Genomic DNA, 72089 nt, shown 5'->3' on the forward strand with positions numbered 1-72089 from the left:
CATAATAAATCTGTGCACCTGTTTTACTATCTAAGAACCTCCTGGCGTCCATTATTCTATTTTTACACTTATATGCCTGTGAGTTGTAGTTCTACTACATTTTAAAGGGGAAGCTTCCATTTGGCTAAGGCTCCGCCCTGGGTGTAGATTCGCGATGTAACCCATGCTCACTACTTAACTGGACACCCTTAACTCCTAATTGGCAGGATAGCCCAAGAAAGCGTTACATTACTATTAGTGGCATTTTCCACCTTGCTATCTAAAGTTCGCTGACTTCTGGGCTATGCTTTTAACATTTGGGCGAGTACTGCTGTGGGTTTTTTGATCTAAAATCTCCATATTTTACACATATATAATGTATTTCTTATTTGTTTTCCTTAATTATTAAAATAGGTTGTTTTAAAAAAACTTTTTAAAGAAGTAGACCAAAAAAATTCAGATTTAGGTCGTCCTAAATAAAAACAATTATATATTGGCCCTTCATTGAAATTGCTTAATGTTAAAACAGTTTAATAGTTTGTCATTGTGGAAAATTGGCTAGAAGTTAGTGAGGCTTAAAAAAAGAAATAAACACGGATTCATAAAACAGTAACAATATTATGGACACAAATATAATAAAAAGACATTAAGAGTATAGTACTTTATTTATGCTTCAAAATGAGATATATATATATATATATATATATATATATATATATATATATATATATATATATATATATAAATCATATTTACCTGGATTTTACGTTCATTGCATAGAATTCAATAAAAGTGTTAGTTGTTTAAATACCAAAAATAGCAACACAAGACATTGTGCTTGTTTCCCTATGTTAGTAAAAATATTATTTCAGAACAAAGATATAAAATTACACCGGGAATTGACAATGGTTCTATAATCACCTTACTGTAACTCTTAAAAAATCATGTCATTTAGGTCTATAAAGCGTTGGACCAATTGAATATATCAGCAGAGACCTTCGAAATGTAAGTAATATTTCAAGATAATGTACCTACTGTTCTAGAGGAATGTTAAATAAATGCTGGGAATCTGACTACTAGGCATCTGCTAACTGCAAATGGATTACCAAAGGTACCATAAAATATACCGTTTATCATTATTAGTTTCAAAAGGATTTTCATTAATGATGACGTTTCACTTCCATCCAGGGGAATACATAAAAAAGCATTAAAAGTCCCATGGATGTGGAATGCATAATACACAGCATTAGCCATCATGCAATTTATTATCTGGCAAACGAATTGGACCACCTAATTTGGGCTTGGCAGGGGAGCCTAAATATGTTAAGGGCCTCCTTCCTCCAATCAGAATAGATTGTTGGTAGGAAACTGACCCATAGCTCTTTGGCTTTGGTCAAAGTACAATTTCCTACCTTCAATAAAAACATTGATAATGAAATTTGATATTGAATTTTTCGGTACCAGGACATCTTAATATTATATTTATCTTGTATCTTGTATTTCAGATATTGTTATTGCTTTAAATAAACCTTCTTAAAAAATACTTCATATGGAAAGCACTATATATATATATATATATATACAGTAGAACCCCCATTTTTACATCCCCTGATTTTAAGTTTTCCCTCATTTTACATTGTTGTAATGCATAATACATTTCTTTAATTTTACATTTTCCTGGATTTTACACCATTTTTTCTGGTACCCTGAAAAACATAAAATGGGGGTTCTACTGCATATATAAAGCATACTTTGTAAATACTGTAGGTATGTAGTAAAAAGGAAGAATTCACAAACGGATATGATTTAACATCAAGGTACATTGATCGAATGCATGGACTATATACATATCTGTACTCACATCTATTGACACTATATTGATCACTAGCGTCTTTAGGAAAATCACTGTAAAGAATAATAACACTGCTTTATAAGAAAAACAAAACAAAATATAAACAGTCCAGGACCCAAGGACTTGCCTCAATCTCACAAAGATCCATATATTTTAACACACAAGCTTCAAGGTACTACAAGGCTCACAAATTGCATGGTCAAAGGACCCCTGAGCAATTTATTTGGTCACGTGGCCAGAGAGCTAGCCGCTAGCATGTAGGTTATTTGAAGTCTCTAGCTAACAGGATAGGATAAGTATTGTTTTGATGGATTCAATATACAGTATGCATAAGCAGAGCCATATTTATAAATAGATGGTGGGACACGTATTTTTAAAGAGACTGTAATCTTAAGGCTGAGGTTCCCTTTGGTTTTCCTTACCCCCTTCCTTTCTCTACTTTGTGTCTTTATATGTTCTGTATCATATGTGCTTAAGTTTATCCGCCTCACTTACCAAGTCAGTGCCAAGAACCCTGCTATGCATACTATTAAGCAGCTACAACTATTAAATCCAAACACATTCTGCATGGAGAAACCAAACTGCCTTTTATCGTGGGTATGGGTTATTTGATATAGTCCCTTGTGATGTAGATCATGTAGACCGTTACGGGTGTATGAGTAACTTGGCAGGGAATGGCTCAGAGGTTCCTTCTTTGTAAACGTCGTTTTTGGATTAGGTATCACTGCAAATATGATTGTCGCTGCTTCTGTTAGACATGTTGCATTGCCTGTCACAAATAAATGTGGCTTTTGGAATCCCTTTTCCTGTGTGTTCACTTAATGTTCCCATTGAGGTAACAATGTGCAGAGGCAGTAAAAGTCCTGTGCAAGGAGGCTGGGCCAGTTGATTTAATTATCCTTTAAAAGTTGAAAATATACCTGACCCACACTTTCTAGGGAATTTGACAGTCGCCTTGATAATAAAGTACCTGCTCAACTTATAAATATTTGTGTTTTGTACCTTTATATCTACATTTTATCCCATACAAAATCATCCCAAAGTTTTTATTAAAAAAATAGCCAGATGCCTGAAGAAAAATAAACTGCCCTCTTAAATCATGCCATGGCACTGTTGGCTTAACACATTTTAGAATCAAATTAATAAAGAAATAATTTTTGGCCTCTCAGGGAATTCCGTCTCATCTGTATTCAACTATGCTGGGTTGTATTCAGGTTTACTAGACTTCTAAGTATCCTTTTGCTCAGATTGTTACTTGTGGCTTAATGCTCCTTTTCAACTCAAGTTTGCACAAAGGAGAATTTTGTATTTCTACCCCACATTCCAAGCCACTTTGCCCATAATCTGCATATACACAACACATAACTAGGAATATATTGTGATGCAGGGGATTTTTTACTGACATAGGGGCTGTTAGATGCTTCATTTTAAACTTACAGTAGAGGCAACAGCACTGGTAAAATGTAGCACTTGAAGGCATTTTTTATTATTGTGTAGATGCAAATAATCTTGAAAGTTCTGCAGTTTGTATTTTTAGTGTCATTGTTTATTGATTGTTTTTTGTCAATGTTCATTGCCTTGATCTTTTCTATCCTGGAATAAAATGCTATTTGGATTCTATATTAACCAGAAAGCATAAAGTAGTTTTTAATAATTTTATGCCATTGTATCGATTATAACTTGTCTTTCATCTGCATAAAATTTGCTGTCATACTGTTATTATTTGTTTATCATGAAAATCAAATAAAATATTTTCAGAAAGCATAAATTGTTAGACGGTTTGGTTGATAGCACAGGGGACGCATTTTCTGCCAGCGTATTACAACTGGTGGAATGTGCTACTACAGCCTCCCATTCAGACGAATAGGAAAGGTGAAAGCACTACTACTGTGGATTTGATTTAAAAATAATGCAGTGACACAGAATGCACCCCATGTCCCATAACCCTATAGTTATTTATTTTAACTTCCAAATTTTTATGCCAATGAGTGTCAGGTTGCTAAGGCCCAGTAAATATTCCCCAATGTTCCTTATGGGGAAAGTCACAAGGTCTATAAGGTCTAATGTCTCGTTCATGTAAAATTCTCTACCCCTCAGCCATTTCCTTATTTTATTATAAGGTAGGGCCCCATATTACCAGCAAGAAATTGCACACTATTAGTTTTTTTTTGCTTATATGAAATACACATAAAATCATGCATATATGTTGACTTTTATTAGTATACATGTAATTGTTTTTATTATTCCATTGAAGAAATATTCGACTTAAACATTCCTGCTTTTGTATCCTTGCCCAGAAAGGCAAAATATTGCATAGGGTGTGCCAAAACCCCCAAAAGGAGATCCCTGCATTTCTACATATACTGTACAATATGTTTGTCCATTTAAAGTGAGCAGAGTCAGTTATATCCATCCCTTAAACGCCTTTCTTTTTCCCCAAAGAAAGAAACCTATATAATCAGAAATGGCTGCCAGCCAGGCTAAAGTTTAGTAAAAAGAGACACAGTTGCCAGTGGATAACATTTCACCGACACTATATATAGAAACACTGCAGGAAACGTTTAGCACAGGCATGAAACTTAGCCATGGAAAATGTCATGAGGTCAAGAAGATTTTCCTTATGAAGGTATTGTCTTTGTCAATTAGTTTAAAATGCTGTTAACATGTAACATTATTTAACTGCCGATCTGATGGAAATCTTGTTTCTCTGCATGCAGGGTGTTTGTCAGAGTCTGCTATTTTGTTATCTTTTGTTTGTGCTGGAGTCGGTTATTTGAGCCCCCTTAAAGACGTATTAGACCTACCTGTCAATCAAAATCTGACCCAGACCTCAGCATGAAGAGTGACAGGTTGTGGAGAGTGAGATATTCAAGAGTAACTTGAGTATTTCTTTAACGGTACAGAATTTTTATTTGATTGTATTTTAATTTTCGCAATAGATCCCCTTTGGTTAACCTTTGGCAGACCTTTAAATTACAAGTACACTAGAATAAAACTTCTAAAGGGCTCATTTACTATCTGCAGGACAGAGTGCAAGGTGCAAAAAATGGGCACAATCCATCATGGTTTTTACACTCTGTGAGGTGCAAAGAACAGCTAGAACCCTGACAGAGGTGCTCTCACCAATTTCTAACCTGTACGCCCCTAGGCCAACTGCAACCCATGATGTGCAACAGTCATAACTTATCCATCCTTCACTCCCTGGTACACAAGCACACATGCACACCCTTCTACTCCATGTTTTTTCCTGCAACTGGGGACTGCTGGCATGGGAGAGTTAAACAATTATCAAAATCTCCTGCCCACCCAGTGCCCCAGATATGGCTGGACAGCATGCACACCCTAATTTTGTGCCACCCTAGGCCTGGACCTTTGTAGCCTGCCCTGCTAAACATGTTCTTTTGCACCCCTTAGTACTCTTGTACTTCTGTCCTGGCTCTATTAAGTAACCCCTTGCGTTTGTAAACACTGAATCAACAATGTACTTACTACTGATTGCACATGAATATAACTGAAACATAAAATATATTTTATATGTTATACCTTTTCCCTGACAATATAATAAAAAAAACATTGGTATGTGTAATGCAATGTGCTCTTAATAACTTGATGAAAAGATAAAGCTTCTATTGGGGTAATACCGTAGATATTTTTGGCATTGATGGTCTGACATACTAACATAGGAATCATTCTGCCTGTACAAACTATGGAGTATCAAAATAAATGAATCAGTATTTACAAAACTAACATCTTTTTGTTTTTGGCTGTTAAATGTATAAACACAACTACATAACATATAGTGGGGGTAAGAATGCATACTGTGGTGCTCTTACTTATCACATCTAACTCCAGAAGTCGTCCCTGGGTGTGAGTGCAAGCTGTTTTCCATGTGAGCATTTGTACAAAAATGTACTGTGCTTCTGTGCTTTTGCATTGCTTTGCAGGCACAATCACTATATATTTGGTATAAACGAAAGTACAGTACAGCTATAGGATCCGTTATCCAGAAACCCGTTATGCAGAAAGCTCTGAATTACGGAAAGGCTGCCTCCCATAGACTTTATTTTTTCCAAATAATCTACATTTTTAAAAAAAAAATTTTCTTTTTTCTGTAATAATAAAACAATACCTTGTATTTGATACAAAGTAAGATTTATTTAATCCTTACTGGAAGCAGAATAAGTCTAATGGGTTTATTTAATGTTTACATGATTTTCTAGTAGACTTAGGGGCCCATTTACTTAGTTTGAGTGAAGGAATAGAGGAAAAAAAGTTCAAATTTAGAATGGTCGAATATGGCTACTTCGCCATCGAATGGGCTACTTCGACCTTCGACTACGACCTTCGACTTCGAATCGAACAATTCGAACTAAAAATCGTTCGACTATTCGACCATTCGATAGTCGAAGTACTGTCTCTTTAAAAATTTCTTCAACCCCTAGTTGGCCACCTAAAACCCCATAGGCTTCCTATCAATTTTTTGATCGAAGGATAATCCTTCGATCGATGAATTAAAATCCTTCGAATCGTTCAATTCGAAGGATTTAATCGTTCGATCGAACGATTATTCCTTTGATCGTTCGAACGGAGGAAAGATCCGTTATCCGGAAAACCCCAAGTCCTGAGCATTCTGGATAACAGGTCCCATATCTGTACTTAACATTCATCATTCCCTGTTTTTAAAACTGAGGATTAATCAGCTTAGTATCCCTGAAATACTGATATGTGAACATATAAAAATAAACCTTATTATTATTATGTGGGACTGTGGTCTGTGAACCCACCAAAGGCAATGACCAAAGCCTGTATTTCTTGTATATGGAAGTTTCTGCATGTTTTTCTTTTATTTCCACGTTTAGTTTTATTGTTGGATTTGAGGGTTCATATGATGGAATGGACACCATGATCAGCAAGTTTTGCATAGCTTTCTTTTATAAACTGGACATGAAATGACACCATTCTTTCTGTGGATAGAGTTACAAGATCCATTAACACCTTCTATATCTATATATTTGCACATTGTGGGTAATGAAGTCATGGCCGTAGGAGAGCTGACTGTTACTACATTGTTTCAGTAATGCATGTAGTCAGGATCTGCAGTGCAGAGAACAGACAAGCACTGATTTCAATAGAAACAACTTTTACAAAATGTACAATGCATTTAGTTGTATTCATGTATATTGGAAATGTGCTTAAATGTACTTCATTATGAACAAACTGTTCTATTTTTGTTGCTAAGAAACAACAAAACCCTGTTTTACTAGAAATCACTGAATAATTTATGATTTAACAGCAGCATTCAGTTTAAGGCAGCGGTTATTTGGGGGAACGATGAAGTCTGAACCTGCTCCAACCATGATAGTTCTACCTGATATGGCTTTATCACTAATATGCTGTAGATGTTGAACAGTTCTTCCCTTGATATCCAGCGCTATTCATTTAGGTAAATAGACACAATCCCAATGTAACTAGTGTCAGGCAGCAGAACAAGGGCCCAGTCACAAATGGAAAACAAATAGCAATGTAGATCAGGTAGAGGTTAAATGTAGAGACCTGAGCATGTGGTATGGAGTTAGTAAAATCACTTTTGGAACACTAAGCATTGCTAACAATACAAAATCTGTATGACACTAAAGCAAAAATCCATAGTTTTCCTGAATACCTATAGAAAGTTCCTTTCCCTCCAGCATGAGTGAGAACTCTGCCTGCCTTGGCTGAACCCAAAATGGCAGACTCCCAGGGGCAGGGAACCAGCTTAGTGTAATCTTACAGCTTTGGCTTTGTAGCACCTGGTATAATATTCACATCTGTCTTTAAAATAATGAAAAAAAGAAAGGCAAAAGGAAGAAGTTACAAGGGAAATCTGAACATTCCTCCTGTCTTGTAAATTGTTCCCATTATGCTACTGAGGCATCTTCTTTTTTAGCATTTTCCGCTGTGCCTGGCCACAATGTGCTGACAGGTTTCTCTAGCATTTTCTCTTCAGCTTCTCCATTCACAGCTTCTGTTTTCTTCTGCAAAGTCCTTTGATGGATCCATGGGATCAGGCATAGTATAATCCCCCCAATGATAGGAGGAATACCTGCCAGGTAGAATGCAACATCATAGGAACCAAGGCGGTCATGCAGAATACCTGAAGAATCAGACAACAGAATTAATATGTTTATAGTGATGTATAGAAGTATGCACCACCTTAATTAGTGCAGTTTCAACCTGCTACAACATTGTTAACTATTTTGAGTTCATGGCTGTTTTCAGGTACAGGTATGGGGCCTGTTATCCAAAATACTTGGGACCTGGGGAATTCCAGTTCTTTCTGAGATTTGGATCTTCACACCGTCTACTAAAGTTTATTAGAAATAATTTAAACTTGAATTAAAAAAAAAAAATTAATTATATCTCAGTTTGGATCAAGTAAAAGGTACTGTTTTATCATTACAGAGAAAAGGGAAATGATTTTTAAAAATTTGGCTTTTTTGGATAAAATGAAGTCTATGGGAGATGGCCTTTCTGTAATTAAGAGGTTTCTGGATAACAGAGTTCTAGATAACATTTTGGCAGCCTCCCCTTAGTTCATAACATGGTTTTAGATATATGAAAGCATGAGACCTATTATACAACGAGATAGCCTTCTCTAAGGGGGTTATTTATTAAAATCCAATTTTTGTTTTTTCACTAGAAAACTCAAATTTTTAGAGAAAAAAAACTCTAATTTTTTGATTTATTATACCCCGATGCTGCAAAAATCCCGAATCTGAAAATTGGCTATCTCAGACCTGTCGAGGTCCTGTAGAAGCCAATGGGAGAGGCACCTTTCTCAATTTGAAGTTTTGGTCTGCGCTAGGCTTAGCTCAAAAATCTGACTTTTTTGGGGGTTTCGGGCAAAAATTAAAAAAATTCAAGCAATTTGGGAAGAAAGCCAGAAAGAGTCAAGCAAATTTGAGCAATTTGAGTTTTTGCACAATTTAAAAAAATTCAATTTAAAAAACCAGGCATGGGAGTTTGGTCGTGGTAAAAATTCAGATAAATTCAGATTTTAGTAAATAACACCTAAATGTGTGTCTATTCAAAAGAATGGAAACTAACAGAAGCAGTCGCAGGCAGTTTTTTAGCTGGATGAAATAGTAGAGCTAAAAACTGCCCATGTGACATTGATCTTGTAGTTCCAGTAATATCCAGGACAGCCTGTAAGATTTCGATAATACAATACTAACTCATGTTATATATTATACTGTATTGTAACATATTGCTGTTACCGCATGCATACAGATTATGAATATTGTTGACCTCCGCTATATATTATAAGGACGTCAAGAAGTTGTCAAGAAGTCAAAATGTCTAATTTACTACGATTTACAAATCAGCTGTTTATGGGACATATGGCTAGGGTTAAAAGTGCTTCCCTTCTGTTCCCTTATTAAAATACAGGTGATGATTAGCCTAAGTAACAGATTTGACATGGCACCTAACATACAAACAGACCTTCTGAGTTTTCCTGTCTAAATGAATGGAAAAAAACAGCATATTTCTAAGGGCCCTTACTCAGGGGTGTTTGAAGCTGCTCTCCCCTGCGTTCCGGTTTTATGCGTTCAGCCGCAGGGGAGCGCAGGAGTAGACGTGCTGAATTCTTTTCAATGCACAAACGCATGTAAGCAATTGGGAAGCAGCATGTTGCATTTTACCTGCGTTCGACGCCTATATGCGTCTGTGTGAGTTCAGCCGCATTGAAAAGAATCCAGCGCGTCTACTCCTGCGCTCCCCTTCTGCTAAACGCATAAAACCGGAACACAGGGGACCGCAGCTTCAAATGCCGTGAGAGAGGGCCCTTAGGATAGCTACAGTACTAAGAGGACACAATGTTTTACAGTGACTCATTTGACCACCTATTGTGATCACTCATTCCAAATGTCTGTCTGAATGATCTTTGAAATAAAAAACACACAATCTCTACCAAATTACTCTTCACTCATTTGATATAGCTGAAGGCAAAGCATAACTAGGTATGAAGCATTCATCTCATCTATATATAAATGTATTATTGTATTTACCTGCAATGGGTGGGCCAACAGTCATTGGGATGGACATAAAGCCAAGCAAAAATCCGATTGCTTGAGAAACATTCTCTGGTCCAACGAGTTCAAAGGCAATTGGAGCCATTATGCATATGAAGCAGCCATCAAACAAGCCCATGAAAAGGCAGACAGCAATCAACCCTCCAAAGTTGTGGCACAAAGGAATCATCATTGACATCAAGCCAATGAAAAAAAAGGAGACAACCTGCAGAAAATATGTTTTTTATTTACAAAACATTTACACATCCATTGCTCGTCTGTAAACTCAGATGTTGCAATAAAACACCATCAGGAATTTCAAAAGTAGCAGCAGCAGCAGCAATATTCTAGCAAATTACCTAATAAACACCATATACTCTTTGTTTTATTTAGAGACCTTAACGGATGATTTACCTGACCTATATTTCTTTAGGATTCATGTCACTCTCATATACCTTATTCGCTACTTTTTGAATCTTGTTTTAAAGGAGAACTAAACCCTAAAATATTTTATACACTGAACTTATTGCACCATCCTAAAGTTTTATCTTCTCAATAGCAGCAATGATTCAGGACTTCAAACTTGTCACAGGGTGTCACCATCTTGGAAAGTGTCTGCAACACTCACATGCTCAGTGGGCTCTGAGAAGCTGTTGAGAAGCTAAACTTAGGGGTTATCACAAGCAGAAAATGGTTGGCCTGTAATATAAGCTGATGCTACAAGGCTGATTATTAAATTCTGATGCTAATTGCACTGGTTTCTGTGCTGCCATGTAGTAATTATCTGTATTAATTACTAATCAGCCTTATATTGTGACATTTATATTCTGTATACTGTATATTGTGAGTGGTTTCCTAAGCTCAGTAAGTGAGAGCAGCACAGAGCATGTGCAGTGAATCAGCAATACCGCTAAATAACTGTAGTTGCCTTGGGTTGGTATATAAGCCCAAAACATAATGTACAACATTTCTAGTCTACTTCTTTAGTTAAGCTTTAGTTCTCCTTTAAATCAATAAAAATTAAAATGAAAAAAACAAAAAGTAGCACTGGCACTGATCTAATGTTGAGGAAGTCTTACAGCTGTTACAATGAAAGGATTGGGAACCCAAAACGAACATCTTCCAAGCAACTTGCAAATGTATATTCAGTACCGTAACTAGAAGGGGACGGGCCCTGATGCGTGACGCGCAGCCGGGCCCCCGCCCCCTCCGTACAGCCCGCATTTCAGTGGCGCGTGGGCTGCCAGGGGGCCCTGAGGGCGTGCGGGCACTGGCCCGCTCGGACCCCCTGCTCCCCCGGTAGTTCCGCCACTGTGTATATTCTTTATAAATGTTCAATGATTAATGAATATAACTGCAATTGAAATGAGAATTTTTCTGTCCCTTCTGTACAGGAATCAGCCTTATCTGCTTCTTCACAATTCTGTTAATCGATTTAGGCAAATCTAGCTGATCCAAATATTTTGCCCACAGCCCAGACCCATTAGCAAAGCAGCACATAATGCTGTCCTTGTCTAGCAAAACTTTCCAAACTGTCTGGCTAATTTACAATTTTCATTAAGACAAAAAAAAATATTGTCAAATTATAAACAAATAAGGAAGCGCTGTACCTGTAAGTAGACTTTCTTCACACCAGGAATGTAATCTGCAACTCTTCCAAAGACTAATCTTCCAACCCCAGATGTGACACCAATGCATAATAAGAGAACCTCTTCTTTTACATCTTCTCCAAGCTTCTCTCTTACATGATTCATCTGTTGAGAAGTTGTGAAAACCATTACTATTTGACCATTAACCACTAATGTACTCTTTGAATACCATAATCATAAAGCCACTGGGACAAGCTCATGGGAAATCTGCTTATAACAAGGAACTATAATGTGTCTAGGTTTGGAGTTTTCTACGAAGATTGTAAATCTCATGTATGTTAAGTACAACCAATCCTTAAAGAAAGAGTACACCTTGAATAAGATATTGAGCATACTGGAATATAATACATTCCAATGAAAATCAATAGGATCATGTAATTATTATTTAAAAAAGAACAGGCAAAATATGTTTAGTAGAAAAGAGTCTTTAGCTGCCCAGACCAGCTGTATTGTATTACAAAAAGATCAGAATTATGTGAAAACCATCTCTCATAGACTCCATTTTAATCAAATAATTTACAATTCTTTTACAAATGATTTAGTTTTTCTCTGTAATAATAAAACAGTAGCTTGTACTTGATCCCAATTAACATATAATGAATCCTTATTGGAGGCAAAACAATCCTATTGGAGTGATATAATGTTTAAAAGATTATTTTGTAGACAAAGTATGGTGTTCCAAATTACAGAAAGACCCGTTATCTGGAAAACCCCAGGTCCCAAGCATTCCGGATAACAAGTCCCTCGCCTGTACTGAATGAACTCAAGTTTTACAATGTCTGAACATAAATTACACATCTAAGTGAAGTGTGACTATAACGAAAAACATGAAATCTCCTATAACCACTAATAATAGCTAGTAACAATTAATCACTGCAAGTAGCTGGAAAAAAAGTGTACTCACCAAATGAACGTAAGGCACAAAGTAGCCAAAAAGTGCTGCTGGGATTCCAAAGGCCCATATACAGTAACTTTTAGACTTAAAAATAGAGAAATTGAAGATTTTGTTGACAGATGGACACCTGAACTTTCCATTTTTTCTAAATTCCAAATTGCTTCGCTGCGGGACCAATGGTTTATATGTGAATCCAGCCAAGAAGAGGATGAACATCAGGATGCATAGGACACGCAGTGTGTTAAAGAGGCCGATCTGGTCAAGCATGAACCTCAGAACGAAGGGAAGTGAGACAGTAAAGAGACTGCTGCCTGCAGTGACTATTCCATTAACCAGGCCCAGGCGCTTCTTGAAGTAGTGTCCCAAGATAACGAGTGATGGCTGGTATGCAAATGAACATCCACAGGCAAATAATATCCCATATGTGAAATACAGGGGCTCCAAAGAGCTGAAGAAAGAGACCAACAAATACTTAACAAGGTGTTGGCTATCTATTATTTTATTTCATAAAAAAAACACAAGGTTAGAATTTTCAGCGTTTTCTCTTTATATTATGTTGGCTTTATCACATACAGCCTATTTTCATTTATCAAATTAAGCAATGTGATAAATGTCTTAAAGACAGAATGCCTAATTATTTTGTACCTACTCATTTAAAAAAAAGTCAGAGCCAAACATCTATACAGTGTAAATGGGTTTTGTACATAATTAAGTCTTTGCAAAGGCAGCACTCCATATTTATTAGAAAGAGACGTGTACAATGCAAATAATTTATTTTATTCCAAATTGCACCAGAATAACTCCAGTTTTATGTATGTATTTCTCAAAAAGGGTTCTCCTCCCCACTATGTAAGTGACCACAAAATCATACAAAAAAAGTTGTATTCTGCACTGGCCCATTATCAAGGACATTTATGGGCTCATTTATCAAACCTTTAATTTGTGAGGTTTTATAGGTTTTTTCTACTTCGAATTTTTGATGATTTATTAAAAAAATTGAATATAAAAAAAACTAGATTGAATACAATTGTGGAAAACCCGAAATACCTAGAATTTGTGAGTTTTCAACCTAAAACAGCACTCTAAAATCTCAAATTTAAAAAATGGCCTACATAGATGCCAAAGTTTTACATTCAAGTTTTTTGTGCTTAATAAATACCAAACATTTTAAAAAATATTCAAATGTTTTTGAGTCTTTGTGCAAAACAAATTCAGGTCATGGCAAAGTACCATGGAGATGATCATCTTCCTTCTTTGTGCTCTGTGCTGCAGAGTGAAAATTATAATCAAAACTGAAAGAGTGTCACAAATAACTAATGTTGATCACCAAGTTGAAATGGGGGTCCAGGTGCACCAGCCCAGACTCTCAGGTGGGGAGTGGAATAAACCAGCAGCAATACCATTGGAGGGGGGCTTAAGGCACACTAGAAAATCCACAGGGCCAAAAGTATAAAGTAAATGATTACATAGCCCATGACTAAGTGCCCTAGGGGCATGAAATGCATAGGGCCATTAGGAGATGTTCATTTTTTAATGTAAACTGAAATAAAAACTCTTTCCCTTTATACTTGCGGCCCCTTGGATTTTCTAGTGTGCCTGAAGTCCCCTTCAATAGTATTGCTGCCAGTAAGCCAAACGCAAGTAGTTAACATGGACAGATATCAAGATATAACTAAATGTATTTACCTTACAAACGAGCTTGAGAGAAGTCCAATGATACCCACTGCAGCCCCGACCACTGCCGTCTTTCGACACCCAAATATGTCTGTAAATACGCTGACCACAGGAGAGCAGAAGAAGATCATACCCATGGACAGAGAATTTACCCATGCTGAAAAAAAAGACCTATATTATTAAGCAGCTCTGTTAAAAAAAATATAGCACAAGCAAAACACACACATATATATACTAAATATCTGCATTGTGAATTCCAGTTGCAGATGGCTGACTTTTGAGGCATGCTTGAAGGTGGCATCATTTTTTTACATAGTTTTATTCCATACATTGCGTGCTTCTGCAAACCATAAGGGTAAGGCCACACGAGGAGATTCGGGGAGATTAGTCGCCTGGCGACTAATCGCCTCGTCTTTTGCGCGACTATCTCCCCGAACTGCCTCTGCATTTTTCCCCATAGGCTACAACGCAAAGTCGCCTGCGCTAATGGACACGCGGCGATGCGTTTTCTATAGTCGCCCGAAGTTGCCTCGCTGAGGCAACTTTGGGCAACTTTTAAAAACGCATCAATCTTTCTACCAATTGGTGGACGTGGTCCCTAAACAGTTTTTGGGTTCACATAAGATATATTAAATTTGTGCAAAGGAAAATTTGTTCATATAAATGCATACATTTTCACATTTTTAGTATTTTTCCTTTAACGACTTTTATTACGTTCTCTCCCCCGTCCGAAAAGCTTACTCTTTGCTTTACCCCAAAATGACCAGCAGATGTCACTACTAACTGCAGCAATCATATGTTTGTGCAGTACAACTAGACACTGTTTTCTTTTAAAATGTAGAGATGCACACATGACTTCTACACAAAGGAAACTATAAAAAAAAAAATGTTATAATATATCTTTTCTATTCTATACGTATATATTTTACCAGCTTTGCCTCAGAGCAAAATATTTTTTGTTAGAGCTGACTGTCATGTGGTTGGCAATCTCAAAGACTTTTATACAGAGGTCAGTCAATAAGAGGACAGTTAAACAATGAAGTTAAACATGCCAGGATGCTTCTCATCTTTTTACACTGCTGAATGCATGATGGCTCCAGGGCTTGATTGTACAATACACAATACAGGCAACAACTCTCCTCTTTCATAGAAAATGTAATTTCTGCCCTGGAATTATGGCGACAGCCGAGAAAATCTCCTTAAGAAATATGCAGCTTAAACAATAAAGAGAAAAAATTGCCTTTGAAGGATTCAGTCAGTAAAACGCAATGCCATGAATATCACACAGACATCCATGTATGTAATATGGCGTCACAAGAATAAAGATGTGTGTATATATATATATATATATATATATATATATATATATATATATATATATATATATATATATATATATATATATATATATATATATATATATAGAGGTATGCATAAAATATTTGTTAAACTTTTAGTATTATGTAGAGAATGATATTTTGAGACAATTTGCAATTTGGTTTTCATTTTTTATTATTTGTGGTTTTTGAGTTATTTAGCTTTTTATTCAGCAGCTCTCAGTGCAGTGGTTGCTAGGGTTCAAATTACCATGCATTGATTTGAATAAGGGACTTGACTATGAATAAGAAAAGACCTAAAGAGAAAGACGAACAACCAAAAATATCAATACCAATAAATTTGTAGCTTTACAGAGCCCCTTTAAACTGTTGTTCTTGGCAGCACTTATACACATTTGAGTACAATTTAAGAACAATAATGTGAAGTTGGAGTTTTTTGGCTACCACATATAGAATTACATGAATAAATACAAAATTAGGAAAGTCAGTCCTTCAGGCTTATTTTCCTGATCCTTTCAGTCTCTCAGCTGTATATGAAGTCCCACAGTATACAAGTGGATCAGCTCCTATGGCAACAGAGAAATCAGAAACGAATATAGTGTAGTATGTTTAATTTCTTCAGATAGCTGCCGTTGTCATGGAAACATTTTGGCGCATGTGTCCCCTTTAACCTGCTGTCACTTCCCTAAGTACTGGTTTGTAAGGCACTTTAGCCAATGGCGGAGGTTTTGGAACAAGCATTTGTGCACTCTTTCAGGATGTGAAAGCTGGTTAAAGGGGACACATACGCCAAAACGTTTCCATGACACCGGCAGCTAACCGAAGAAATTAAACATACTACACCATATTCAGTACTGATTTCTCTGTTGCCATAGGAGCTGATCCACTTTTATACAGTGAGAAATGCATTACATGTAAGCTATAAACACATGTGGCTATAAGCACGTAAGCAAATCAAATTGGCAGTGTGGTTTCTAATACGAATATAGATTTTTTCTTAGAAACCTTTCTAAATGCTCTGTTTGTTTGTATATCAAATTCAAAATTCTAGTACATTTCATTTCATGAAGCAATATTTTTATAACGCCTGAGACTATTTTCTCCGTTGCTGCCAGCTAGGAAACTCTGGCTGTACAAAGTAAAAATGTGAAAATATTTTTTAACATAAAAAATGTATTTCAGCCAGTTGTGCCAACTAGTAACAAAGGCCAGAAAAACATCAACCCTGCTGAAATGAGTGCTGATTTGGAAGGAAATGTGTTTTTTTGTGCAGTATTAGGGTGTGCTGGGAGACTGGGGATAAATGGAACGAGTTAGATCTATGGCCTACGTAAAAGGCTGTGTAATTTAAAGAGGAGAGTAGGAGGGAGGTGTAGAGGAATTTGACAAGAGAGGAAATTTATGTGAGCAGATGTTTCTGAGGGTACATAACAGAATGAATAGTGATTATGATTAAAGAAATATGCAGAGGAATGGTAGTTAAATTCAGACAAGCAGAGTGATATGTACAGAGAGGTGGGAGAAGCAGAATGAAGTTGAATGCTGGGAAACGTATTATTCAAGTCAAGGGACACAACCGTGCCTATCCAGCTGCTGCTCACATTTAGCTGCATCCCTAGCTCCCAACATTACAGAGGAAAATCTTAAAGAGAACTACTGCCTGACAAATAATTAAGCAGGAAATGTCTCCTGTTTTTATTGGACTGTACCAGCCCAGTGATCACAATATACTTTGCAAAAAGCAAACTTACAGCATACCTCCCAACTGTCCCTTTTTCAGATGGACAGTCCCTCTTTTGACAGCTCAATCCGCAGTCCCTCATTTGTACTGGAAAGTCCCTCTTTTCTATGCACTGAACAACCAGAAAAAGAAACAAAGTTTCTCACTTAATTGGCTTTTAGCAGAGAGCCCAGAACCGCTAACAGGTGCAAATAAGATACTTTGTAACAATTTTGAGACACAAAAAAACAGTTTAGATAAGGAGAAATAGTTTCAAACTTTCATAACCTGCCAAATTTTGTAAAAGGGGGTGTGGCCACAGAAAGGGGTGTGATCAAAATAATTCGCTGTTCTACGTGTTTTTTGTCCCTCCAAAATGTTGGGAGGTATGACTTACAGCTCTCACATAACTAAAGGTTTATTATTTGATCTATTATCAAATTAATAGATGTAAAAGAAAGAATGTGCTGCACCTGATTTATTAAGGTGAAAGACTTGGCCGTTATTTGATTTAATAAAACTCTTTTCTTTTTTTAATTTGCAAAGTGCTGAAGTATGTTCGTTTTTCTATGACTTCTTAGCCCTGACAAGCTGCTCTTGTTTTGTTCTAAATGTGACCACTTTCAACACAGAAACCCAAAAAATATTGGTACGGGGAATGGGACCTGATTTCCAGAATGCATGGGACCTAGGGTTTTCCAGATAATGGATCTTTCCATAATTTGGATCTTCATAAATTACATCTACTAGAAAATCATGTAAACATTAAATAATCCCAATAGGCTGATTTTGCTTCTAATAAGGATTAATTATATCTTAGTTTGGATCAAGTACGAGGTACTGTTTTATTATTACAGAGAAAAAGGAAATAAAAGATTATTTTAATAAAATTTAGTCTATGGGAGATGGCCATTCTGTAATTAAAAGCTTTCTGGATAATGAGTTTCCAGATAATAGATCCCATACCTGTAATGCCAATGGTTAATAGAGACAAGCATCCTTGGGAAATGGTGAGGTGCCCATGTCCATATCCAGACCCGGATTAGGCGAAAGACTACAAAGGCCCGGGCCTAGTGTGGCAGGATTTTAGGGGCAGCTAGCCACCCCCGCATTGTTTCCAAAGCACCAAGGATGCTCAGGAGATTTGATAGTGTTTAACATTTCCTGCAAGCTAATCCCCAGTGCTCTGGAAGCAACAAAGGAAACTTGCACATGTAAGCAATGGTGGGCCTAGAGCTGCTCGCTATGTAAATCCGGCCCTGACAATTGCTGGGGAAATAGAGCACATGGCACAGAAAAGGTATGGATAATCAGTTAAAGGCTGCTGTGAGGAACAGGGGCACTTTGAGGACGGTAATGTAAAGAACAAGTAGGGTTGCTTGCTGTATTTCCACCTCAGTTAGTGAGAAACAATCCATAATACCCCTGTTTTATATATGCTAAGGGTACCACAGTGCTGAGGCACTCTCATCATAGTAATTGTCTGTAACATTTACACAGTAAAATGGTATTTCAGGACTTAACCGGGGTTAATTTAAAACATATGCTACCGCAGATAACAGCAGACCACAATTATCGATAAACATACAAGCTGACTGATACCTTTTATCTCTGTTGTCTTACAATTTCAGCACTATCAGCTCACTTCAAACGTGACTGGTCAGTGGTGCTATCTCAGAACAGAACATAGGAGCACACAAGTTATAAGCTCTAACGCTAGCATCACATTATATTTTCTCCGACATCCCTCCACCCCATCTTTAGAATGTATTGACACAGCATCCACCTGTCACTGAACACACAGGGTGCAAAAATCTGTGCCTCAAAATCTGCCCTGTGAATGCAGGTGGATTCCATGTCTGTCAGTGTATTCAGTGGAGTTGGGGTGAGAGGCAGGGGATTGTATTTTCACAGCTGTTATTTTTATGCTGATGAGCAAACACAACATGTGACACTAGCCATACGCAACTGAGACATAGATTTGCATGCATCTCAGCTCATGTGCCCTGGCAGGCCCCAAAGAGAGTGCAAGCCTGTGGTCAGCCCAATGATTATTGTGGGAATAGTGGGTGGAGCAAAGGTGGAACACATCTGATCAGGTCTACATGACCATCATTTTCTTAATTTTTTTTTAAAATACTGTTGTCACAGAGAGCACAATTTCATAATTGAATGATGTTTGATTTGAAAAAGCACAGATATGCAGATACAAAAACTATCTGTGCAGAATAAATTCTATTATACATACAAGTAAGTACATACCAGAATGGGATTATTTTCTTTATAAATAAAAACTGAACTGAAGTAATTACCATAATTTCTCCGGTTACTGTAACACTGTAATAAATTATGAATCTGACAAGTTTCTCTTCAATGAAATGGTGAAAATTCCCCAAAATGCATTGTCTATGAGCAGCAACATTTTTTTTTGACGCGCAACAATTTTTTTCACCCATTGGAGTCTGTGGGCTTAAGATATCGCTCATCACTTATATGAGCCATAAACATTTTCCAATAAAAATGGTTGGCACAGCTCTAATTACAAGCAGTACGTGACATCATTCAGCAGGTAATATATTTATTAGAACTGTAGGTCATTAAACAAGTTTACATTTTTTTCCTTTCACAACCACATGTAGCTGGATTACATCCAGCTCGTAAATGGCATACTGAATGTGATATATTTATTCATGGAACAATTCCTCATTTATTCTTCTGTTAGAGAGAATTTAACAGATGCATATTTACAGATGGTATAGTAAGCCACAAACGAATAGTAAAGGGGAGGCAATGTCAGGCACTCATTTGCCAATAAATAAATGTGTTTTTATAGAAACTTTTCTGCAAAATAAGCCATAAACAGTTTGCAAGTGTAACATGCATATTAACCAAAGTACCTGGGTGGCCTTACTGGTAACCATATGGTCATGTTTTCCCTACACAGGTTTCTATTTCCAAACATCCCTGTAATAATTTTACAAAATGAAATTCCACTGTTGTTATATCGTGTTGATCCTGGGCAAGTGGATGTGGCTTGAATTAATAATATATAAGTGGATATTATATTCATTCCAGAGGAACTATTCAGTCAGGTGGTGGTGGGGTCACTACCATGGGTATCCAGGTTATATTTCAGGGTGGGGTTTCAATAATAACAAAAAGAATTAAAAGAGTCTGCTGCAGTTTTGTATGGACTATATCAGGGTTTTTTTTAATAAGAAAAAATGTATGTAGGAGACTAGACCAGAAATTTATTTTAGAAACTGGAAACCAGTGCTGGGCCTACAGGGGAGGGTGCCGAAGGCATGCCCCCTGACGATCGTACCCCCACTGTACAGCCTGCACTTGCACTATACAAACCCCCTGCAAAAATGCCCCTATGAAATACAAACACTGAATCTCCCTGCTGCTGAATTGCGAAGTGAACCAACTTGAAAATGGTCTGAACCTGAAGGAATACAGGCAGAAGGTACATGCCCATTGCCACTTTTGTCTACCTGTAGTTCTGTCCCTGCTGTAAGCCCAATACAGGCAAAATTTTCAGTCATAATTAACGTTCCAGCAGGACACTGATAAAGTAAAACAAGTGGTGTATTTGTGCATGAAATAGGCTTGTTTTGGCACAAAAAAACACTTGTATGGTATATTTGGTCATGTTTTCCCTACACAGGTTTCTATTTCCAAATATCCCTATAATAAACTGTACAAACCCCTGCAAAAATGCCCCTACGAGACTCGCACACCGAATCCCCCTGCTGCTGCATTGGCAAGTAGGGGGATTCAATGAACCAACTTGAAAATGATCTGAACCGGAAGGAATACAGGCAGAAGGTCCATGCCCATTTCTGTGCCACTTTTGTCTACCTGTAGTTCTGTCCCTGCTGTAAACCCAATACAGGCAAAATTTCCAGTCATAATTAATCTTCCAGCAGGACACTGATAAGGTGAAACAAGTGGTGTATTTGTGCCATGAAAGAGGCTTGTTTTGGCACAAATAAACCACTTGTTTCACCTTATCAGAGTTCTGCTGGATCGTTCTTTTCAGTGAATATCTAACCTGCGCAGACACGGCTACAGCTTACACCCAAAACTTCAAAAAGTGGTACGTGTGTTTGTGCAGCACTACTTCACATGGCTGTTATTACTTAAGTAGATAACATCTTTGCCAAAAATGTATTCTGTAAAGGTAGAAATATCTTGAATGAATCACTTATCAATATGAACACAGTAGAAAAAATCCAGATGACCTTTGGAGGACCATAAATGCTTGAAAAATCCAGTCGTGGTCATGATCAAGTATTCATTTAAATTCCTTTTCTAAGTATTTCTGCTGACATAAATTAAATAGTTACTAGTAAAAGATAATTACTTCACACTATATAATTTTTGTGCATAATTAAAAAGGCCAACTGTTTTTATTCAACTAGAAAATCATGCAAATTAATACCTATACCCATACAACTATGAATGCACATCTAGCAAAATAAAACAGAAAATCCAATGCAGTTATAGCTAGGGATGCTTAAAGGCAATGGTGGGCATTGCTTTTCTGTAACTCCAACAGCAGAGAATGGAAGTCACTCCCAAAACTTCCTTAAGGTTTAGTCAAACACCACACACCCATTTGAAGCTGTATACACACCTTAGATTAAATTTTTAACTGCTACAAAAGTGCCATGTGCCATCTCCAAACACTATGTTCTGGGTTGGCACATTTGGTACAGCAGACTCAAAATAGTGCTCTGACTCTACACTGGGAACCATAAGTCAGGTTTCTCCAATAGGGAATAATCAGCAGCAAACCAACTTCAGGTGCCCTCATTCCTGCACTGTACCCTTGCCCAAGCTGTCTAATGGGTGACTCACTTCCTTCTTGGGGGGTTGGCCTTTTTTTTATGTGGCCAGTTTTGTGACCACATTTCTGATCTTTTGTCCTGTCACTACATTTTTCTTAACGTGTCTGCACTTTGCTTGCCTGGTCTGTCTCTGATATGAATATGAACCCTATCAGTTCCTCTGCAGTAAGCATGGGAGCCCCAAAATGGCATGGGTGAAGACTGGGTCTGGCGGGGGCTCTCCAGTTTCATTAAAGTGTTGGCCCATTTCAGCTGTTACCCATGGTTCCTAACAGACTGTTACATGTGGTCTGCCAGCGAGTTCAAATTCAAACTTTCTGATCAGGTGGCCAAATTTGTCTCTGTTGGTTCTGCTGATACATCGAGCTCCTTTTGCTATGATATCAAGTTAAAGCTAGCCCCAAGCAAAACAGAAATCTCAATCATTTCCGCTCAACTTATTTATGCCAAAAGCACATTCATTTAAATAAAAATCTCACTTGGCCCCTACTCACTTTCTGGTGTAGAAAGGTTAGATTTGTCATTCCATTGTATTTATCAAAATCGGCTGCCAAAATAAGTGCTGATGTAACAACCCTACATTTAAATAATATTTGTTTATACGTCAGGGTACGTTATAAACAAACAGCTTAAAAAACAAACAAACATTAGTGTGTCTAGTGGTACAACAAAGAGAGCAAATTGAGACTCATATGAGTATTTTAGGCAGTGTACCAAGTGTAGATAATTATATCTACTCTTTATAATTCTCTATGTTTTTTTCTGTTGTCCTCACTCAATATTTCAAATTTCAATACAGTTCTAGAAAAAAAAAATACCACAGTCATTGCAATGCTGTAACAAAAACTTGTCGTTTGTGGGTAAGAGAAGACAGCTTACTGCGTGCAGAAGACTAGTAGGAGAAAGATCTACAGTTATAGTTTAAAATGAGGAAAGCAAAGTATTTGACTGCAGGGTTGGACATGGGCAGCAGGACACCAGGAAAAAACCCAGTAGGCCTTGACGGCCCAGACTCACTCCCTGCCCAAACCTATCACTGCTGCCCCCAACCTCCCTCTTCTGCCCCAATTGCAAAGGAAAAAAGATGTGCACACGTGTGAGGGTGGGGATTGCAGCAGGAGGCCCAGAGGAGGCTTTGTGACAGGGTTGGAGGGGTCGGAGGGGAGCCCAGAGACAGCAGCACTGGTGGACCCTGGACCCCCCAGTCTGACCCTGATTGACTGTATAATCCTTTAAAGGACAAGAAAAGGCTAATATACTAGGCACAACCCAGGTCCGGACTGAGAATTAAAATAGGCCCTGGCATTTGAGGTACACAGAGGCCAAATCAGCCCACAAAGAGGCCCAAACAGCCCCCACCAGCCCACTGAGAGAGAGAGAGAGAGAGAGAGAGAAATAATCAATAAAAAGTCATACAAAAAATAAAAAATGTAGTCGCACAGACCATGAATCTTTTGGCGGTCAGTGACCCTCAACAACCAGACAGCCCTTTAAACTCAGTAACAGAAATAGTATAGGAAATATTTAAGTACTAATTGAAGACCAAGGGGTATATTTATCAAAGAGTGAAGTTACAGATTGCCACAATTCACCATGCCACAAAAAATTTTTGACGCCCATAGACTTTAATTCGCCCGTGGTGAATTTTTGGCAAAGCGAATACCCCCAAGTTGTTAATCATTGATCAATCTATACCATACTTCAAGTTATTATAAAGATGAGCTTCCCCTTTAATTTTAGAAGGCTTTTATTCTAGCTGTGTGTTGCGTGCATATATGAGTTGAAAAAGAGGTGAGCCAGCTGTTTCTTGTTAATATTTCTGATGATCCAAAGGAACAGTTGGACTCCAGTCCCCAGTTATACTATTCGGAACGTTTACTAGCAGGGCATTACAGACAACCTGCTGCCCATATCAAATATTAAATGTTATTAATGCAACATAAAAGCAAGGTTCTCCTGCTGAGTTAGGCATAGTCTGTGTTCCAGTAAGTCAACTGTGAGCATTTCAGTCCGTCAATTACAACAATATATTAGATTAAGCTGAAGCAATTACACAATGTAAATTTAACCTCCTCCCTACGTCCTTTGCTGAACTGAACTCCTTAAATAACCTCTGCCACATAATGGCTTTGCTAGAAACTGTTCTCTTCTGTTATTATTAATTACTGTTAATATTGCTGTCTTAGACAGAGCTGAAGCCCAGCAAATAAATTAGAACATGGGTAATTAATCAAATGACAAATGTCTGCTTCATTAAGATTGCAGTTAGAATGTTAATTCTTGCTGAAGCAGAAAATGTTGTTCCTAGGAGAAAGAGAAAAGCTTTGTTACCTGGTTTCACCACCGGAGTCATAAGGGCAACCTGCAGCTAAAAGAATAGTAACCGGTTTCTTTGTTTCCTATGGAGTCAGTCACATGAACTATAAACAGTATTATAACTTTATCATGGAACAGTGGGTCTAATTTATTTAGGCAGGATTAATAATGTATATCATAATTACATGAATATCAGGTTGAACTATCTAAAGTTTATATGAGTAGAAGGGTGAGAATTATTCTGTATACAAAAATGTAAACTGGTTAGAAACTTGCTGAGAGCTAAATTTAAAAAAAATCTGTACATTATCTCAATCTTCTTCACTTTTTGTCAAGGGAAAATCATTTTTTTCTACATTCAATAATTTAGGGCATATAATATTATTGTCCACAATATTTTTTGTCACTTGGGTCCAGAGTAATTTTGCCCATTGGTTATAATGGTTTCTTGTCATCTCGTGGCAAAAAAATTTGGTGGGAACACCAAAAATAAAATTAAACAAATGATTTAGCAAACAGTGGAAATGTTCAACTAATATTGACAACTGATGGGTTACATAATTTAGTAATGCTGAGAAAGCATGTGCAATATAGGCAGCAGCTGCGAAATGTATCAACTACTGTAATGCATAAAATTGTAACAGTTGAAAAATTCCCAAATTGTGGATTCACACTAAGGGGCAAATTTACTTAAGGTCGAATATCGAGGGTTAATTAACTCTCGATATTCGACCGCCAAATTGAAATCCTTCGACTTCGAATATCGAAGTCGAAGGATTTACCAAAATTCGTTCGATCGATCGAACGGTTAAATCCTTTGAATTGTTCGATTCGAAGGATTTTAATCGATCGAAAGATTTTTCTTCGACTTAAAAAAGCAAGCAAAGCCTACCTAACATTGACTTCGGTAGGTTTTAGGTGGCGAACTAGGGTCAAATTTTTTTTTTAAAGAGACAGTACTTTGACTATCGAATGGTCGAATAGTCGAATGATTTTTAGTTTGAATCGTTCGATTCAAAGTCGTAGTCGAAGGTCAAAGTAGCCCATTTGATGGTCGAAGTAGCCAAAAAAATCATTCGAAATTCTACGTTTTTTTGTTCTATTCCTTCACTTGAGCTAAGTAAATGGGCCCCTAAAAGTCACATTATCAAAAAGCTGTATTGACCAAACAGCACACTTGGAAAATTTAAGCAACTAGCCTGTGTTTATTGCCTGATAACACATTTTTCTGGTTGGACATGCTTTCATTTTTAACTTTTATTTGGGCATTTTTCCACTTCAGCTTTAAATGATACAAAAATGAATCTAATATTGGGAAGAATAAATAACTCAGAGTGCCTGTACTCAGACTCAAATACCGTAGCTCCAACTGAAAAAAAAGCAAAGCACACCCTAGCATTGCCGTAGGTTTAACAGTACTGAATTCATTTTGTAATTCATAATTCATAAACCAGTACTCTCAGTATTAAATCACATCAGTATCAAATCAAATATCAACTCAGTATCAAATCAGTATTTTTTTTTATCCATAATGCAGCTCCTCCCCAGCATTCCAGTGCTATTGCAAGCTCATGACAACCAGCATCTGTCATGACTTGAGTATGATGCACAGCCATGGACATATGTCTATACCAGTTTTGTTAAATTAAGTGCAGTTTGGTTCCAGATGAAGACATTAACTGGAGACACGTCATATGACTTGATCATGGTGTTTTGTTTCAGGGATGTCATGTACTACGTTTTGGCCTAACAACCTTCCTCAGGTGAATACCGTAAGGACAAATCATGGAATGCATGAAAGCTTTGAATTACGGGCAATATAGACCACAGGTACTACCAGGGTTCCCTTGCATCCAATGCAGTTCATCAAAGTAGGATGAGTGGGTTTAATAGGTGCTCAATTTAGAATCCATCTGAGCACTTTGCACATAGCACTTCCATTCATGTGTCCTATAAACTGTTTATATCTGTATTATGCTACAACCTTTGCTGTTACAGTATCTAAAAATCCATTGCTTGGTCCATGCTAATAACCATGGATCAGTTATACCAAAAATGTAACACCCCTTATATTATTCAACAATTCTTGCTCTTGCTAACAGCATCAATAACGTGGTGTCACTGGTTTTGTGCAATGGCACCTTACATTATTTTAAGCCACTGAATATCTGTTTGCTTTGCAATAGAACCAAGTTTGCACTGTACAAGGAGGAGATGCCTATGAAGTTATCAGCTCAGTTCCACCCAATTGTCCACCAATCCCATTGAAGTTCTGCCTACGACATGTTTTGTTATTGTGCCACATGTAGAGCAGCAGTAAAAACATGTGGCAGGGGCTTGTGTTTCATGTTTGATCTTTTTTTCCCCCCCTAAAACAAATTCTAGTTGGTTTCAAAGGGAAACCTTGCAGAGTTGTGCAACAAGTTTAGAATAAATGGTTTGCCACATGGCTCTGATTCAAAACAAAGTTTGCATTCTAATCTTCCTTCAGCTTCTAATGCAAGTGATCATAGCTGATAGGACTGCTTATTCATATCAGTATAAAATATAACTGCTGTAAATGGTATTCAGTTTATTGTTAAGCATACCTCTTAATAAAGGATCTGGGTATAGCTTATTATAGTCAAAGAACAGTTCTTCTCTATTTACAGCATGTACATCTGACTTCAGCAGTACCAGTCATAAATATTTGCATTTATTCAATTGCAGTGTACAGAGATTGCCCCACTTAGTAGTATGGCAGCCCCTAAATTGGATTTTCAAAAACAAAGTAACAAAGATTACCAACGTTTGTTTCCTAGCAAGTATATATATTCTCAGAGAACTAGGAGGAGATAGCAGACTGTTGCCATATGAGAATTGCTCTGAACGAAGAGCACAATGTAACATCCCTTTGAGATATGATGATTCATAGTTTTTGTAAGCAACATAACTGTGTTTTAAAGGGGTGGTTCACCTTTAAGTTAACTCTTAGTATGTTATAGAATGGCTAATTCTAAGCAACTTTTCAACTGGTCTTCATTTTTATTTCTTATACTTTTTTATTTATTTCTTCTGACTCTTCCCAGCTTTCAAATAAGGGCCACTGACCACATCAAACAAACAAATGCTCTGTGAAGCTACAAATGTATTTTTATTGATACTTTTTATTTCTCATCTTTCTATTCAGGCCTTCTCCTGTTCCTTTTCTAGTCTCTTATTCAAACCAATGCATGGTTGCTAGGGTCATTTGGACCCCCAACAACCAGATTGCTGAAATTGCAAACTGGAGAGCTGATGGATAAAAATCCAAATAACTCAAAAATCACAAATAATAAAAAATGAATCACTCTCTACAAAGTTAACTCAAAGGTAGACAACCCCTTTAAAAAGGAAAGCACGAAAGCCACACAAACAGTAATTAAAAGATGCAAAAAATAAAAAAGCATAAAAAAGACTAGTTGCAGTGCAGAATTTTGCTTTAATAACATACTAGAAGTTGATTTTAAGATTAACAACCCCTCTAAACAAAGTCTTCTGTGTAGCTAAACTAACAAACCAAAGGGATGTGAGTGGAAATGGGGACAGTTAGCAATTGTGGGTCGATACTGGAATCAATATAAAATGCAAACACAAACTTCTACACACTCTCCTGTACGTTATTTGATTAGCAGAAAGTGTTAGTCAATAGTAAATTCATTTTAAAGATACAGAGGCCTTACTCTGTTTTTAAATTATGCAAAGCACCTATGCAAATAATCCTTTCTGCACATCCATTTATCTTTGTTTGGGCCCTTATAGAACTTAACACCATTTTATGTTTGATGTTTGCAAAATGTACATTTCCACTGTGTTTATTCTGATATGATATTTACTTAAAAGTATGGAGGCACAAAATCCACTAATTTGAGAATCGGCCAAATTCCAAATTCTTTCATGAAAGTTAAAGCCAAACTGAATCCAAACCCTAAAGAGAACCGCACGCAGTGTCTGGTTAAAAAAAAATTTACTCCCATGTTCACTTGACAAAAAGTCATGTGATTTTAAGGATGCAGATGGATTTGCCTGAATCTGAATCCTACTGAAATGGCTGATTATACTATACTGAATCCTGGCTTTGGTGCATCCCTACTTAAAAGTCAGACATTTGTGCCTTTATATGCTCCTTGCAAATTGCACCATGTGAGCTTTCATGAACTGTGTGCATTTTCCCTCTAGATGCAAAGTACAGCCTGAGGACTCAAGGGAGCCTTATAATTAAAACCCACATTGATGAGGTTCAAGGGTTTTCTTTGCACATTGCATCAGCATGCCAAAACTAATGGCAATCCTACCCAATCTGACAAAGAAAAAGTGGTTCTAAAATGTGCTCTTACTTTATCAATGCACCTGTATATTCCCAGATGATAAGAATTAATGATTAAACAGCTACTTTTTAATTTAATTTCCCCCATTTAACCATTTACTAAACATGCAGGTCCATAATGCTTTTCACCATATGAAGAAATTATTCTGTGCTCTCCCCTGATGTCAAAAAGTAGAGCGACAGTGTTATAAAACGAACACAAGTTGTTATATTAAAGCTGCTGGCAAGACATTTTTCCTTTAAAAAAAAAAATCTTTATCTGGTACAATCTAGCAAGAAGCTGCACTATGAACTTTAGCAATGCAAAACTGATAAAATAATCCCTGAGGCAAAACATCAAGTTATCTGCACTTTGCACCTTGCCCCATGGGAATTGCATTTGGTGACAACGTTATGCTTAGCGCTCCAGAATTTGTATCGCAAAGTAAATGAGAATAAGTCGTTAAACCTGCATGAACCTAAAGCTACAATCGAAATATAATGTCATCCAACATTTAGCCATAAATTCTCTTCTGGCTAGATCATAATCAGAAACATTTATAAAGAGAGATTCATGGATAACAATAAAATATTAATCTCTGTGCCACCTGTGCCAGTGATGGTGAAACAGAGTATGTTCCCAGATTGGTCATATCAAGGCGTATTCAACACCAGCCAGTAGCCTATACAAATGTCAGAAAAAGCCTGCTGATGCCCCTGTGTCATATGAAAATCATCCCCCTGTTGCTGAGTACAGGGCAGATTTTGGACAGAAAAAACTTATGTGTGCATTTTTTGGAGCCTAATTCACCCCCATTTGTGCAGTAACACGTGTATTACATAAATTTATATTATTGCATACACAAAGTGTTAGCAGATTGTATAGGAAACACATCATGTGCCATTACCCTAAGTATTTTACTGAACTGATTGCCATGAATGTGGGATTCCTATGTTGTGAGTGGAATTAATTTAGTACGCCTCTCAAAAAAAACACATGCATAGTTACATACCCTTTATACCCTCATATACAGGAGCCAAACTATAGTGGCACAAAATTCTTAAAAGCTACTGGGCTCTACAGCATAACTTTTTTTTAAAGAGAACTAAACCCTAAAAATTAATATGGTTAAAAATGCTAAATTTTATATACTGAACTTATTGCACCAGCCTAAAGTTTCAGCTTCTCAATAGCAGCAATGATCCAGGACTTCAAACTCATCACATGGGGTCACCATCTTGGAAAGTGTCTGCAACACTCACATGCTCAGTGGGCTCTGAGCAGCTGTTGAGAAGCTAAATTTAGGGGTCGTCGCAAATTATCCAGCAGAAAATGAGGTTGGTCTGAAATATAAGCTCTAGGCAACCAGGCCGAATACGGCACAGGCTGAGCATGTGCAAATTGTGCACGAGTTCACATGCTTAAATTGGCGCTCAAGTGCGCATGCGCGTAACGGCGTGCATGCATGCATGCATGCTCAGAAGCGCAATTACACAAGAAATATCAGCGGCAGGCAATGAGAGAGGGGACCGGACATGGGGTAGGCGCCCCCCCCCCAGCTTTGCATCCTAGGCATGTGCCTACTCTGCCTACACTTTCTGGCCATGGTAGTAATTATCTGTATTAATTACTAATCAGCCTTATATTGTGACATTTCTATTCTATGTGTACTGTATATTGTGAGTGGGTCCCTAAGCTCAATAAGTGACAGCAGCACAGAGCATGTGCAGTGAATCAGCAGAAAAGAAGATGGGGAGCTACTGGGAGACACAGATCTTTACTGCTAAAGGGCTGTGGTTGCCTTGGGCTGGTACAGAAGGCCAGAACATAATGTACATCATTTTTAGCCTACTTCATTAGTTAAGCTTTAGTTCTCCTTTAAAGACTTTTAGTTCCCCAATACCTTCAAAAAGTTTGTATGTTTGCACACTGTTGCACATTTTTTAATTGTAGACAGGAACCCTCTGTCTGTTGTACTGTCTCTACTGTTCTCTACCTGCTGACCCACAGGTTAATAAAAACACACACACATTACTTACAAAAACCAATAAGAGATCACAGTAGATTCATGGAAGCGTTATGGACAGGAATGTAACTACAGAGGAAGCAGACCCTGCGGCTTGTGGGGGGTCCAGGAGGTATAGGGGCCCCATGAGGCCCTAATTCATATATAATTTCAATAAATATTGGTAAAACAGGTTAACCTCTGTAGGGGCCTGCTGTGGGGCCCAGTAATATCTCCACTGGTTATGGATATTATTATGTACTTATTCTACATGGGTCTTTGACCAAATCAGAGAGGAATAGGGATACACTAGACAAACTTGAAGGCCACCATCACAGTTACAGAGATAACATTCATCTAGGCTGGTTCAGCTGTCTTATGACTGTGTTAGATCATTTCCGTGCAGTATTTGTGTTCCTTGGGATTTATATACGATTTAAAGTATTGCATGAGTCTTGTGCATGTCACATTTGATCTTATAAATAACATATACACACACAAATATGTATAGGAATGTGAAAAATGTATTGAATGAAAAAGAAAAGTAGTAGAAACAACAATCTTTGATCTCTGCTGCTTGTCCTGAGGCAGCGTCTTACTTGCAGTTTAACGCTGTGATACTTGGCTTGGGCTGGTACAGAAGCACAAAACATAATGTGCAACATTTCTAGCTACTTCTTTAGTTAAGCTTTAGTTCTCCTTTAATAATGCTAACCATTGGGTGATCTTGTTTGGGGGCAATTTAGTCCTTACAATTGCCTTACGTTTGTCCTATGTATTTTTATGTATTTCAAGCACACATAAAAGTCTGAATTCTTTACACCTCCTTGTGTTGCCCTTTGCTTCCTATTTATTAACATGTTTTGAAAACCACTTGTAAAATATATAACCATGTTTTCCTGTTTAACAATTCATTTGCTAGTCTGAGACAATCCCTTTTTCTCTATTTTGTTTCTTTCTATATCTTAAGATTTAGGTGTTAGTGCTCAGAGATGCTTAGTGCATCCATGGAATATTTCCATTTCAGCGATTGGAAAGTGGATAACCTTGCCTTGGGTGGCACTATACCAGGTCAATTTATATTATGCCACTAGGTAGAGCATGCAATGAAATCTCAATAGGGCATGAACACATGCGGCTTTCCGGCACGGTATAAAGCAAAACTGACCGAACTGAATACGCTAACATAGTGTGCCATTGCCTAAGCTTGAAAATGCTAAGCGTATTTACGCGGCAGTCGACATTTTTAAAAACCGCGCCACGTTACCATGCCAGAAAACCACCGGAAAAACCTCATGTGTGTCCATGCCCTTAGGACTCATTTACAAGTGCAGTTGCAATTGTATTAATGTAAAAATGGGCGCAACTGCTGTGCAAGGCCAAACGCCTTCCCTCACTCTGCGCCGGCTAAAATGAAAAAAAAACGCCGGCGCTAATGACACACGGCGATTCGTTTTCCGTAGTCACCCGAATATATATATATATATATATATATATATATATATATATATATATATATATATATATATATATATATATATAGATAGACCGATACCTTTCATCCAGTAGTGCTGGATGGATCATAAACAAGAATGTTGTATCAATGGACCACTCCATATGCACAGCTAGATGATAGAACAATGTATTACATTACATTACATGTAAAGTATACACAGTCTTTTTGCACACCTTCAAATCTGCATGTGTACACATGGTTTGCACAGGACAAGGTTTTCGCAACACAAATCCAGAATTCCACAGAAGGAATACTTCACAGGAAACATGTGGAAGAAATTTGAGATCAGAGAACATTTTGCGTTTCCTACGGCTATGATTACTATTACATAGGAAGAATGTCCTAAAACAACATCTGGCAATAATCTGGTTCTCTGATATTTATTCCAAAGTTATTGGTTTTACATAGAGCAGTCTACTAAAGAACTATAAATATCGTAGTTGAGAAATTCAGATTATTGTCAAGAGATGTACTGTGATCTACATTGATCTACTGTGAAAGGTTCATCCATACTTTCCCACCCTGTTCTTGTGTTGATTTGGGAATGTGGAATGTAAAACTGTATCACCTTTTAAAATTTTTGCCAAAAATTCAACCAAGTTTCCCATTGGGGGTATAGGTTTACAACCTCAACTGAACTGCAACAGGGTTTGCTTGCCTGGTGCTTGAAGTAAGAAAAGTGATAGCAGAACTCCTTGTAGTTTGCTACAATGCAACAATGCAACATTAGCACATGTAATATACTGTATCACCATGTTTCTACCCTTTCTGTGCACAAAATGCATATGATCATTTACATATATTAATGGATACAAATACTGTATTTATTTCCTATTGCTAATCTGCATCTTCTTTTAAGAAAGATACATTTAGTAGTGCCTTTGTGTACATACAGAATAGTAGCAATATACAGCTGCCCACTTAGGTGAACTAGTAATGATTACTTGTGCACAGGTAAGTGAATGCTGTAGCATAAGAGATGCTATTGATTCTTCTAAAACCGGAAACTAAAACTGTTCCCAACATTAGAGCAGATTTAAAAAGAAGAACATTAACCCACATGGTTTGCTTTCTTGTGCCTTTTCCTGTAGCTACTGACTTGTGTCATGGACAGAGGTAATATAGTTCTCTTGGAAGGGCCACAGATCATGTCTTTCCCATTACAATAAAGGGCAAGCCAGAGGTAGAAAGCTTTGTACATAGTTGCTGCACTGCTACTTACAATGCAGTCGGCCACAAGGGTTTTTTTTTTGTACAGTGAAGCACTCACTGCCCTGTAGGTTTACCAGTTCAATTTTAATACCTCTGAAACTCTAATAAAAAATGTTCGGCCATCTCTTATTAAAAACCAAAGGCATGCTCACAAACAAGACATACTTTACAACTAATACCATTTTATATGCAAACCAGAAGTTGGAAGAAGAATGTAAAAGCAGTACCTTAAATACCGCCTGTTGTTATCAGTGAGCCAGTGAGTACCACAGGTGTGTGCCCTCTATATCAAGCTTTATCTTTCCCAAAGCAAATAAGGAAATATTTTACAAGCACTTTTCAAACAGCTTTTCTAATTCCCACCATTTCAATAAGGAATGACCTAGTCCCTGGAAATATGTAAGACAAATAAGTTCTTACAATAAATTGTAGCTGCTTCACTGGTCTACTAATTATTATATAAAAAGTCAAGAGGAGCCAGTAAAAACAAATATTTTTTTTTTCTTTTTATTGATTAAGCCAGTTGCCTAATCACTAGAAAGAATCCTTTGTAACCCATGCAAACAATGGCTCCAAACTCTTGCCCTAAATTTGCAAAATCTGCCATCCCTTGACAGCGTTAGAGAAAGCAGTATTAACTTCCCTGGAACTATAATGTTAACACAACCCTCCCCACCCCGAATCAGGGACTTTATTTCAGTATTACATAATACATAGGGGAAGGGGTTAAATATTTTTGCACCATCTAGAGCTCACTAGGCGGTGTTATTCTCACTGGTACCAGAGCCGAACTGATAATAAAGTTGGCTCCCATTGTGAAAGCTTACATTATTAATAGTCTAACTCTGACAGCAGTTAGAAGAAGCACATTCCAGTTGGTGCTAGAAGGTGCCAAACACCAACCTTCAAAGACACTGTAGAAACTTTTCAACTTTGCATTACTTTTTACTTCAGATACCTAATTTAACACTGGCATTCAGCTTCACACAGTATTGGTATAGAATTAGATTTTAACCTCTAACTTCTCTCACCCATACGTGTAATCTCCCTCGTTCTTTAAATATCTTCTCTCTTTTCATTTAAACATTCACACGTGAAGCCCCTCCTTTAGACACGACTCTTGATTTTTCATTCTCTGTTTCTACCCTGTATCGGTGGTACAGGTATAGGATCTGTTATTTCGGAAACCCGTTATCCGAATTACAGAATGGCCATCTCCCACAGACTCCATTCTATCTAAATAATCCAAATATTTAAAAATAAGTTTTTTCTCTGTAATAATAAAACAGTACCTTGTACTTGATCCAAACTAATATATTATTTATCCTTATTGGAAGCAAAACCAGCCAATAATGTTTACATGATTTTCTAGTAGACTTAAGGTATGAAGATCCAAATTACAGAAATAGCAGGTCCCGAGCATTCTGGATAAAAGGTGCCATACCTGTATTGCACATAAAATATATTTTATGTAAAATTTTCCGAAGCTTTTTTGAAACTGAAATGACCTTCTCTAGTATTATCTACATTACAATCTGACGTATAGGAAGTAAATGCACTTAATTGCCACAAAGTGAATATGACTTAGAAATATGATTTGTGTTACAATGTGCCAGAGACAGGAAAACTTCAGATACAACGGATTTGTAAATAGCTACTGGGAGGGAAGTGTCCTTCGTTTTGCATAGTTCTCCATGAGAGGAATATGGGAAGAAAGAACACCTCTGTGCCATTACCTGTAAATAGGGTTGCCATCCGGCATGTATTTTACCGGCCTGGCCGGTAAAAATGTTGTTTGATGCCAACGTTATTTATAGGGAAAAACCACAAAAATATAGGAAGGCCGGTATTTATTTCCCTACCTGTAATCTAGACATATATTTTAGGCAGTTTGACTGCTTAACAACCAGCTGCATTCACAGTGCATGTGCCCTTCCCACTGCACAGGCCAATAGAATTATTGGGGCTGATACTGACGTGTTTCATTTTGCATTTCTCTGTGGTCAGTTTCCCTTGTGCAGGGGAACACAGAACGAACACACAGCCTGTATTTCCCTATAGTGCAGTACAGTACACATCTAAGAAAAAAACGGACCACAGGGGAACGCGGGACGTAATGCCCATCAGTACAAGAAGGAAAACTGGGCCGACTACTATCCTGGTGGTTTGCTCACCTCTTTCTTTAAACAACATTGTTAGGTGCCATTACTGAATGTAATATTTTGCAAGCATATTATAACCTGTGTCTATATGACAAAAACATTGGCAATGTTAAGACATAAATTGATACAGTATATGCCTCACTTACAGTGGTATCTGTGACTGGGGTCTCTTCTCTTTCGCATACCTTGACATGCAAATGAAACTGCTTCCACACTCCCAAGACACTGATACACACTTTGACATGTGCTAGGATTTGCAAGCTTTCATTTTGACATGAGCCAGACTCTAGGCTTATTGCACTCTCCCATTCACAGTTAATTTCTTAAGAAATGACCATTGGCTCAGACAGACTGAACATTCTCACTAAACTGCTCTGTTTCCTAATCCTCCACAACAAATCCAAGCAATTATCTATAGATTAGTCCCCAATAATTCCTTTATCCCTGTCAGTGAACTGACATAATAGGGATTAAGAATGGTCATTTGCTTCCTTTCCATTCACAGTTCACGTGCAATGTCCATCAAACTTTTCCAGCTGTTCAAATAAACTTGACTGTTAAAAACAGTCACTTTGTTGCATTTGTGACATTTTAATATGTGGCCTAAAATAACAAAACGTTTATATGGAGGTATTTTTAAACTACTAAAGCCAAATCTCATAAAAAGCATATATGAAAATGCTCTTTAAAGTGCCTGCTCAGATTAACTCTTCTTCTAAAACAATGTGCAATTTCTCTTCATTTTTTAGTTTTTGGTTTGAAGAGATGTATTCAATGTATACTGATTTTATACACTATGTGGATCTGTAATTAAGTGACATAATAATCACTTTTTAATAGCTGGATGTATTTTACATTTGGTATATGATGGACACATAATGGCATCTTTTAAAGTTGTTATATATGTAGATATGTGAGAAATGTGTGTTTCCTACTTGATTAATACTGATAAGACCATGACTTTGTCTCTAAATACGCATGTCCCTTAAGGTGACCATAGATGTAACGGCTCATCTTCCACCAAACACACACCAAATATCATATGAAACATATAAAACTGTGCGTCTATGGTCACCAAGTCGCCATGGGGCAAATTTACTAAAGGATGAAGTGACTAACGCTGGCAAAAATTCGCCAGTGAAGGAGATAGACTCTAGCGGTACTTTGCACTCATGGTGAATTTTCAATCTGGCGAATGGACGTTACTCCGCAAATTTACAAAGATGCGGATTTTACTGAACGTTACCTCTTGCGCCAGACTTGCCTTCGCCACCTCAGACCAGGCAAAGTGCAACAGAGTAGATAGGAGTTATAGGCTGCAAAAGATTGTTAATTTTTTTTAGGGTACCCCCCTACATTTCCTTACATATGGCACATAAACTATACACTGGGCACATGTTTAGGGCATTATAACAACTCTATTTTCTTTTATTAAGGTTCCCATGGCTTGTGTAGTGTAATGTATTTGCTGCAACATATACGTCCACTCAAATTTAGCAAAACTTCGCCAACGTTCGGCGCCCTGGACGCAACTTCGCATTTTAGTGAATTAGCGTTGTCCTGGCGAATTTTCGCCTGGCGATCTGTTGCGATGTGAGTGAAGCCGTCGCTGGCGAATTTCTAGAGGTTAGTGAATTTGCCCCCAAGTGTTTGGAATTCCTAATCGGTCTGCAGCAGTTTTAATAATTTAGTGTCACTCTTATCTAACAGAATATAGATTATCTATGATACCTTTATTAGTGAGATGAATAAATTGTAGCCTTTCAGTGCAGCAATGTCTATTTCTCAAGCAATATTTTAACATAATAATTAGATTGTAAACTCTACAGGGCAGGAACCTCCTTCTGCTTGTCTATTTAACACTAAGAACTTAATCTTGAACGTAACTTTACTTTATATTTATCGGCTTTTATTATAGTATTGAACACTGATTGTTTTATTAATGTGTTGTTCTGCTGTACATCACTGTGTGCACAATTAACAGCATGTAAATAAACATATACCGGTATTGGATCCGTTATCCACAAAGCTCTGAATTACAGGAAGGCATCTCCCATAGATCTCCCCGTCTGCCACCACCCTTACACCATCCCCTGCACTTTGACCTGGGGGCGGACATCTATATAAATAGAAGAGCTGTAATCATGAGGAGCAGGCTGGGGATGGTAGAGGCAAACTTATGGCAGGTGGTATGGACAGGGCTTCTTTGCACTCACAAACACTGCGGCCTGCACTAGGTGTAGAGCACAGTAAGGCTTCTTAATGTGCACTATTTTTGCAATTTCACTTCCCTTAATGCTTTCGCACTTATGTCCAAGGTGCAGATTCACTAACCTGCGAAAATTCGCCAGTGACGGCTTAACAGCCATTGCAACACTGTTATTCACTCAAACAATGGTAATTTACTAAAATGCAAAGTTGCGTCCAGGGCGCCGAAGAACGGTGAATTTTTGCTAGCATTACTTTGGCGCTACTTTGCGCTAGCGTTGGCTAATTTGCATATGGCGGGAAATGATAAAGTTAAATGCACGTATATGTTGCAGCAAATACATTACACTACACAAGTCCAGGGAACCTTAATAAATAAAATAGAGTTGTTATATTGCCCTACACATGAGCCCACTGTATAGTTTATGTTCCATATGTTAGAAAATGTATGGGGGAACATGGTTACCCAAAAAAGTTTCAAAAACTTTTGCAGGCTATCACTCTGAATAAAGGAAAAATATGCCAGAAAGATCTATGCACTCCAGTGCACTTCGTCTGGTCTGAGTTGTCGAAGGCAAGTCTGGCAGAACAGGTAACATCCAGTAAAATCTGCATCTTAGTGAATTTGCAGAGTAACGTTCATTTGCCAGAGCAACAATTCGCCCATGATAGAGTGTGAATGAGCTCTAGCATCTGTCTCTTTCGCTAGTGAAGTTACACCTACGCCCATTAGTAAATCGGCAAAGTGCCTGAAAGCGGTAACGAATCTTCGCCAGCGTTAGTCACTTCGCCCTTTCAGTAAATCTGCCCCCAAGTCTTCAATAAATGAACCCTCTTGTCTCAAACATTTTCAGAATCATCCAACTACATCACTGCAGTTTTTATTATTTTATTAATGTTTATATGTATCACTGTTTAGTAAACACTGGAGAATCTACAAACAAAACTCATGTAAATTCAGTCCTTTATCTAGTAGTGCCTGGCCTCCATCTTTTATGACTCCACAATATTTTACAGAAATATAAAAATACATGAAATAACTGGGTAAATATTATGAACCGGTAGGTTGGCCAAAACAAATTTCATCCAACTATTTACATAAATGTTTCTGATAAATTTTGCCCATAAACAGAGATGAGCAAAACTTTAGTAGTAATCTGCACTGTATTTCACATTAGGTTTATTAAAGGGCACATCAGGGGTGAAATGTACAAACATTATTTATGTGAGGCAGGTTAATAAAAACATTTTTCAAAGTATTATCACTGGTTTGTTGCACATTGTTGCTTTTGGATCTATGGTTACCCCTGTGCAGTAAGCAGCAGGTGGCTACAGGGACTTGAGCCTAGATCTTGGACTTTTTTTTTCTACTCTGGAAACATTCCTATTTCAAATTACTAAGCTTTTTCCATTTTGTCTTGTTAGTGAGTTTCCTGAGTTTAAACTCATAGTTTAGCAATGTGGGTTCAGTTCAAGAACTGCTATTCAGAATTCTCAGGACTTGGGACTTTCTGGATAAGGGAGCTTTCTGTCATTTCTATCATTTACGGGGCTAACAGACCAGTACGAGTGAGGCACATGCCTCTTCTGGCCCTGTTGGCTCCAATAGGGATTAATTAAATCTCAGATGGGATCAAGTATAAGCAGGGTCGGACTAGGGGGCCATGGGCCCACCGGGACCGCTGTCCAGGGCCCCCTCTGGCCCCCCTAATCTGAGGCGCCGATCAGGCCACACGCATGAATGCGCACACAGTAAATGCGCAGACGGCACTGCGCGGCACCAAAAGAAAACTTTTTTTTAGCATTCCTATATCAGAAGAGGGGTCTGGCCCGGCGGGGGCCCATGAGTGTCATGGCCCACCAGGTTTTTTCCCGGTTTCCCGTCGGGCCAGTCCGACACTGAGTATAAGGTACTGTTTAATTATTACAGAGAAAATGGAACCATTTTTAAAATTGAATTATTTGCTTAAAATGGAGTCTATGGGAGATGACCATCATGTAATTCAGAGCTTTCTGTATAACAGGTTTCCAAATAATGGATCCAATATCTGTAATCACTTTTCAGGGCAAAATGAAGGTTCCATTAAAAAAACGTAGGTTCAAATTGATTCATTTCTGTGCTACACAGAATCCTTAACTTACAGAAATGAGTAGTTTCCTTTCCATTCCTATCTTGTCTGGCACATTTTCCTACAACCCTAGCATATAAGCCCAACATGAGGACAGCTAATGTTATTTTCAGCTAACACAACTGAAATGATTTCACCGTCACACATTTTGAAACTGTTGCCTGTACAGCTGTTACAGCTTCCAAATGTGACAGCTAAGGATGTTGAGGGACGCTGGGAATTGTAAATCGACAGCTGGAGAGCCACAGGCCTGGACTGGAATATAAATTAATTACATTTTACCTATAAAATGGCTATTTCTTAATTTTGAGGGTAAAAAAACTGCCTTTGTGGAAAAAGCTATATATATATATTTGCAATTGTATACAATGTAAGATAGCAACCCTTCTAGGTGCGTAATTTTTGTTTGGTTACAGTTTTTCAAGAACAGCTTTGCAGTGTATGCTTGTATAACACAGTGCATTTATGCATATGAATCTTCACCAAATATTTCTAGGTTTAAAGGAATAATAGGAAGGAAAACCTTTGTGCTGTATCAATGCGCTTAGCAGGATTTGCAATGATAATGTGTAAATGTTACAGTTTATTAGCACCAAAACAGGTTAAAAGTGATTTCTGACCGAAGTTAAAAACATATATCAGATTATATCTCTGTAATAGGCCCTTCCTAAACCCCCTAGTGAATACAGTCAAATGGTCCTGTCTCTCCCCAGTGCATACAGTTTTGCTAATGAAAGTAAATTGCCGTTTAAGCTGCCAGTCTCATTTCTCCCAAGAGACCTTGCTTATCTTAAATTGTTACAACAAATAATAAAGAATATTTGGAAATATTTGGAAATTAAATTGTTACAACTGTATATTTGCTTATGTTAAATTCTTATAAAAGTATCTCAAGTGCAGCTGCTGAATATTCTGGGCTCTCTGCCAAAAAGCCTCTTATTTTAATTAGGTTTCTGAAACTTTGTATCTTTTTCTGGCGTCGGAGCAAGAAATCAACGAGAAACTGGAGAACATTTCAGGGGCCTGGGACTGTCCTGTAGAAAATGGGACAGTTGGGAAGTATGGGTAAGAGCTATGTCAGTGTTCTGTTATTGAAGTATACTATTCTGTTCTTGAAGTTAATATCTCCTCTGCAATATGTTGTATGTTATTTCCCGTACTTACTGTGAGTTTGCACTTTCATTCTTTGCTGTTAGCAGTATGCAAAGCAAGAAAAGTTACCATGCATTAATAGGTTAACTTACAGTAAATGAACTTCATTTATTGAGCAATAACTGGATGTGAAGAGCAACTGTAACAGAAAACATATGTGGGGTTTGACTGCAAGTGAAAAACGAAAGAAAAGAGTTAAGAAACGGTTTAAAAAGTATTAATGAATAAGCAAAAAGTAAAAAAGAAGAAAATAATAAATAGGTAAGTGTAAGCAACGATATAATGAAAAAAACAAGGCTTCTGGGCATTTTAAGAGTGCAGAGACCTTCTTTAATAAACAGATCAGATCACTTTCAACATCACTTGTAGAGGCTGCTGAAATATTTTTGTTGTTGGGTCCAGTAACATTCTTTTAAAGAGGGATATTTTGTTATAATCATAAATCTCTTAAATGTGGAAAACATATTAAAAAAAAAACTTTTCTTACAGATGTTTATACATTGAACAATTTATGTGTGAGTTAACTGCAACAAACACACACACTGTGAGCTGCAAACCAATTTAGCCTACTCTGTTTCAGAACAAATCAGAAATGTGTACAGGTACTTGACAACTGGCAAACAGCATGAATATGGTTTTTGCAGTAGGAAGAAATAGTTTAAAGCGGCTGTTCACCTTTAAATTGACTTTTAGTATGATGTAGAGAATGATATTATGAGACAATTTGTCATTGGTTTTCGTTTTTTATTAGTTGTGGTTTTTGAGTTATTTAGCTTTTTATGCAGCAGCTCTCCAGTTTGCAATTTCAGAAATCTGGTTGCTAGACTCCAAATTACCTTAGCAACCATGCATTGATTTGACTAAGATAGTGGAATATGAATAGGAGAGGCTTGAATAGAAATAAAAAGTAGCAATAACTATAAATGTGTACCCTTTGAGAACTGGAAACAGCCAAAGGAATAAGGCAAATAATTCAAAAACTATGAAAAGAAAGGTAGCAATAATAATACATTTGTGGCCTTACAAATGTATTGTTATAGCATTTGTTTTTTAGATGGGGTCAGTGACCCCCACTTGAAAGCTGGAAAGAATCAGAAGAAGAGAAATAATTGAAAAGACTATACAAATAAATTATTAAGAGCTCAGAATTGGCTATTCACTAACATACTAAAAGTTAACTTAAAGGGGAAAAACCCCTTTAATGAAGCACATTAATAAGCCATTATCTCATAAAATAATCCAGTACACTGCTTTCGGTGCATGCAGGGCCAGATTTACATAGTGGGCGTCCATAGGTCCACTGCTGTTCGTCGCCCCTCTGGACGGAGCAATGGGGATTGGCGCATGAGAAATTTAACAAAATGGTTGTATCTCCAGCGCATCCCCGCTGTTTTTGAATCAATGTGGGTGTGGTTGGGCAGCATGCCGGCCCCTAAAATCCTGCCACCCTAGGCCGGGCCTAGGTGGCCTTTAGACAAATCGGGCCCTGGGTGCATGTCTATATCAGAGACAGTTCCACTTTAATACATTTGTGTGGCAGTGTAGTAGAAGGGGAATGCTAACAAACAAACTTTGTCCTTCTTTTATATATTTTAGGGTTTCTTTACTTTTACTTTTGGTATGTAGTTTTTGATCTAGGAGTTTATTTTTTCTGTAATTTGATCAAGAATAAGAATTTCTCCTGTGTACTTTTGCATTTCAAAGAAAAAGGCCCTCTAGGAGGAACTACATCTTCGATTTCATCAAGATAAAACAGTGTCAGTTATTTCTTAGGATGTTGTGCCAATGTTAAAAGCAGAAATGTATACCATCAGGCCCAGAATAATATAAAAGTGACTTGTAAGGCCCTGAGGAACATACATGCTAAATGCATTGATTACCTTTTGCGATTATTTTAGTGTCTGCTTAACAGCTGCTTTTTTTGAGACATGCAGTGTTGGCATTATCCTGCAGTCAGGAGACATTGTGGCTGTTTGGGTGATTGAGTCATAACCCTGCATTAACACAATATACCACAAAAAAGGCTGCTTTTATTTTTTTACTTTGTTTCAGTCATTTGAGCAATTTTAAACATGTCCTGAAATTGTTATTCTTGTATTTTAGCCACCAAAGTCATTACAGTATGTTAACAATGTGCAAAGTGACACACTCCTGAAATTGCCTATGGCTTGTGCAATATTTCTTTCTTTCTTGCTCCCCTAATCTCACTTTGGATAAACACAGAAAACTACACTAGTCACTGTGCTATTTTGGCCCTTAGTTGTTTGATGGGGGAAGGGTAAACTTGGCTAGGGTTGATACGCAAGGGAAAGGAGCAGAATGCATGCCTTGCAGGCCTGCCGAAAGCAAAAGTGGATCAATACATAGACAGAACAAACATTCCATAGAACAAAAAAGAATCTTAACCTCATCTCATGAAAACCAGCAGTTACTTTGTTAGTGTATATGACTGCTTATAAGCCTGAGCACATGGGGCTGTCTGCATCATAGATTCCTAGTCCCCCCCCCCTATACACAGATCCACATGATGAATTCAGTCACTAAAAATAAAACCAGTCTAAATAGCATCACCTTCTTAAAGTGGGGTTTGTAACAACTGCATCTCACTTAATGATCTGTATCTATTAAGAAAACCATCCAGACAACAATAAATCTACGAGATGAATAATGTGACAGATACAGATGACAGAAGCATTGGTCGATCAGAACAAGAATACAATAAGGAAGGCAGATGGAGATAGATGATTGCAATGAAATCACATGTTAAAACTGGGAGCTTTTGATTATACAAATATCAACAAAGTAACAATATGCACCCATCTTACATAAAACGGTAGTTCCCCAACAATGATGTGAAGCTCAGATGCACATGCCACAGGCTTAGGAGAATGGAGAACTGTACCACATCAGGAGCAGGAGCTAACAGAAAGCCTCATGGTAATTATTAATAAAAGATGAATATATTATAGGAACACAGCAATGACATCAAAATGCAGTTCATGCTGAAAGCTTATACAGGGCTGCCGTTAGGAATCACAGGGGCCCCATACATAGGTATAGCGGGTCATTTGATTAACCCATTGGTCACCTGGGCACAATATTTGTAACACTTGAAAAAGAGCCTACAGCTCGAACATGTTGTCTTAATTAAACAACACACAACAGCATTGGTGTAGCTGTTCCTACATACATTTATTTTGCCATTGCATCCTTAGGACATAAAGTTTGGGAATAAGATTCCAGTGTGGATAAAATCTTCACAACCAGGTTCAGCATCTTAAAGGAACAGTTCAGTAATCTTAAAAGGCTGGAGTGAGCGGATGTCTAACATAATAGTCAGCTACTTTAAGGGGGGCCACTTGGGACATAACTGTTCAGTGTTTGCAATTGAACCTCAGTATGCAGCTCAGATTCAAAAGCAACATTTATGACCTATGTGCCCCCCCCCTCAAGTCATTGATTGGTTACTGCCTGATAACCAATCAGTGGAAACCAAGAGCTGAAAAGCAGGAAGTAGTGTTCTGGCTATTATGTTACACATCCACTCACTCCAGCCATTATACATTACATTTGTGGCTAACTAAATATATTGAAAACATTTTTTATTTACCCAGTTTTTATTTTTATACTGAACAATTCCTTTAAGCACCACTGAGCACAATACCCTGCCACCAAATAGAATGAAGCCCAATAGAAAACTCAAAATAAAAACCTATGGATGCATGGACACATGACCACACCCCTGATTCACCACGATCATACCCATTATACAAGAACCGTGCCCTTCACCCTGTGACTTACACTTTTATGTCTTTGGGGCTCCCTCTGCATGGGCCCTTAACTTCAGTACCCCCTCTAACACCCTGATGGCAGCACCGATCCTCTGATAAAGTGTTTTAAGCATGAAATTCAAAAGTCTGTAATGATTTCTACTTTTCTTACTCACCTATTGGTGCGACTTTCTGTGGGTGTCTATACAGAAGGTCCCACAATTCAGTGTTTTATAAAGAGATTTAATTATATAATAGAGTAACTTGTCATTCAGAGTCACTAGGCTAATCTACAAAAAGAGTCATTCTGAGGTTCTTAGCCACTGCCACTGGCTCTAAAAACCTGTGATAAGTTGATAGACAGACAGACAGACAGACAGACAGACAGACAGACAGACAGATAGATAGATAGATAGATACATGATATATATATATATAGACAATAGCTAGATAAATAATAGATAGAATGATAAATAAAAGAAAGATAGATGACAGATAATAGATAGATAGATAGATAAATGAAAGATATATAGATGATAGCTAGATAGATCGAAGATAGATAAATAATAGATATATCGATACATGAAAGAAAGATAGATGATAGATAATAGATATATAGATAAATGAAAGATAGATACAGTAGACAGATGATAGATAAGTGATAGATAGATCAGAACAAGAATACAATAAGGAAGACATATAGAAGTTTGATGGAGATAGATGATTACGATTATCATAGGTTAAATTTGGTTATTGTACTAACAACAAAGAAATAATATGCACTCAGTGGGATGGATGATGTGTTTTATGTGGTACAGTATGTGGATAAAGACAATGAAAAGAATAGTAAGTACATAATATTCTCCCCTGTGGTCCCCAGTTTAGGCAGCCGGTTCCCCTTTCATGCACAAAGTATCCACAGTCTTGAAAAAACATATGCATACAAGATGCAGAATGGACATGGTTGTCCCCTCCCAAACCGGTTGAGCCCATCAGCCTAGTGACACATGGCTTCACTGAAAAATTGGTGTCAGAGGTAAAGGGAAAGGCAAACATCCGCGTGTGGTTAGAGAAAGAAGGAGCAGAGTACACAGCGCAGGCCCCTATGCACAGGAAAGTATCACGTCAGTGCTAGCAGCAGTCCCTGCACATAATAAATACGCTTGCCAATAATACCATTGCCCCACACACTACAACACAAACCCTCTGACTTCCACTGGGACTCTTTGGCTGTCAATGGGTTGCTGGAAGTTGTATTTTCACATCTTTGTAAACCCACAGGTTACACATATGTGAGCAGTCATAATCTAAGCTAGTGACTGAGTTCCACACTTGTAAGAGCACAATTCCACAATAACTAATCAGGCATGTTATGGGCTGCAATTAGAGAGACTTCATCCCCACTATCTCAGGCACCGTGCTCCACATGCTCACTTGTGTCATTCAAAACTATACGTCTGTAAAACATGCCACCCCCCCCAGCTGCTGTCAGAAATGCCAGAACAGACGCAGGTTGTGAGCCCCTAGGGTTCCATGTATCACAGTGATAGTCAGCACGTGTGCCAGCACTCACCTGTTTTAAACGTCAGCGATGGGTCATCTTTGGAGCCGAACACCTCAATGAGTGACACAAACAGCACCCCACATGCGTTCTGGATGCCAAACACTGAGCCATTGCACCACATTGCAGCCACCATTACCATCCATCCCCAGCCTCCTTCTGGGGGCTGGAACTCCTTGTCCTCTTGTGTGGAGTCCTTGGCTGCCTCAGGGTCCTCTTCATCATTGGCCTTCAGCTTTTCTCCCTCCGTGGTTACCGGGCCCAACTCCCCATTCTCCTTCCCTTCCACAGACTTGAGTGGGAACATCTCCTCCTCCTCTGCTCCCAGTCCTTGTTTCCCCTCAGCTGGGGACCCTACTTGTTCCACTGTCATCTCTGCTTGACACGTAGTAATTGTAAGAGAAAGAAACAATACACCAGTCCCTGTACAGCTCACTCGTCTGCCTGCTGCTACCGGTCCCTATGTACTTTGCAAGTCAGTTTGGTGTGCAGAGATACCTGCTCCCCTTCTGCCCCCGCCTGTGCCCTGATTTCTGCCACCCTGTGCACTCTGCTTTCTGCTTTTCTCTGTTGGCTTCATAAGAGAGTCCATGATTTTGTTAAGGGCTAACCCCTGGTATGGGCGTATCTGGTGTTAGGGATGTCCCACACAGTCCCCACCCTCCCCCTGATGTTCAATCAAGTCTCTCTCTGAGGGAGGGAAGATTACATCTGGCAGGGAGGGGGTGCAGGGGAGCCACAGTTTATGTGTTGTTGGTTTATAAAAGGGAGGACGTTTCCTCTGCTTTGACTCTGCCCAGAAAACTGCATGTAAACCGGAGCTCCTTGCAAAGTGCCAGACTGTTAAGAAGGGTTTAATGTGCTGAAAGGATTCCTATGACTGAAGGCAGGTCTGAATACTCGTCTGAATGCTCACACTCCCTCCCTCTCTATTGATAAGGCACTCAGCCTGAACGCTGAACTGTGTGAGGGAGCTATTAGATTGGGAGCAGGAGAGTAACAAGGAGAGCAGCTGCTCTAAGAGGCTCTAATGTTCAGCTGCACAGAGAGCTGAGAGCCACATGGACAGCTGCAGACCAGTTTAGCACAAATAAGTCAGAATCTAGGGAAGGTCAGTCAGACCGTGTCAAGGGTTATTCAGAAGGATTACCAAGAAACAAGGTGAGCTGTACACAGTAGTATTCACTATAAGAAGGTAGATTTCTCACTGCACACAAACCTATGCTGTGTGCTGATTGGCCCTTACTGAGGTTTAGAAACCCTAAAAGGTTCTCATTGGCTGAGTAGCAAGCTCTTCAAACATGCACACACAGTTAACTCCTGCCGTCCCTATTCAACAGCCGTCCTGACAAAGACTCCACATTCTATAGTAAATGAAGTCCTCTTTCCTCAGGACAGAAGTTGTCAGACAACTTGGGCTCAACCAAGAACTTGCCTTTCTGCCCAGAATTTTGTCTGTCCCTTAAGTGCTAAACACATTATAGATGCTTGAACACAACAAACACACTTTTATAGGTAATATTACTAGCAGGATATCAAATAAACATAAATCTCAGAGGTAGAGTACCCTTATAAGTCTAGAGGAAAACCCCCATTCTTAGCAGCCACCGACTAGGGTCAATGATTAGTAAAAAGGAAAGGGACACCAGCTATTTCTGTGTTGTGTTGTCAGGGAGATGATGGCATTTTAACCCCTCGTTCGTGTTACCATTTGGTGTTGTAAAGCAGAATGTTGTCTTGTAAATGTAAATTATTCACATGATATGAATAGTCCATTCAACACCCCAAAAACTGGGAGCTTTCTTGGTGCATGTAGAAGAATGGAAAATGCATGGGCGAGCCCTTCTGAAAAGCAAATAGCCCCACACTTGTGAGAAAAGGAGCCTTAGACTGTAAGGTCCATTGGAGCAGGGACTGACATAAATGATGAACATCTCTGTAGCTTGGCAGTGAATATGTCAGCAGCACAAAGCAATAATAATAATATTTTTCTCAGTTTTCATCGATTTGAGACCACTGAAACTTGTGTGGGCCTTACACATCTTAAACACAATTGTGTCTGTACAATGTATTACATATATACAAATATATATATATAATAAAATAAAAGATATAATATATTTTAAATAAAATAAACAATACACAAACATCTCTAAACCAGAAAAAGCCGTAGTAGAACGACTAGCAGCTGCAGCTAGGAAAGCCATTCTACATAAATGGTTATCCCAATCTCCCCCAGCTATTTCTCTAGTACAACAAAAATTACAATACATTTTTCATCTAGACTGAGTGGAAACCTTGACAAATAAAGAAAAAAACACAAAAACATTTTTTGACACCTGGCTAACCTACATAAATACTCTACCACCGACTACCAAATTGCTAACTACACAAACTTTCCAACATACCACTTGGTATGAAACAGAATTACTAAGAGGGACCGACCTTGTCCGGGAGGCTGAACAACTATTGTTGCAGAAAATCGACAACAACAAACTACAGTGGAACCACCCAGGAGTCATGACTTCAACAGACTATTCACAAGTCATTTACTGTAACTTTAAAACACTAGTAACTCACTTTACTACCTACATGAAGTAAACTGATAAAGTTGTTTCTATTTTAAAAGATAGAGGTACAGTACACCTGAACTGTCTTGATGGTCACTTTGGTGAGATTTAGAGATGTGAATCCCCAGCTCTGTTTTTCAAAACTTGATTTGTACTTGACATTTGTTTTGTTTATTTTATTTTATTTCATTTGTTATATATTATCTCATTTGTAAAGCATAAGAAAATAAAAACATTTTAGTAAAATAAATAAATAAATAAAATAAATATATATTTTTTGTAGAGTCTTAATATTAAAAAAGTTAATGTCCAAATTTTGCAAATCTGGCATTTTTTCTCTCCAGTTGTGGTTAGCTGCGTGCAAAGAACAGTGTTTCCCTTTAAATGTGCAATTGAATTTATACATAGGAATGGGAACATCACTAATGATGTCAGACACATCTGCATCACATCTATTGCAAATACACAGAGAAAATGACTGTTAGTTCAGTATTATTATCATAGCAAATTTGAAATTCGCAAACATTTTCCAAATACAACTGATAACAGATACCAGAGATAAAGAGGGCCTGCTCAAAAGAACTGTTAGGGCTGAGACACACAGAAGATTCAGGGAGATTTAGGCTGGCTAAAATCTAAATCCCTGGCGGGATGGCACTCGGATCGCTTAGTTTTCCGAAGTTGCACGAAGTTTCCTCGTAAGAAGAGGCAATTTGTTGCTGGGCGACTAAATCTCACAGAATCTTAAGGTGGCCATAGATGCAAAGATCCGCTCGTTTGGAAACATCGCCAAACAAGCGGATCTTTCCCCGAAATGCCATTAACAAGCATGGCTATATCGGGGGTAATCTGATTGTTCGGCCGTATGGCCGAACATTCCGATTACGATGTGCCATGGGCTCCAGCGGGATCGGTCGGGTGAAAATCAAACATGACCGATTGACCAAACGACCGATCTCCACCGCACGAAAGATGTGCCCTTACCCTTATTCCCTCTGGATGGAACAGAGACCGTACATATGAAAGGATTTGTTTGCATAAGGACTAGTAACACCTAACAAATAAAAGGATTTTGAGCTAATTTTAATTTAATGCACTCTTACCCTAAGGTGGTAAAAACTGCTTCTGTTTCATATCAAGGTCTCTAGTGTTGATGCTGTGGACTCATGACATTTACAGATTATAGAAAAAAAAGTAATGGTGTATGAATATCATTAAACAAAGAGAATGATGACCACCTCACAGCCACATTAATAACTAACTAGCCTCACCTCCCCCAGCTCTGCCCATTAGGAGGGATGCACATACTGTATTTGTAGGGAGTGGGTGTAGCATAAATAAGTCCATACAAAAAGTGACTTCTTCCATCTCAATCTAATTAGTGATAGTCTTCTATAGCTAATGTAAGACGTAAACAAATGGCTTAATAATGCTATGGGAACAGTTGTATAAATAGCATGAACATCTTTAATAAACCAGTTGCCATGGTTTATATATATACATATATATATATATGTTCTGTGTATAGAATGTCCTAATCTTAGCAATTTTGCAATTGGTGTCCATTATTTATAGTTTTTTAATTCAAAAGAAAGGAAAAGAATGACCCATACAGTTGCACCCCCCCACTGTCTAAGTCAGAGGTTCCCACCGTGTGAACGTGGTTAAAACATAACCTTTAATCATCAAATAGTTAAAAAGATGCCCAGAAAATAGCAAGGTTAAAATGATGATTAGGAGAGTAAGCTAAACCGACTCAAGGTCACTAGCTAATGGACGGAATATGAGAATATGATAGAGTGCTCTAAACTTTTTAACTTATTATGCAGGGTGACTGAGGAGAAATTATGGTTAATTGCGGTGGTGGAAGGGCGGGTGGTTCTTGCGCCGCATGGGTACGATTTTGCAGAAGGTTATATAGGCAGGACGTAGCAACTTCTGGTAATTGGTATGCAGAGGTGATTATGGATATTAAGGAAGCGGTGCGGGTTGAACAGTGGGCCGGATCTTAGACGGTCACAAGGCTGGTTCATATAGCGTTATGAGCTCATTTGCATATGTCTTCTCAGACTTACTAAGCAGGAAGAAACCCACTTTTTTCTTTTCTTTTTGCTCAGCACCTAAACATACTTTAGTTGGGTGTCCTGCTTCCAATGTCGGACTGGGACACCAGGGGCCCACCCAAAAACCTTAGACCAGGAGTCACTCTCAGTATTATTATTCTTCATCTTCTCAATCAACCTCTATTCTCCTAGTCTGTTTTCTTTACATATTATAATCAATTATTCCATCTATTTAGCCTCTTTGTTTGTTCTCATAGAAAAAGGGAATGGCCATGAAATTGGCCAAAAGTTTAGCAGCACGAGGGCCCACTAACACCATGGCCCACTGGGAGTTTTCCTGGTATCCCGGTGGGCCAGTCCGACACTGCCTGCTTCTACTATTTCTGCTCTCCCCATAACCGCATTGCCAACCCAGCACTGATTAACATAGGAAGGGGATTGACTAACTGAGGTTAAGTCATTCACTTTGAATCCAACATATTCCCTCCATTAGCAAGTGACCTTGAGTCGGTTTAGCTTACTCTCCTAATTATCATTTTAACCTTGCTATTTTCTGGGCAGATTTTTAACTATTTGATGATCAACGGTTATGTTTTAACCACTTTCACAAGGTGGGAACCTCTGACAATGGGGGGTGCAACTGTATGGGTCATTCTTTTCCTTTCTTTTGAATTACTTTCATGTTCCTTGACCCTGCACACCACTAATTTGTTTTTCCATATTCCATCCAATGGAAGGTGCTCCCTAGTCCTTTTGTTGTACATCGTTTTTTAATTATTTGACTTCAACATCTTTTCAGCTTTCTAATGGGACCCCAGCAGTCAAAAACTATTTTTCTTTGTGTTAACAAATTTAACTTTTTTAACCACTGCCTGGTTGCTAAGGTAGACACGACCCTAGCAACCAGATAGCTGCTGAAATTCCAAACTGAAGAGCTTCTTAACAAAAAAACTAAATAAGATGAAAACAATAAATAAAAAAAACTATTGCAAATTGTCTCAGAATACCATTGTCATGCTAAAAGAGCATTTAAAGCTGAACAAACCCTTTAAATTGAAAAACAAAGATGTGTGATACAGAAAATGTGTATATGCCTTTGTATAGAGGGTGTTATGTCAAGAAAAACACATCATTAATCTATAAATACATATATGCTCAATATATTTATATGTTTGCTCTGTATTCGTTATATAGAATATATTCACTTATGCCACCTTATTCTACCATTAAAGGAACAGTAGCATCAAAAGATGAAAGTGTTTTAAAGTAATATAAATATAATGTTGTGTTGCCCTGTGGTTAAACAGCTGTGCTTGCTTTAGAAATGATACTATTGTTTATATAAATAAGCTGCCGTGTAGCAATGGGAGCAGCCATTAAAAGAAGAAAAGGTGCAGGTTACACAGCAGATAGCAGATAAGATGTGTAGAACATAATGGTTCTATCACTGTGCTATCCACTGTGTCATATAGTCTTTTTTCAGTTTCCCCCATTGCTACACAGCAGCTTGTTTATTTGATCTATAGAAGTGTTTCTGAAGCAAAATCAGATTTACCAGTGCAGGGCAACACTACATTATATTTTCATTACTTTAAACACTTTCATTTTTTGGTGTTACTGCTCTTTTAACATTAAAATATCAGTTGTTTTGTGTAGCCTAACTACTTCCCAGATAATATCAGAGATACTTGAAGTGGACTTCTGATGCCATCAGGACTAAAGAGCTGAGCAAGGTGTTAGAGATAGAAGAGAGGTGTTAATGGCACTATTAGTGTCATAGTGGGAGGAGTAGCTACAAGCTGTGATACGTTTGTCAACAGACTTTATTTGCATAGGGACTAAAACTTGCTGACAACTGACAACATTTACCCCATAGACTACAGGTGTGCAACACCAAGGAAAACAAATGGAATGGAAATTCCAAAGATGTAATTAAATGCCAGACGCTTGCAAGAGTTTGACCAAGGTAGTTCTTTTATTGTCAAAATGCTATGACTCTTCTGAAATTCTTTACTGTTGCAGTGATCATACTGCAGTATATATATATGTGTATATATATATATATATATATATATATAAGCATTCACAAAGTACCTGCACTCCTTCCTTGTTGCTCGAATGTGGGTGCTTGGTCAATCAGCGTATACAATGTTCAAAGTGGACCAGCACACCGAAGTTTTCAATCAAAAGGGTTTTATTTCAACATCACTCATGTGTCCAACGTTTCGGCCCACATTAGGGCCTTTATCAAGGCTTGATAAAGGCCCTAATGTGGGCCGAAATGTTGGACACATGAGTGATGTTGAAATAAAACCCTTTTGATTGAAAACTTCGGTGTGCTGGTCCACTTTGAACATTATATATATATATATATATATATATATATATATATATATATATATATATATATATATATATATATATATATGTCACTCTTTAATTTTAAATCTGTAGGGCTTTTTGCACATAAACTTTACACTTTTCTGTATGATGATACATTGGTTTTCTGTATACGTTTTTTTGTATGTGTAGTATAGGCACAAATATCAAATGAGCAGAGGGAAGTGGTTTTTATGGTAAGAGGCAGCACCTTCAGTTTCATATAAATGAGACCTGGCATGCTGGCATAAGCACCTCTGTCTTGCCTTGCTGCACTTCTTCCATCTGCTTAAAATGCATTGCATTGGCATGTTTGCTTGCTGTAGGAATCCTAGTTTCTCCCAACTATACACCGCCTGTACTGCTTTAGCAAGTCAATAACATTTCTGTTTGCAGAAGAAAAGTACACAGACTGGCATGTATAGGATATTCATTTTAGAGCTTGCTACAAACATTGCACACAGAAAGTTCATTTCTTCCCAAACTTAACTCTTTGGGTGTGAGTGACTAAAAGTTAAAGGGGTTGTTTTACCTTTAAATTACCTTTTTAGTAATATGTAGAGAGTGATATTCTGAGAGAATCTGCAATTGGTTTTAATTGTTTTATTATTTTTGGTTTAAGTTATTTTATTCCGCAACTTTCCAGTTCGCAATTTCATCAAGTTGCTAGGGTCGAAATTACCCTAGCAACCGTGCATTGATTTGAATAAGAGACTGGAATATGTATAGGATAGGCCCAGAATAGAAATAAAAAGTAGCAATAACTATAAATTTGTACCCTTACAGACCCCCATTTGAGAGCTAGGAACAGTCAAAAGAATAAGGCAAATAATTCAGAAACTATGAAAAAGAAAAAATGAAGGCCAATTGAAAAGTTGCTTAGAATTAGCCATACAATAACATACTAAAAGTTAACTTAAAGGTGAACCACCCCTTTAAAGAAAAAAAGGAAAATTCTTAAAAGAGGACAGGAAGAGACCTGCAGGTAAAACCAATTTCCAAAAAAGTTGAGACACTGTATAGAATATAAATACAAAGAGAACAGCATGGTACAAAAACAACATATCAAATATTGAAACTTAATAACTGTATTGTTTTCTGAAAAAATATTTTGTAACTTTGAATTTTATGCCAGCAACATGTTTCAAAAAAGTGAATACAGGGACAACAAAAGAATGGAAAATGTGTATAATGCTAAACAAAACAAAATGGAACATCTGACCAATTGGCAACAGGCCAGTAATATGACTGGGTATAAGAAAGGTGTAAAAAGATTTTTAAAAATGCTGGAGGGGTAGCCCACATACTGTACAGGCATATATTGCAACAATTTCATAGAATAACTTAAATTTGCCAGACTTTGGGGGTTTTATCTTCTAAAGTACACAAAATTCTTAAAAGAATTTGGAGAAATCTCTGTAGGCAACAGAAAATGCCCAAAACCAATGTTAATTTGTTATCTTTGAGCCCTCAGGTGCCACTGCAATAAAAACAAGATTCTGTAGTGGAAATCACTGCATGGGCTAAGGAATACTTAAAGAAAAAACTATTGTCTATGAACATAGTTAATTGCTGCATGCACAAATTAAAGTAACCTAAACATAGGGTCGCCACCTTTTGTGCAATGGAGGCAGGGTTGTGATGCTGTTGGGGGGTTGTGACATCAAGAGTGGCGCTATGGTGTGGAGATCGGTGATTGGCCGATCACTGTGTCAATCATAGGGAGCCCTGCCCAGCTTTCCTAATAAAAACAAAAAACAGGTTGTCCAGTCCCTACAGACAACATCTTTTCAGGGAAGGCCTTACAAGACAATGCCAACTGCATTCTGCACGTATTGTAGCATGGCAATTATGCTCTCTTGCACTAGAAATGCTAGTAAGAATTACCAGGAGAAGCTTTTTGTTGCCCCTGGTAACTTGCTCAGTCGGTTTTTCAACTCACCTCATTGGTGCAGGCCCCAGTGGGAGGGGGTTGTGCAGAGAGAGAGACAATTCATGACAATTTCCACAGTTTTACAAACTTTTTAGCAAGTTCGCTCATGACTTGTTTTGATTTCTGAAAAAATGTTGCAAGCTAGCTGAGTAACAGACCTGGAGGATAACAGACTCTTGTTACTTTGGTTTAAGAGTCAGACTCTGAAAATGAAGTGCAGTTGAAAGCAGTATATGTTTATGCCTTTCTGTTCTCTAATAACTTTAACTTCACTTTATGTATATTGGACGTTTGCCTAGAATTACATTTTATTTCATTACTTTTTTTTGTGCAGGACTCTCCATCCTTACATGTTTAGCCTCATAATACCAGTCAGATTAGTTAAGCAATTTCCTTTCACTCCAAAAATGTGACAGAACTGAAAGGCTGTGAATTGACTGAGAGTGCAAAAAAGGTTGCAGCCATAGCAAACGTAACAGGAATTAAGACGCATGCTCACCCTTCCTTCCTGCTCATACTGGCCAGTGTTGTGCTGACTGACTGTGGATATATCATGTGAATGTTTCAGCAACAGCACAAATACCTGTACATAGAGCTGGGTCTAAAAATACAATCTGCCTGTTGTGTAATACCAATGAACTCTCACATATGCACTTGCTTTGTCATGTTTTTTCACTGCTTTTTTTACAAATGTAATGCAGCTCACTTGATTATTATGAATAATAGTCTTTGATCCACGGAACACCAAACCAGGTCGAAGATTAAAAGATTTCCATTTATTGAAGATTAGATAACATGCATGATAGTAAACCACCAACAGTACATCAAACGCAGTCCATGCTTAACGGGTTTCGTGGCTTCAACGCCACTTCATCAGAAGGTAAAAATATGGGTTGCATGTCCAGGTCAAGTCGTGGATGGTACTGAGAACCACCTCTGCTACAACACTCAGAAATGCATATGAAGGCTCAAAAATGCATACAGAGGCATTTTTGAGCAGGAACCACACTCAATGCATTTTTTCCATTTGACTTAGAAGCTTCAGTGGCTTGGGATCACTCCCCTACAGTAGATGAAAAAGTAGCAAGACTTTATTAAAATTAAAAATAAAACACTATTCTAGTATGGGATTCTTTTGGCCGAAGGTCACAGTACAAGAGGATTAGGCAGGCGGATAGTCAGACAGGCTGGGTCGAGGCAGGCGCATATCAGAATCGTCAGGCAAGCAAGGGTCAAAACGGGGTAGTCAATCAAGGGGTTAAGCAGGAGAGTTGTTGTAGGCAGGCAAGGGTCAGGTTACAGATTGGAGAGTAGTCAGGAACAGACTGGGTCAAACACGGATAATCAGATCAGAATTTTCAAGATGTCGTGCCAAACGTGAGCCAAAAACGTGCTGGCGCAAACACGTCAGCGTTCCTGCACCTTTAAGAGGCGCGCAGGCGTGCCACGCGGGCCCTAGAGACCAAGATGGCGTCAGCTCTAAGGACCATGCGGCGGGCGTCCCTGCCGATGGCGCCGCGGGCGACCCTGCCGCACAGGTATACCCCTTACAAATTCTTATATATATATATATCTATATATATACATAATGTATATATATACATTAGAGAAGAATAAAGTAGAATGCATACGGAAAAATGAGTGCATAGATGATCCCATCTAATCACTTAATACATAAAATAACATTATAAGCAAGAACTGTATGAGAACGGAACATAATATAAGTCTGTAGATGAAATCTGTCTCCAGTTTTTACGGGGGTCATTTGGGACTGCCCAAGGGTATACATACAGATGTTATCTATAAAGTGGCAGCGCTGCCGAACAGTTAAAATAATACTGCGAAGATAAGAGAAAAGCCTGAAAGAATTTTTACATAAAGAGACTTTATTACTAAGCAGATCCAAAAAAATCTCTAAAAACATGAAAATAATTTAGATCAAACTGAACAGAACAGTTACCCTCACACATGTATATGCTTTAGAGAGAACTTATATATGAAACTACTGAAAATATTAAAAACATGTGTGTGACAGAGCCATTAACAAACATACAGACTGAGCTCGTTAAGTAACAGAATTAAGGTTTGGCAACCTTGACCTAAAATGAGCATGGACAGCTTTTGTAAAGTGTAACTCAATCTTAAGTCCACAACTCAAACCATTTTAAGATGAAATTGAAAACCCCAAGTTGTTTAGAAAGAAAAACAAATATATTTTTAAATATTAATGAGTATGATGAAAAAAAAAAACAATAGGAAAGGTTAGCCAACAGATGTAAATGCCAGAGAGGTTCTTATAAAAAAAAAAAAAACTTAAAATGGTGGTATATAATATTAATTTTTTAATTTTTTTTTCATTCTCTCCCCAATCTAGTAGACATTTTTAAAAGCACTTTTTTGGACCAACTCCTCTGAGGCACATGAGGAATGGAAACCCATCTGTGTGAGATGTTTGATACCTTTTCTAGTAATAGTATCAGCATTACACAAGTAACCCAAGTAGCATCATGTAATACAATGTGCAATGTTTGTGAGCCAGGTCGAGTAATCCCTAACAACCAATCAGATTTTACTTTCCAACAAATGACCAGTAAATGGCACCTGCTAATTCGTTATAAGTTACTAGACATGATGCAAACTTTGCAACTTTTATTTTACTACATTGCCTGCAAGGAATTTTTATGAATTTTTTGCAATTGTGCTGACAACTTGAGGAGTTGGGATTGTCTCATTTTGGGCACCCAGTATCAAAATTATGTGCTTACATGATTCTGCGGAACTTAATGATGCATCCTGCACTTTCAGGGTGGCAGTAGCTCCAGGATTCTCGTGTGTCATTAGGTGCACTTGCATACAAGTCATTGGGACTGAATGGGTTGGATCAATTGTTCTTAATGCAAATGCACGCAAGGGTGCGGTGCATGTCGAGGCGCAAGTTTAATGAATGGTGTCAATGAGATGTAATATTGTCAGTAATACGGTGCTGCTTTATTTTATATTTATATGTCCTTTGCCTTTCCTTTAGCATAATTGTGTTTTCTACAAATTACTTAGATTTTTCTAGCTTTTAAAGTATTCAGTTCCCTGTATCGAATGTGGATTCTTATGTTATATAGTCTTTTCCATTTAGAGTACAGTGTTGTTTCATCAATAACCTTCCTCTCATAACTTCTTCGATGGTGACGCTGCAGAATTCCAGTTGCTGATATCGTATTTATTGCCCTGACTTCCTGCTGACTCTTCAAATGGTGAATAATAGTAACCAGACAGGAAGTGAATGCTGTTCCCCCACAGCTTGCTAAAGAAAAGGAAGAATAATAAAGGGTTTGTGGGTTAGGTCCGTTTTTAATGATATATTTAAATGATCACAATGAGGAGTCTGGTTTTCCTTTCCCGGGACAGACTTTGTTTAAAGTTATGCCAATTCAGTCTTATCTATCGGACAAATTAGACTTTGCCACTTATATTTCCAGTTACAAACAAAAACTTTATAAATCGGGTATACAAAACTAATATTCAAATAAATGATTAATATTTTTATCTGTACTAACCTTCAAATAAAGTATACTCCCTAAAAATGGCAGCCTTACATCCTAAGCAGCTTCCCAAAAAGAGCTTCAAGCTGAAAGAGTTATAGTCTGTTTGTGGGAAATCATATTGTTTCAGACAGGAACAGGCTGGCATAGCAAAATATTTTTACCTAGGGGTGTTGCCAGCTGCTGTGTTGCCAGCAGAATTACATGTCTATTTTCCAGAGCTTAATTTTCATGAACAGATAGCAAGATATGGTGGCACACAGAGGGCATACTTCCAAACAGTCATGTGTAGGACTTACAGATAGTGGGTACGGCTTCTGGTACACATGGGTAGGGTTGCCACTTTTTCTGGAAAAATACCTGAAAAAATACCTGCCTTTCCATATTTTTACTTTTCTAACCTATTATTAACATTGACATCAAACATTATTTGTATTAGCTAGGTCGGTAAAATACAGACCAGGTGGCAACCCTATATGGGGGGCATGCTGGGACCTGGCCTAATGGATCCCTTTCCTAAAGCACAAATGTTGGGAACATTATCTTATAGCGTTGCCAGATGCCTTGAATTTTAAGGGATGCTGTAGGGCTGCGCTGACTGCATTTAAATGTATTGCAATTATTACAGCTCTAGTTGAAATTCTTGGCTTGTCCTTACATTTTCATGTGACTTATGTTAGTATTTGTTATTTGTGCATACAAACTGTCAGCCCATGCCTCCTAAATGCTAGTCTCTGTTTTATGGAGGAGGCTCTTTTGTAAGTTACTGTGTATTCTGAACTCACACGATTTCCTTAACCCGTTATAAAAGTATCTATGTGCCACATAATGGAGATTCTACGTTCTGCAGCACATCCGGAGTGGAAGAATGGTGGAGTGGCTTTTAAAGCACATACACAGAAAGTAGTGCTACACAATCAATCTCACCGCTCCTTGCAGCATCGGGGGCCGACTGGGACTCTGTCTTCTCAGGCCCAATCCAAATTCCAAAACAGCAAAAAACTGCAGCACCTCTTGTTTGAAAAATGTGAAAAATTTATTACAGTAACAGGTCAGTAACAGGCAACGTTTTGGGCCTTGTCTTGCCCTTTCTCAAGCCTGCCTGATAGTGTGTGATACAAACATTTATCCCCCACACTGGGGGAGTGCACAATATCAGGACCCACCCCCAATTAAATTTAACCCAACAAGTGAAGACTTCATGAAAGTCCAATAAAGTCCAAGCGTTATGCATTCTCCGTGTATCTTGTCAGTCCAATTCCTTACTAGGTATTTAGTTGTACTTATAAGACAGAAATTTAAAAGTGACACTTAGTGATAAAAGTAAAACAATATATAAGGTTAAAGACACTGCAGTACCTTTTACCCGGAGAGGATGGTTCCAAATGGAATCAAATGGAATCTCCTCGATGCAGTCCGGGATCATGTACCCATTCTTCATAAATGTTGATAACCTTAAAAAACAAAAATCATGTTCAGAAAATTGTAAAAATACAGTAAAAGGTTAAAACCAATCAGAACAAAAGGAGGTGGAATAGAAAGGGTATTATAACTTAAATAAAGCACATAGGTGTATATTCCCTATTAAGGCCCTTGGGCCAAAGCGTACCCAATTTATTTATCCAGTACATTTCTTTTCTTTTGAGGACTTTTAACCGATCGCCCCCCTCTTCTTAATTTGGGGACACCATCAATAATCTGAAATCTCAGCTGACTTGGTGTATGTTTTTGCTGTATGGAAGTGTGCAGGTATAGGGAGTTCCAGGTCTTCGCATCTTATGGTTGATTTATGCTTTGAGATTCTATCTTTTACTTTCTGGGTTGTTTCTCCCACATATCCTAGTCCACACGGGCATTTGATTAAATAGATCACATATGTAGATTCACATGTAAAAAATTGCTTAATACTGAATCTTTTCCCAGTGTGGGGATGTGTGAAGCTTTGTCCTTTGGTCACACTGTTGCACTGTGCACAATTTAAGCAAGGGAAAGTTCCTGGTTTAATATCAGCTAGGTATTGCTGGCCTGTTTTTTTAGTTGGGCCAATATCTGCTTTTACTAAGGTGTCTCTGATATTCCTCCCTCTCCTATAAGCCATCAGTGGAGGAGAAGTGAACTCCTCAATGTCTGGGGAGCATTTTTGTAGTATATGCCAGTGTTTGCGTAAAACCATGGCTATGTGTTTACTGGCCGATGTATATTGGCTTACAAAAGCCAATCTCTTTTGTGTTTTGGGTATGTTTTTGTTTTCAAGCAAAGTTTCTCTTGGGATATTTTTCATGTGTTCATCGCTCTCAGTGAGGGCCTCTTTAGGGTAGCCTTTATCACTGAAGCGTTCGATCATTTCAGCTGCTCTTAAGGGGAATAGCTCTGGATCTGATACAATCCTTTTGATTCGAGCTAATTGTGTCTTAGGTAGAGATTTCTTAAGAGCTGGAGGGTGACAACTTTTATAGTGTAGTAATGTGTTACGGTCAGTTGGTTTTTTATACCAGTCTGTCCCCAGACGGTTGTTGTCAATGTATATGTTCAAATCTAGGAAAGTGACACATTTTTGATCAGAGACGAGTGTAAATTGGATTGTGGGTACCGCTGTATTGAGGCAGTTGTGAAATTCTCGTAAGGTGTCCTTATCACCATTCCAAATCATAAAGATATCGTCTATATAGCGACGATAGAAAATACAGTGTGAAGAAAACAAAACATTTGGATATACATACTGTTCCTCGAAGCTTGCCATGTACAGATTGGCATAGGTTGGCGCCACATTACTCCCCATGGCTGTGCCCCGGCATTGCATATAGTATGTGTCTCCAAACAGAAAGTAGTTCTCATATAACACTATTTTTAAAAGATCAATCAGAAAGGATCGTTCCGACTCACTGTGATCAGTATATTGGAGACTGTCACTTACTGCTTGTATCCCCATCTCATGTGATATTGAAGTATACAGACTGCCTACATCCAAACTCACCAATTGAACCTCCATGTTTGGTAGAGTGATGTTATGCAGTTGATTAAGCAGTTGCATGTTGTCCTTTAGATATGATCTAGTGTTGACCACCAGTGGCTGTAAAACCTTATCTAGATAGGTTGCTAGAGGGGAAAATACTGAATCTGTACCTGCCACTATGGGCCTACCCGGTGGATGAATGGGATCTTTATGTATTTTGGGCAGTGTGTAAAAAACTGGTGTCATAGGGTGTTCCTTTATCAGAAATTTCTTTGTGTCTGTCTCAATTATGCCATCCTCTACCCCTTGGTCAATGATTTGTGCTATACGTTTCTGTATCTCAGGGAGGGGGTCCTTGCTGACTTTTTTATATACCTCCTCGTTACTTAGCTGGTTTAGAATCTCCTGTATATATTGGTCCTTATCCATTACCACTAGGGCGCCCCCTTTGTCTGCTGGTTTGAATATTATGTCTGGTTTGCTCATCAAAGTACGTAGTTCTCGTTGTTCATTCCTAGACATATTAAACCTTATATTAGCAGGAATGGTATCAATATTGTTTTTTTTAACCAAATCAATATCATTTTTGACCAGCTTAATGTATGTTTCAACAGCATTATCACCTGGTGGGTGAACAAATGTGCTTTTATTTCGTAGGCCAAGTTTTTTCAAACTGAGTTGAGAGTGTCCTAACCCAGTATTGCAGTAGGTGGATTCAAATGGCCTGGGTGTATTAAAGAAGGACTTAAGTCTCAGGCTTCTGAAAAACCTCTCCATGTCAATGTCTAAGGTGAAAGAATCACACCGATTGGTTGGGCAAAATGATAAACCTTTGTTCAGTAATGTTATTTGCTGTTCAGAAAGGGGAAAAGAGGAAATATTATGTACTAACGTTTTGGTTGTTGGCGTGCTGTGCGTCCAGGCTGCTGTCTCTGTGCTTGGCTGTTTCTTAGAACGTTGGTGCCTTTTGCCCCCTCTTCTCTGGTGCCTCGGTGGTCCTGGGGGCCTTCTCCTAAAAAAGCCTCTGTGCTTGACTCGCCCCCTGATAGCTTCTCACTGCTGTAGTTAAGCGGTCTGGTCCCCCAGCGTTTTGGCCTGCGATATTGTCCTCTCCCTCTCTGGTATTGCCTGTATTGCGGCTGCTGCTGTGAGTTGAATTGGCGATGAGTCACGCGACTCAGACGTGCGCGGGCTGCTCTCTCCCTCTGTCCAGCGATAAACTTGTCCTGCTCTGTAGTCCTCCGAATCGCGCTGAAATTTGCTTCTCTTCCGCTCCTCTATGTCCCTGCGATGTTCAGCGAGATTAGAATCAATCTGGGTGAGTAATTTCTTATCCTCCTCAATCGGAGTTAGTGCTTTCAGCTCCCTTTCAATGTCTGTGACTCTCTGCTTCACAGCAGGGATTTCTCGCTGCAGGAATTCAATGTTAAGCAGAAGAATGTCAAAGGAGCATTTATTTAGTATCTGTTCATATTTCTGTTTAAAGTCCACGTTGTCAGTGAATATAGTGGGGCGCAAATTAACTCTCAGGCCTCTGGGGATTCTCTTAACCCTGTAGTATTCAGTCAGTGTTGTGGAATGTAGTTCCAAGCCGACTAAGCGGCGTTTTTCTTTGTCCAACAGCTTCTGCAGATTTCTATTGCCAGGGATCGATAGGAATCCACTGTTTCCAGTATCCAGGCCGATGATTCTTGCAGCTTCCTCTTCACTGTATGCATAAGTTAACCCTTGTAGTTCCACAGTGTTAGTTTGAGACATTGGGAAACTTTGAAGATGAGTATGGGAGCACTTCCACGGCAAAGCTATCCAAGTACACAGATGTGTGTGCTTCAACCACCTCGTGTAGGTTCCTTTCGGGCAGAGTGCAAAGCAGTGTATAGGCCCTTGCCATAGGCCAAATGTACAGCAAAACAGGAAAAAACTGCAGCACCTCTTGTTTGAAAAATGTGAAAAATTTATTACAGTAACAGGTCAGTAACAGGCAACGTTTCGGGCCTTGTCTTGCCCTTTCTCAAGCCTGCCTGATAGTGTGTGATACAAACAATCCAAATTCCAAAACATATTTTAGCAGCACTCCGGTTCAGTAAAAATATAATTTATTTGTGCAACAAGTGAAGCTTTTAAAGCAGCTCACTCCTTTCCTGCTTGTTCAGAAGTTCCTAGGCAATGAGCTGAGTGGGGGAAAAACAGGCCCCGGGGCACGATCGTCCAGGGGTCCCATGGGCGCAGGAGACATGTGCTTCTGCTGCTGCCTATTGCTGTCTGTATTTCCTCCTCCTCCCCAGCGACATCTCAGAGGTGACATCTTCTTCCAGCTGAAGATGGATCTGCTGTCTGCACTCCTTTAGATTAGTGTAATATACAAAATACACTTGCCAGGGCTGGAACTATGGGTAGGCAGAGTAGGCACGTGCTGCAAAGCTAAGGGGGCACCTGGCACGTACCTTTAAATGCTGCCTACTCCTATCTGGTCTGGCTTCATGTTCTGTGTGCACATGCGTGCGAGGAGGGTGGTTTCTGTCCGTAAAACTTATGTGGCCAAGCTAAAATATTTAAACTGTCATTCTGATGACTAATTAGACTAAGCGAGAAAAAAAAACACATTGATTTTAGTAGTTTAATTGTATTTTAGTGATTTTATTGCATTCTGCAGTGCTTTGTTACTTGTTGTTTGCCCATGAAAATGTTATGTGCTGTATTTGGGTGCCTCTGCATACTACATAATTTGGTAAATCTATGCGTATTTAGGATGTTTTATGCTGGTACGCTATGAAATGTGGAGCATATATAGGGTACAATGCAGGCTTTGAGAATATTTTTAGAAATGTCATAAAAACAGCTATGTTTTGCATGGCTTTGCAGTTTCATAGGTTGCAGTAGAAAGATGTATTTACCCATTTTGGATTCCGCAGAATGTGTACTTTTGAAAAATATATGGATTTCTACTGTTTGGGGGTCTTATGGCACATAATACACAAACCAGGTGCTTATATTGTAGCAGTCAGAGTGTCAGTTGTGAAAATTCATATACAATGTTTTCATTTGGGGGGTCTCTGTACACCATATATTTTGGTAAATCTATGCATATTGGACATGAAAGTGTTCAATAGTCTACTGGCGTTCATATTTAGAATGTTTTCTTTTAGAACCTAATGCTATGTGAAAGATAAGATGCTAGACGTTTAGTGGCCATTTCCAGGTATTTCATCAAAACCGACAATTTTGCCAAAGCATTGCAACTCAGTAGTTTGGAGTAGAAAGATATGGTTACCCATTCTAGATTTGGCTGAATTTGTACTTTCCAAAAATATATTGGGGGGGGGGGGGTCAACATATCATTTTATGTTTCTCCCCTGCAAAAATGCTGTAAATGTGTTCATTATTCAGTAATTGAAGTGAGTTTTGCGACATTTTGGATCTGCTATCTTCATTTTGGGGTCTCTAGAGACCAGATACTTTGGTAATCCTGTGCACAATAGGCATCAAACTGTTCAGCAAATCCCTGGCAATCATATTTAGGATGTTTTTTCTTTGTACGTAATGCTATGTGGGAGATGTGCACTTTCAAAATGAACGTTTTGATGTGATTTTTCAGATTTAACATATATTTTTATCTAAATTCAGAAAAGCTTTGATGTTAGGTACTTTGGATTAGAAAGACAGGGTTACCCATTTTAGATTCAGCAGAATGTGTACTTCAAAAATATATGGTTTCCTGGGTTAAACCTACTGTTCCAGGATTTTTTGGGTTTGGTATATAAAGTATTCCATGCATAGTGTTTTGAAAATGTGGTCATTTACTGCTGGGAGTTTTTGATCTATAGAAGTCAGAAATCTCCATAAAACTATACATATTTTGTATTGGCACCAAATTTTTGTTCAAAAAATAAAATGTTTTTTCTGGTAAATCCCTATATCATGAGCTCTAAATCTTGTCCCAGAAGTGAAAATACACAAAAGCTCAGACAGATTTTAGCTCAGGTTCTCCTGAAAAAAAAACCATGTATAGCTTTCCTAGGTAAACTAAAGATCCCCCCAGGAAATGGCCCTAAATTGAGAGAGCACAAAACGTTCAAAAAAAAAGGGTTAAAATGGTGACACCGTTTTTCTTTCCACAGCAGCTGAAACCCATTTGAAGCAATGATTGATTGATTCATATAATGTTTGTTTTTCCAAGCTGGCAACTTGGTATTTTATGATAAGTGCCATGTGCAAAGTGTAAAACTACCGATAAGGTTTTAATTATAAAGGTCCTGAATTGTGGGATCAAAGTAAGCTAGAGGGCTTTATTGAGAACTTGACACATCATGTACCTTATGTAGAGTTTACTGTATCCAATCGGTGCTTTTTTTACGCCTATCACCTTTGGTCCACTGCTAAACATGCATTGTTAATTGTATACCAAAATCTGTGTATAATTAACAGCATATTTATAAAGATTTAAATACAGCACAGTTTCACTTGACATATAAATTCCATTTGCTAAAATTCTAGTGTGTGTGTTTACCACAATTCATTTGTGAAGTGATTTTGAAATTAATGGAAATGTAAAGCTATTTATACAGAATTACAGATGTTAGTTAAAGGGGTTGTTCATCTATAAAATAACATTTAGGCGGTTATTTATTAAAGGTCGAGTTGTGAAATCTTGAAAAAAACCTTATTTTTTTCACTAGAAAACGCTATTCTCTATACCCCGATGCTGTAGAGATCGAATCCAAAAATCCGTCATCTCAGCCTGTTGAGGTCCTGTATAAGTCAATGGGAGAGACACCTATCCAAATTTAAAGTTATCGTGGTCTGCACTGGGTTAAGCCAGAAAATCCAACTTTTTGGGGGGTTTTCGTTGCAAAAACTCAAAAAAAAACTCAAGTGATTCGGAGAAAAGCCCAAAAAAATTGTATGATTCGAGTTTTCACTTGATTTTATTGAGTTTTTTCACAATCCAATTATATCAACTTTTTTTATATAATAAATAAGCTAAAATCTGGCATGGGAGTTTGGTTGAGCATTTTCTATTAATATTATGAGATAAATTTGGATTTTAGTAAATAATCCCCTTAGTTTGATGTAGAGAGTGATATTCTGAGACACTTTGCAATTGTTTTTTTTTATATATTATTTGTGGTTTTTGAATTATTTATCTTTTTATTCAGCAGCTCTCCAGTTTGCAATTTCAGCAGTCTGGTTGCTAGGGCCCCCATTACCCTAGCAACCATGCATTGATATGAATAAAGGACTGTAATATGAATAGGAAAGGGCCTGAAAAGAAAGATGAGTGATAAAAAGTAGCAATAACAATAAGTAGCCTTACAGAGCATTTGATTTTTAGAAGGGGTCACTTGAAAGGCCAATTGAAAAGTTGGTTAGAATTAACAAGTGAACCACCCCTTTAAGCAAGTTTTTTTACACGCAGCTAGCTAATGCCTCTAAGGTTAATTTACTTCACCGTTTTGGCATGATGGTGTAACAAATGCTGTATTTTTGGGCTGCTGGTTCCAGTGCTTTTATGAATATGGCACAATGTACTAATTAATACACAAAGTCACTTCTATATTCTAACCCTCATTGATCTACATTTGATATTGTTGACAACTTCCTCCTGATGAAAATATACTCTGTCTTTGGGATCTAATCCACTCATTTCACTTTAAATAGCATCTGTATGCTGATATCCAAATGTATTTACCAACCCTTTCATTAACTGCACTCAAATCTCTAACTGCCTCCTTACATCTCCATCTAGATGAATCAACTCCATCTCAAACTCACCCTAAAAAATCATCTTTCTACTCCTCCTTATACTATTTTTGCTGATGCCATTCTTATTAACCCTGCCAATTCAGCACATTGTCGGGGGGTAATCTTTGACTCATCCATCACCTTTTTATGTCCATCTTAGCTCAACAGTCAAAACCAGATGATTCTTCCTACACAATATTGACAAAAACCAAAAGGAAGAGTTGCAGAACAAAAAGCTAAAAAAACATAAATATTAAAAAATGAAGACCAATTGCAAATTCAGATTATCACTATCTACTATCTACATAATACAAGATAATCAAATTGTGAACTTACCTTTTCAATATAAGAGTTACTGTATACATTATTCTTTGCTTAGGAATGGGATGGGAGCAATGATAAGGTTTTCAGCAGTGGAAGATAAATGATAAAATATAAAAATAAACCAATAAAACTGTAGCCTCACAGAGCAAAAGTTTTTTTGGCTTCCAGGGTCAGTGACCCCCATCCTAAAGCTGGAAAGAGGTAGAAAAGGAAGGCAAATAAAACTATACAGAACAAATAATTACGACTAATTGCACAGTTCATAGCTAGGGATAGGACCTTCTATAACATACTAAACGTTAAAGTTAAATTAAATGTGAACAATCCCTTTAATTTTTAAAGCCTTCATTCCTCTAGCCCTCAGTACATCTCTTCTCTTGGATCTCATCCACTCCTCACCGACTCCTCCGTAAGGACAACCGCTTGGTTGCACCCGCACTTACAATGCTGTTTCCTGCCTTAAACCTTTCTCTCTTGTTGCTCCTTACATTTGCCATCCCTAATTTCATGTGGAGGTCTGGAAATTCCAGGTTGAACTAGGTGAAAGCCCTGGTATCAGCAAGAACTGAACAAGGAAAGGATATAGGGATTAAGTAGTGTTCATCCAGTGATTGGTCTTAGTTCCATAATTAAAAACTTTACAGGTCCATTTATCTAAATTGTCCAGTGGAATTTGAATTTATTAAAGTAAATAATTAACCTGACATTGTTTTATGATATCTCATTATAAAGGCTATTAGGGTGTTTCTACCTTTTACAGCCAGTAAGATTTGTAAAAAGGTTGTTGTGGAGAATTACCTGACTCTTGGTTCTGGGCATTACATTTACCTCTTAATTCCAGAGGGGAGGACAGTCCTTTAAAATGGCTTCCTGATTTTTCTGCCATATGTTTTTTTTTCTGTGTTTCTTTGTGAGTCCAAATGTTTCCAATTAAAGCATAAGTAAAGGTTAATTTAGTGGGGGTTCCAAAATATAAGGCCCCCAACCCATGAATTAAATAATTTTTTTTCCCTGGACACATACGCACACACTCACACACAAACACACACAAATACTCTCTCTCACTCACTTAGGCAAAATTAACTATAGCCCTGGATATTTTGCCTGTCCTAGAAAACTTTAAAGGAGAAATCAACCTGTAGGGAAAAACCCCGTACCACCCACCCCAGGAAGATCTCCCTCCTCCCCCAGGCTAACGAGCCACCCGGGGAGATGCCCCATACTCCATACTTACCCCTCGTCGCAGATTCACGCGTCAATCTTCTGGCTCCTCGGTAAAGCTCCAACTGCGCATGTGAAGAAATACGGATCTCTCAGTCAGTTTACAGAGGAGCCGGAAGATGGACATGTGGAACTTCACTGGAAGAATCTGCGCCGAGAGGTAAGTATGGAGTATGGGGCATCTCCCTGGGGGGTGGGGGGGGGTAGTTAGCCTGGGGTGGGAGGTAGGGGTTTTTTCCCCACAGGCTGATTTCGCCTTTAAAGTCTCTCTTAAAGGCATTAATGGAATATGCCTTAACAACATCTCCCAACAAGTTATTCCACAACCTCACTGCAAATAATCATTTGTGTTGCCTAAGACAAGAGTGATGCTCTTCAAATCTAAATTGGTGGCCTCTTGCCCATTCTATGTAAAAAACAAAAACAAACACTTTTTCTTCAGCACAAAGTTGAATTGTTTCATCCCCTTTACCAGTTTAGTTGCACATCTCTGCACTCACTCCACTCCATTTATATCCCTGCAAAACTGCACTGCATACTCCAGATGAGGCCTCACCAGGGACCTATAAAGAAGCATAATTAAGTTTTCATCCCTTAAGTTAATGTCTTCTTTATACAAGACAGAACTTTATTAGCTTTTGTAGCCAATCAGCAGCAACTTTGAAATAAAAAAATATATTTTTGCTATACTTAAAGTTTAAGACTATGTGGTGTAAAATAAATAGCTTGAAGTTAAATAGTTAAAACTGAACCATATTTCAATAACTTTTCCAGCTAGTTTGATCATTTGTTCTGTACACTGATAAGTGTTCAGCTTGTAGAGTTTCTCACACTTCCGTAATCTTTGTTTTCAAATTAATGTAATATCTATTTAGGGAGGACTGAAACAGCCCTGTTACTCATTGTGAAGGAATCGCTCCTATGGGTATATTGAACAGATTTTATAACTCTCCAAACAGCCAAATGCCTGGTCTTTGAGATGGAGTGTCAAAAGTGCAAGATCATTGGGCTTTTTCTGGGGTTTGCTGAATCGTGTCCATTATACACACAGCCTGTGTGAGATGAAATCCACATTCCACACCTGATTGAAGCTCCTTAACTTAAATCCAGTGCCCCTGTAGCCCTGTAGTACTTGTGCTAGTACCATTTACAATATATTAATTTAAAAATATGCAGGCTTTTCATGATTTTTAATGGTTTCTGACAGTTCCCTAAGCCTAGCCCCCTGCTCTCCTGCTGATCTTTCTGACTACTTTGCTGAGCTGGCTGACTAATGTTACTTTGTATCAACAGCGAACTTGTGAGAGACACTCACCCTCGTGCTCTCGCTACCTTCATTCTTCGTGACGCACATCTCCTTTATTTATCGACGCATTGGTGCTGGCGTGATTACTTCAGCGTGCAATGGCGCCAAATTTAAAAGTATTAAAGGGGCTTTAGCACTGAAATCATTGCCCGTTATAGGTTCATTTCTTGTGAGTTCCTGGTGCTTTTGTTATCCTAACCTGACTGTCTGATTCCTGTTTTGACCCCTGCCTGCTCGACTACTTACTTCTGTGATCCTGACTCCTGCCTGGTAACCGACTATTCTAACTTCTGTAATCCGACCTGTGCCTGTTTGACTCTTCTGATTGACCTCCCAGCTTTGACCCTTGCCTGTCTGACTACGCTAGAATTCTGCCTGCACCGACCTGGCCTGTTTGACTATGATTCATCTAATCCTCGTACTGTGACCTTCTGCCCAAAAGACTTTGCTTTACAATCGTGCCCCTCTGCTCCTCCAGAACCTTCGCTTGGCGCCTCTCTTAATAAGACCTGGCGGCATCCGATTAGCCAAGGGCTCCTCCCGAGGTGAAAGGCGGCTGTTAAAGGCGGAAGCAAGAGCCGAGACCAGGGTGCTTAGCATTGGTTCTGGATTCTGGGTGCCGATTCGTGACACAACTGTCCTCAGCCTGCATCCTCCAAACCTCTCAATTCCCTGCACATGTGATTTCAATAAGGAACAGAACATCAGAATACAATGCATTGTGGGTTATGTAGTTCCTGCATACTGTCTGTAAGTTGTGGAGAAGTTGTTACAATTTAGTCCCTCCTTCCCTGCCAGGATTTCAAATGATGCAGAAAGAAGAACTGTTAAACAGCTGGATTGCAGCATAGAAAATGGCATTTATTCATACTTTTTGAAGAAACAGGTAACTGTGATGGGTATATTAGGGGTTTCTGTGTAATGTGGGCCTTTTTATCAAATTTTGGTTTGGAAGCCGGAATTCCTCTTTAATCACAAGACCCAAACTACTAAGTTAGCAGAGCCCTACCCCCAGGGGACCTCAGCTGTTAGGTCAATGGTCATCTGGGAGGTGGGCCCCGCCAACCAGTAAAATGGGACACCAAAGCATACCTCCCAACTGTCCCATTTTTCCCAGGACAGTCACGATTTTGACAGCTCAACCCACAGTTCAGGATTCTAACTGAAATGTCCCGACTTTCTCTTTGATCTCCTGCACTGAATAGCCAAAAAAAAAAGTTACAACTTTTCTAAAACTTAATTGGCTTTTGGTAGAGAGCCCAGAATACTCAGCACCTGCACTTAGATATATTTGTTACCATTTAAGATAAGCAAAGAAACAATTGTTATGATTAAAAATAAGCAGTTCTCTTGGGGAAACTGTGACTTACAGCTTAAAGGGCAATTCACCTTCATTAGGAAAACTGTAATAAAATAAAACCTGACCCTAAAACCTCCAGAAATGTGTTCAGACTTTCCATAACCTGCCACATTTTGTAAAATGGACATGGTAATCAGGGGGTGTGGCTATAAAATAGACGTGGTCAAACATTTTTCGCTTACCTCTTTCTATTTTCAAAATGTTGGGAAGTAAATATATCTGAACACACATGGTCCCACAATCCACCCAAGCACTGCCTCTTCAACAAACCACAAACTTAACCGTATTGGGCCCCCCTTTGCCACAAAGCCCCTAACTGCAGTACCCCCTGAA

At 38.2% G+C, this 72089-nt stretch overlaps 2 protein-coding genes across 2 annotated transcripts; both read right to left on the reverse strand.

Annotated features, from left to right (window-relative positions):
- Nucleotides 1-6397: 6397 nt before the first annotated feature.
- Nucleotides 6398-46974, reverse strand: slc16a10.L (solute carrier family 16 member 10 L homeolog). Its single transcript, XM_018263302.2, has 6 exons — nt 46382-46974; nt 14113-14257; nt 12436-12874; nt 11493-11636; nt 9880-10108; nt 6398-7964 (listed from the first exon to the last, which is right to left on the reverse strand). The coding sequence occupies exons 1-6, from the start codon at nt 46740-46742 to the stop codon at nt 7729-7731; spliced, it is 1554 nt and encodes a 517-aa protein (XP_018118791.1). The 5' UTR covers nt 46743-46974; the 3' UTR covers nt 6398-7728.
- A 10206-nt stretch (nt 46975-57180) lies between these two features.
- LOC121393712 lies at nt 57181-63803 on the reverse strand. The gene is made up of 3 exons (XM_041562989.1): nt 62696-63803; nt 60210-60304; nt 57181-58612 (listed from the first exon to the last, which is right to left on the reverse strand). The coding sequence occupies exon 1, from the start codon at nt 63559-63561 to the stop codon at nt 62869-62871; it is 693 nt and encodes a 230-aa protein (XP_041418923.1). The 5' UTR covers nt 63562-63803; the 3' UTR covers nt 57181-58612; nt 60210-60304; nt 62696-62868.
- Nucleotides 63804-72089: the final 8286 nt, after the last annotated feature.

This window comes from Xenopus laevis, chromosome 5L, assembly GCF_017654675.1.
Source record: "Xenopus laevis strain J_2021 chromosome 5L, Xenopus_laevis_v10.1, whole genome shotgun sequence".
NCBI lineage: Eukaryota > Metazoa > Chordata > Amphibia > Anura > Pipidae > Xenopus > Xenopus laevis.

Coding starts and splice junctions, on each gene's coding strand:
- slc16a10.L (XM_018263302.2), bottom strand. CDS start 46,742: ATGACAGTGGAACAAGTAGGGTCCCCAGCTGAGGGGAAACAAGGACTG. Junction 14,258..46,381: donor ATCGCTGACGTTTAAAACAG/GTGAGTGCTGGC, acceptor CTTTTTTTTCAG/CATGGGTAAATTCTCTGTCC. Junction 7,965..9,879: donor TGTTGGCCCACCCATTGCAG/GTAAATACAATA, acceptor CTGATTCTTCAG/GTATTCTGCATGACCGCCTT.
- LOC121393712 (XM_041562989.1), bottom strand. CDS start 63,561: ATGTCTCAAACTAACACTGTGGAACTACAAGGGTTAACTTATGCATAC.